This window comes from Lissotriton helveticus, chromosome 5_1, assembly GCF_964261635.1.
Source record: "Lissotriton helveticus chromosome 5_1, aLisHel1.1, whole genome shotgun sequence".
Classification (NCBI taxonomy): domain Eukaryota; kingdom Metazoa; phylum Chordata; class Amphibia; order Caudata; family Salamandridae; genus Lissotriton; species Lissotriton helveticus.
Genome location: NC_136065.1, coordinates 1,583,217,026 through 1,583,289,114, shown reverse-complemented (window position 1 = coordinate 1,583,289,114; position 72,089 = coordinate 1,583,217,026).

The following is a 72,089-nucleotide window of genomic DNA, read 5'->3' as shown; positions in this document are numbered from 1 at the left end:
TCCCAGCGCTCTCACACATTTGACGCAACAAAGATATGTCCCAGTTTTGAGAGAGGGTCGGATGAGCGTGCACATTAATCAGTGCTGGGCAGGCTCACGTGTTCACCTCCCTCCGCCTCATTCATGCAGCCCAGCAGGATTTAATGGGCGGTGAATAGGTATCCCGTCCACCACCCCCAAGCCAGGATCATTAGCAGCCTGCTCCTTTGTCTCATCACAAGAGGCAATGTAGGTGTGTGTGTGCGTGCGTGCGTGTGTGTGTGTGTGTTTGCATGGGTGTGTGTGTGCGTGCGCGCGTGTGTGTGTGTGCGTGGGTGTGTGTGTGCATGCACGTGTGTGTGCGTGCATGTATGTGTGTGCATGTGTGGGTGTGTGTACGTGCATGCGTGCTTGTGTGTGTTTGTGTGTGTGCGTGTGTGCGCGTGCATGTGTGTGTGTGCATGTGTGGGTGTGTGTACGTGCATGCGTGTGTTTGTGCATGCATGCGTGTGTGTGTGTGGGCATGTGTGTGTGGGTGTGTGTGCATGTGTGTGGGTGTGCATGTGCAAGTGTGCGTGGGTGTGTGTGTGCATGGGTGCGTGTGTGTGCATGTGTGTGTGTGTGTGCATGTGTGTGTGCATGCATGTGTGTGTGTGTGTGCATGTGTGGGCGTGTGTGTGTGTGCATGCGTGCGTGTGTGTGCGTGCATGTGCGTGTGGGTGTGTGTGTGCATGGGTGTGTGTTTGTGTGTGTGTGCATGTGTGGATTCTCATTGACCAAGATATTGCACTGACAAAGCTACTTCAGTCTCTTTTTAAATCACGTTATTACTTACTGTTTCTATTCATTCTTTGCTTTATTTTCCTACCCTCCACTCTTTTCCTTATTTCCTTTCTCTTTTCCCTCTCTCTGTGGATGCCGGCAGTTCCACATCATAGGCATTTATTATGCTTTGTATGCAAGGGGAGTTCGCACTTGAGTAACTGTTCTGTGTCTGAATAAGTGTGCACTTCTGCCTGCCATTCCTGTGCTGCCCAAATTGTACGCATTCGGCTTTTTATAAACTATTTCTGTACAATCTTGAGCTGCTGCTATCACCACCTGCCTTTTACCTGTTCGTGCTGCCCTTATTTTGCATGTTAGTTAAGCTTACTGAAAACCTTCTCAGTATAAAGGAATCAAAATGATTGACATTGGCAATGCTTGGCAAGTCCCATAAACTTAAAAGTTTGTATGGGAGTTAAGAATTTAACAAGGGTGTTAAAGGCTAAGCCTGGGCAAAATTGAAATCCCTATGGCGAAATTCCTGAATTTTGCATTACGCGAAATAGGCAAAACTTCTCAATTTTGCATTATGCCATTTTGCGTCATTTTCACATACAGGAGACAATTGTGACCCAAAAATGTATCGCAGAGACATTTTCTTTCCTGGCCACTCTTTTGCTTTTGGTATGTTGCATAGCAGTTATGTAGGCGGTATGACTTGGTGTTAAAATAGCAAAAAAAGTGGTTTGCCGTATCTTGCTTGACTAATAGTAATTGAGTTTTATTAACTTCCATGAAATTTAGTAAAACATAATTACATAGTTTAATATAGCGTTAAAATCAGCAAGTGACGTTTTCTGGCTCTTTGTTTGTAGTTTCCTCTCTGCCCCGGGTTTGAATTTTTTTGACACACCAGGGCATGATTTCTGTAGGTTGATGCTGTGGGTACTAAGGTGTATGTTTTTCTTGCTAGTGTGTGGCATGTCTGCAGCCAGAAATGCTTTTGTGCAGTTGTATTCGACATTGGTGATAGGGTATAAAGCAATCTGTTAGGATCCAACTCAGTCTTTTACAACAGCAGCAAAAGTCCAAAACCCTTTTTATTAGGTTCGCAAAAAACTGAGACCTCATCCACACCAGAAGCTGCTCAAAGGTCCGCTCTTCGTGATATCTCCAACTGGAATTCGTCTCTCCATTCATTGTCAGCATTTTATTGATGATACAGTGGTTACATCATCACTAGAGTACAGAACACATCACAGCCCTTTCTCTTGTTTATTTTTTCACCCCATTGGAGCTGCTTTGTTGCCTCTCCTAGGGGTTTTAGAGCTTTTTGCATCAATTTTCATTAGAAGAAAAAAGGTTGTCCTCTTTGGCAACCACTTGATTACAAGCAATTTGTGAAGTTTAATAGATTTTCTGGTGACAACTAAAATGTACTTGCATGCTACAACCAAGTGGCACTTTTGGAGATTGATTACAACATTAGTACTTCTAGAATTACTAAATTGGCAATGCTGAAGGCCTGCAGACCATGATATTTTTCTTTTTAAATATACACCAATGCCCAAAACTTCAAATTGCCCCTTGACAATGTGTGGTTCCTAGTCCCTTGTGTCCCTGCTGATGGGTACTATTGTTGGGGGATCTAGTTTCATATACATCTGCCTCAGGAGACTGTTGTACCCTTTGTCCTTGGGTGACTGTACTTTTGCACAGGTTCTCGTTGTGCTCCCTATAGCAATATCACCGCCAGAAAGCTGGACAAGGTAGACCCCAGAGAGTTGTACTTATTAGACCTTGTTCATCCATTCATGCTCTCACCCACTAGTCCATCAGCCCATCTATCCCCTCACTTTTCCATCCTTGCGCTCAGTCACTCACCCAGCACTCACTTGGCACGTGTTTAATCCCGGGGCCCTCAGGATTGCTGTTGGCAATCAAGCGAGTTGTAGTGTTTTCTGTATTTTGTTGCCAGTGGTAGTGTTTCCTCTATTTACGTGCAAGTGGTAGTGTTTTCTGTTCACAGTCAAATGCTAGGGTTTTCTGTTTAGCCGCAATTGGCAGTATTTATTTTGTTTACGTTCTGGTGGTTGTGTGTTTTCTGTTTTACATTCTGGTGGTTGTGTGTTTTCTGTTTTACATTCTGGTGGTTGTGTGTTTTCTGTTCACAATCGAGTGGTGTGTGTTCTGGTTACATACAAGCTGTAGTGTGTGCTCTGTTTACGTATAAGTGGAAGTGTGCTGTATTAGCGTGTATGTTTTCTATTTGCATGCAAGGGGGGGTGTATTTTCTGTTTAAATTGGAGCGTTGGTGTTTTTTTTGTTTACTAGAATTGGTAGTGTCCTCCTCATATATTAGTAGTAGCGAGTTTTCTGTTTAGGTGGTAATGCAACTTTTTTTTTTGTTGATTTTTTTTTATATCGGGAACTTGACCCAAAAACATTAAAGCCCTTTATATCGTATCAGATTTATTTTTTTAAACCTGGGGAGCCGGGATGAGCTGGAAACAACCCACACCTTCAGTGTGAGAGACATTGTGTATGAGAGACAGCAGTGTCTGTAAGAAAGACAGCAGTGTGTGTGAGAGAGACAGCAGTGGGTGTGTTCAAGGCAGAGTCAGCAGTGTGAGAGAGACAGCAGTGTGAGACCTTTTATTTATGTTTTGGTTTTTGAAACATAAATAAAACGAATTATTTACAATGTCAATAGCATAAACTTGCTTAAATACGTGACCTATTGCATTGAAAATGCAATACAAATCGCATTTGCGAGAGATTAAGCTATTGCCATTGTAAATGACAATGCCATTTATTTATCTGTTTTCAAAACCAACACATAAATAAAAAGTTTGTCATTCACAATGCCGATAGCTCAAACTTTTCCAAAGGCGAAACCGTTGCTTTGTAAATGCTTGTTTTCTTTAGTTGGGAATTACATTTTTAATTTAAACATCATAAAAAATATTTTTTATTTAATTTAATATATTTCCATTAATTAAGGTTTTAATTACAAAATAATTTACTAGTGCTGTCAATTTTTGTTAATGTTGTTCTAAATCTAAAATAAGTATATCAAATAAATTTACATTAATATTTAACATAAAAGTTGTTTATGCTGCTGAGGGTGCTGTGTACTGTCAGGTGCATTCCAATGAAATGTGCAATTTTCTAATGTCCACAGGGAAGTTGTGGTGGCTTTAGACATAAGTTTTTTTCTAGATTTTTCCTGGTGGTGACGGTCATTGAAAAATGGCTATATGTTCGCCCATCTAAATTGGGCAGGCAGGCAGCCATATAGCCAAACCCCCAACGACACTTACTCAGTTGAAGGAGTTTGAATGATACAGAGACAGAGTAGTCTCTGCCATCATCAGAATATGGTTCCCCCGAATTTAAATCAGATGGGTGGGCCATAGTCTTGGTCGGGAGGAACCTCCATTGCAAAAAGGTTTCCTCTCTGCCAAGATATAAATCAGGCCCTTAGTATTTATAGTTTGAAGTACAACATCTATGCACAGTAGGATCTCACAAACCTAATTGACCTTAAATATCCAGAGTTACTGGGCTCTTTCTGAAGTGCTTTGAGCAGGTTCAAGCTTGTATATACTAGGTAGTTACACATATAATGAGACTTCATTGGGGTGAAGGAGTAGCCTCTGTATAAATTACTATGTTCACTAGAAAGTCTGGACTTAGTAGCAGCTTGATCATGTAATGTCATTTCAGTGTACTGAGAAACTGACTTCTCTGTAAAGAACTGAGTCCAGGGTGAAGATTGTGCGTAGTAGGAGATTGCCTACATGATGAAGATTGCCCACATCAGGCTTCTCCGACCAGTAGTTCGTAAGCTACTGGTAGCTTTCCAGTTTCCTATAAGTAGTCCTCCTGTGTTCAGCCTAGCCTACTATATTAGAAGCTTTGATTGGTTAAATTAGTATATGTGTATCAACATTGAAAAACATATATTTGAGATAACACTCTGCATTTTTTGAACTCATTAACTGATGCTTGGGGAAAATAGTTGAATATCCAAAATATATTTATATTTTTTTATGTTTATGTTTATGTCGGTTTATATAGCGCCAAGTCACTGACAGGTCTCAGGGCGCTTTTGACCGCAATGACATCACAGCTCGGGCAGCAACAGGAGGCGAGCTAGGTCTATACTGAGCTCAACGCTGTTCTAAATAGAGTTGTCTTCAGGGCTTTCCTAAAGCAAAGCAGATTTCCTTCCTTGCGAAGAGCTTCCGGCAGCTCATTCCACATTTTGGGCAGTAGGACCGAAAAGGATCTCCCTCCTTTTGTTGCTAGCCTGAACCGAGGACATACCAGCAACTGAGCCTCGGAGGACCTTAGGCTTCTTTCGGGCCTGTATATAACTAGTCTTTCCTTGATATAGGAAGGGGCTTGCCCATAGATGGCCTTGTGGGCTATGCAGAGGCTCTTGAAAGCCGACCTTTGCGTCACTGGTAACCAGTGAAGATTCAGCAACAGCGGGGATGCATGTGATCTCCTTGGAAGTCTGAAGATTAATCTTGCCGCATCATTTAAGACTACCTGCAGTCTATTTGTTAAGGCTTTAGGTAAGCCCAGGTAGAGCGCATTTCCGTAGTCCAGCCTCGACAGTATGGTGGCAGAAACTATCGTGCGGATCATGGACTGGGAAAGAAGTGGAACAAGTTTGCGCAGTTGTCTTATGATGCCGTTACAGGTACCTACTACCGCAGAGATTTGATTGGTCATTGAGAGGGCGCCGTCTATTCTAATGCCAAGACTTTTGACCACGATTGCTGGCTTAGGGGTGGGCCCTAATTCCTGGGGCCAGTAGAGGTCACACCAGGGGGAGCAGGTGGATGACACAATTAACACCTCTGTTTTCTCGGGGTTAATCTTCAGGAGATTCCTGGACATCCAGTTGACTGTGTACCTAAGAATCTCCTGTGCCAGCGACTGGGCCCTTACGGTGTCATCTATGCTCAGCAACAACTGGGTGTCGTCTGCATAGTTGAACACCCGACAGCCCATCTCAACCAAGGTGCTTATTAGTGGTTGCAGGTATAAGTTGAACAATAAGGGGGACAAGGCAGAGCCTTGGGGTACCCCACATGTCAGGTCTCCTGCTCCTGATACCTCCTCTCCCAGCTGAATCCTCTGGGTTTGCCCGGACAAGAAGGATTCCAGCCAGAGGTAAGCAGAGCCCCGAAACCCAAACCCGGCCAACCTATCCAGGAGTATGGTATGGCTGACGGTATCAAACGCCGCTAATAGGTCTAAAAGTATCAGGGCGCTTGGTTTCTTTCGGTCAGCCAACCCTCTAAGGTCGTCCAGCACCGAGAGCATGACTAACTCGGTGCTATGGTGGGCACGGAACCCTGCCTGCATCTCATGGAGCAGATGGTTAGACTCCAGGAACGCAGCCAGGGACTTCAAAACATGCTGCTCAAGCACCTTGGATAGAAATGGGAGCTGGGAGATGGGCCGATAGTTTTTTAATACTTTGGGATCGGCCCCAGCTTTCTTGATTAGGGGCTTCACTCGGGCCTCTTTAAAGCTAGCTGGCAGCTGTCCCGTGTTCAATGACCTATTTAGCATGGACAGAATGCGTTCTTCTAGGCTGAGGCGGGCTAGGCGAAACACACTAGGGGGGCATGGGTCGGCTGGAGAGCCTGACTTTGTTTTCCTCATTAAGGTGTCTAGGTTCAATGAATCAATCGGGGGAAAACTAGACAAGTACATTCCACCTGGAGTTTTAGCAGGATGTAGTTCAGTGGAACCAACTCTGGTACTTGTTATTTCTTGTAAAATACCGTCGACCTTTTCTAGAAAGTATTTCTGAAAGGTGTCGCAATTGAGGGTGGTCTCAGGGGGTCTTAAAGTTGATATGTGACAGAACATTCATGTGATGCTGGGGAGACATATTACTAATATTTTTACTTTGGCAATGAGGGCCCTGAAAGTCTGTTATGCATTACCAAGGTAATAATCTAAACATTTTTTCATGTTACTGCTGGCAACCCTGCCTATTGAACCATGGTGATCACTGCTTGTAATATTGCATAGGGTTCCCATTAGCATAATGCTGTCACTATGACAAAACAATAATATTAGTAGCTCTGGATAATATTTATTGAACTTAAGTAGCTCCTATTGCAGAAAAGGTTGGAGGTACCCAGCCCACATAATGGAGGTTCAGTGTGGTGAAGGAGTAGCCTCTGTGTAAAGAGCTTAAAACAGAGTATAGTCTGAGCGTCGTAGAGTTTAAAGCATGGAATGATGATTGTGTGTGGTAAAGGACTGGCCTATCGCTAATAAATACTTTACTGGGGAGAAGACTGTACATAGTAAAATTGTAGAGGTTTACCAATATAATAGGGCCTGCTTATGATGAGAGAATAGTCCCTACATGAAGAGCAGTATATATGAGAAAGAGTATGCATAGATAGACTTGTGCATGTAATACACTTTGAATGTCGTGAAGATCTGGCTTTGTATGAAGAGCTTTCTGGAGAGAAAAGTCTATCAGCCTGATTCATCAAGCTAAATTGCACTCGCAAAGGGCAAGATTCTCAGAATCTTGCCTTTTGCGAGTGCAATTTTTGCATTTGGGATTCATCATCCCAAATGCAAAAATCGCTATTTAAGAATTCGCATATTTGCGAGGAATTGGATTTAAGGAATCTCTAATAGAGATTCCTTAAATGCAATTCATCAACCAATTAGAAATTGCGAAATCGCAATATTTGGTCTCAATTTACCACCAAGTCTGACTTGGTGGTAAATTGCGAAAATAGTGTAAAAAGCACTTTAGTGCATTTTTTTCTTTTGCATGTTACACACACACATGTCCTTTGGACATGTGTGTGCGCAACACCTGTTCAAATGTGCATTTAAGGGGTGCTACAGGGTGTCCTTTGGACACCCCTGGCACCCTTAAAATCGCTATCTTATTTGCGAGTAGCAAATTGCTACTCGCAAATAAGGGATACTCCCCATTCATTCCTATGGGCCTTTTGGCCCATAGGAATGAATGGGGAGTTATTCCTTATTTGCGAGTAGCAATTTGCTACTCGCAAATAAGGAATGTGTAGGAATCGCTATTTATTTAACAATTCCTACATGAATACCGTTTTGCGAGTCCTCAATAGCGAATCGCTATGATTCGCTATTAGGGGCTCGCAAAACGGCCCGTTGATGAATCAGGCTGTATCTGTTTTAGAGGCTTCACTGCCTAATGTGGTTTGACTATGCTTAGGTAATCACTATGACCGTGATTACCTTCAATCTACAGAAATCAGTAGTTCAGTGAGAAATATTAAATACTATCATGTGGGCTTTAAAACATTATGTTTTACAAGATCACTTGCAACTGTTACATTTAAACACTGAAAATACTTAAACAGTCTTTTTGTGTGTTCTCGGATCATGCTCTTACACTGAGTGGATTCTTAAATGAAATATAAGAACCGGAACGTGCCCAGCACTGGCAACATATCAAAGAAATGTTTGTCATCCTTGAACTATGAGGAATAAAGTATGTCGATTTTGAAAAAAATACATTAATACTGTGTATGTCAAACTAAAGAAATTGTAAAGAGCAAATACTGCACTTCGCTATCAGTCACTCTTCTTCACAATACATTCCTTCAATTTCTAGGTAGCAAAAAGCAGATCGTTTATTGAAGAGCTCTATGTACTGTGTCCTACAATAGCATTCAACAGTAATTAATGAGTCCATCAAGAGAAAAGGGAGGCCTAAATGGGTGGCCACCCTTGCTAGGTCCCGTGATGACATAGATACACAACATTTACAATATGTTTCGCTGTACACCTATGTTAATGCAAAGAACTCTACCCTTCCTAGAACTTTTGTTCCAGAAAAAGGAGACTGGAATTGGGTAGTTTGCATGGTAATGTTTGTTTATAGGTAAGACTATTGTTATTACATTCAGTCCAGCCAAATCTATTTGCTAAATGGACTGCATAGTGAACTGAAAAATACTTTGTTCCTCATGAAACATGATGGCAACGGTAGTTTTGGTTTTTCCAGGCAGTGGTATATGACCAGCTTTTAAGTTAGACATATGTGCATTTATTTAAGAGCTATCTGCTCTACACCTTTGTAGCATTAAGATGACATATTTACTGCTTCTGAAAACATCTGCTCTACAGTTTGAAAGCGTATTATTTTGCAAAGCTTTGCTTATTCGTATTTCAAATGGCAAATAATTACAATCTTGCATGGTAAGATGCAGAATTCGCTCTGAATGAATATGAGTTGTTGATGAATGCTGACAATTCTTACACGTGCTGCCAGGAGTAGCTGATTCCCAAAAATTTATTTATTGAAATATGATCATTTTTTAGAGTACCTATCAATACCAGTAGACATTCTTGAACATCTTCTTGAGTATTTAATTTAAATAGTGTTATACAAGTACAGATGCTCACACAGTGATGTATACCCCTCGCAAAATGACACACGCTTCTCGGATCGCACTGCATGACGATGCTGTGCACAATGGCCTGCCTCCGTTTAGTTCAACTTGCTGATTTACTGAAGGTAACTGTAATAGGACATCTACTGCAACTTTGCAGTTACAGTTCACTCCAGGAACATTTGAAAACTGTGATCCGACCGTAGCCTGTGCTCTTTCTAATTTTAACTTTTTGTTCACCTCTTGCTTTACTTTACCTTCCTTTGTACCTTTGTACCTTTGGTTTACTCAGAGGTTTTACTAAAGTTATGCAGAGAGACTAGCATGTTTGTGAAGAGCTCTGCACAGGATAAACATGTGTGTAGTAGCTTTGTGCCATATAACTGGGCTTGGTTTTGGTAATGAACTGGCCTCTCTGTGAAAAGCTCAATGCAGGGTGAAAGTGTATGTAGTAAGGGCTTGACCAACTAGTGGGGGATTTCAGTAGTGGGGGACTGGCTTCTCCGTGAAGACATCAGACATCAGTACTGGGTGAAAGTTGTATGCAGTAGGGTCTTGGCCCCATATTGGGGTGTAGGAGTACAGAGGGTCTGGTGAGTCATTTAACAGCTCTGCACCGGGTGAACACTGTGCGCAGTATGTGTTGCCACATAATGAGGCTTGGGGGTGATGAGGGACTGGCCTCTCCATGAAGAGCTCTGAGTAGCGGGGACCCTGTGCATAGCAGGGTACTGGAGACATACTGGGACTTGGGTATCTTTGTGTAGAGCTCTGTGTAGGTTCACAGGTGTACATATTACACACTTAACCATGAAATAGGCCTTGCTTGTGGAAAACAACTGGCATATCTTTGAACACCTAAGTGCACAGGGAAAGCTGTGCGTAGTAGGGCCTTGCCCAACTAATGGTGGGTGTGTATTGTAAAGGGCTGGCCTCTCCATGAAGAGCTCTGTACTGAGTGTAACCTGTCTGTACTAGAGGCTTTGCACCATAATGGTGGTTGAGTGGGATGAGAGACTATCATTTTCCTTAAGTGCTCTCCCCAGGTTGACGATTGTGCATAGTACATGTTTGGCCATTTAATGGGGCTTGGTTGTGATGTGGGACTGACGTCTCTGTCAAGAGCTCTGTTCAGAGTGAACACTGTAGAGAGCAAAATCTATGTGTAGTGTAGGCATACCCATATAATGGGGCTTGTTTGTGGTGATGGGCTGGCCGTTTTGTGAGTAACAATGTAAAAGGCTAAGAGCCTTATTAAGAGTTTGGCAGTCCGACTGCCTTAGGACCGCGTCCGCCCCCGCCAGCAGCCCATGGCACTGGCGGTCCAAAGAACACCATATTACAAGTCGGGGCTGGCAGTGTGGAGGCGGGGATTTGCAGCAGTGGTGAGTACTATTACCAAATATATCGATGCCTGCATGTGCATTTCGACTGCATATGCGTTGCATGCATGCATATGCATAATAAATGTGGGACAATACCATATACCAATTACCAGGGTTTGACCCATATGTGGGCAGTCTTAGCAATGGGTATATGGTACGAAAAGGCCTCACCTGCAGATATCTGCACACAGAGACATAATCCTCCGGGTGAAGATCCTGCTGTGAAGGGGGGACCTGGAGAAAGGGATCCATGTTGGAATCTGCCTGGGAGAAGAAGAAAGGGGTGAGTCTTTGTTGGCTATCGGATGCACGGAACGACTGCGCCTTATCACAGGTGCCGGGGACTTGCTTCATCCGCTTGATGGGTGAAACACTGATCGGGTGGACATCGGGTTACACTGAGGGCGACGTACATCCTTCACCTCCTGTCCCCGTTTTTTTGGAATGGTGCCCTATTTTAGGCAACGGAGATGCGGTAGTTTTTGACGCCGAATATTGGGAGGGGCTTTTCCAATGACCACTGAGCCTATTGGGCAAACATTTAGAAATATGATTCACTAATATCGAGGTAACTTATCTATGAATCCAGCTACCCTTAATTGAATACGGTGCTCATAAAGAGTTTGAACGTGAAATTGGACCACTATCCGGGATTTGGAAAATAGTGGTTTTCCGCCAAATATATTTTCTACTGGTTTTGTTTCTACGTTTGGATTAGATATTAGGAGGACCGGTTTTTTTGAGGAGGATATTAGCTATTGACCTTTGAATAAGGATACTACTCTCAGAAGCATCATCTGTGCTGACTCTTGTGACTAGCTGCGAGAATGTGAATATCTGGGATAACCCAACCTTGGTGACGCACTCTAGTGAGGACTGTCGTTTATCTGTCTCAGATCACTACTATTTAGGTGCTCTCTGCTTAAGCCCTGACGAAGTTCCCGTGGCACTAGGGGAACAAAAGGCGTTGGCTGTGCCGTTTTTATGAAAAGAATGAATACAAATAAAGAGAAGAACTTTCAAAAAAACTTTTCGCTCAACTGACTTTATTGGAGTGTACCTTCCTTTTCTTATGAACATTTTGTTTCTTATACATCCTCTGGCAGCGGGTGTTGGGAGAAGTTGCACCAAAATATAATTGGAACTGATGGAATCGATGTGCTTGACCTTGGTCTGCTCCTGTGCTTTTTGTACCTTACCCCAAATCCTTGTTCACCGCCACTGTGAAGAAGGATGGTCGGACACCTGTGGTCCGCTCGTAGAACAGACAACTCCTAATATGTACAACGGTGCAGCTCCCCTGTACCACCCTATGGTGGCTGCTTTTCCCCGATCGCAAACCCGACGGTCGAAGGTCTGCAGGCGGTCCAGCGGCAGTCTTTGCAACCCTGATGCACCAAACTCATAATACGGCGGTCCAACCGCTGAGCTCACTGTTCTCGGACCGCCACAGAACTAGCAAACTCATAATAAGGCCCTAAATCTCTACATTAGAGGGGCTAGAGCATGTCAGTGAAGTTAAGTGTATAAACTATAAATGGTACCTATGTGAACAGTTTCACACAGAATTAAATATCTACCTTCTACGCAGTTTGCCACCTAAGGAGCCTTGAGGGTCTAGATAGTACACTTTGATTAAAATAATATTGATGTAGACATTTTGCTGACAGGAATATCAATTTTAAGAGGTGAGTAATGTAGATGTCCAAAATATCTATGTTATTAATAGCATTTACAAAAATTTGTATGTTGTAAATATCGTTTACAAATCTATTGGTTTATAATATCGTATTTTATTTATTTTAATGTATTTTAGTATAGGTTTTAATTTTATATGTTATAAATTGTTTGTATAATTATTATTAATGTTTTTTAATACAGTTGGTAGATTTTTAGTTGTATGTAAATTTAATGTAACTGTTCATTATAATTTCTAGTGTCATAGTGTTCTGTAGGGTTGTAGGGGTACAGGGTGGGAAGTGCATTATTTATAATTAATTAACAATACCTTAATTATCATTAATTATTTAATTGACAATTATGTAAATTAGGCAATTACATTATTTTTATTTTGAAGTTGAGTTGTAGCTGTGGGTTGTGGGGTTTGTAGTTGAGCAGGGTGGGAATAGAATTAATTATAATTAATTAATTTCTAATTAATATGAATTAATTAATTTCTAATTAAGTATGTAAATTGTGCAATTAAGATATTTTTGAAGTTATATTTCAGGTGTGGGTTGTGAAGTTTGTAGGGGTACAGGGTGGGAGGTAAGTTAATTCTGAATATTATTAATTACAATATTTGTTAATTATTTAATTGCTAATTAATTATGCTAATCGTGTAATTAAATCATTTTTAAAGTTATGTTTTAGGTGCAGGTTGAGGGGTATGTATAAGTACAAGTTAGGTTGGGAAGTAAATGAATTATAATACATTAATAATTAATATTTACTCATAATAATTGTTTAGTTGATCATTAATTATGTAAATTGTGCAATTAAGCTATTTTAAAGTTATATTTCAGGTGGGGGTTGTTTTGTTTGTAGGGATAAAGGATAGAAAGTTATTAAAATAACTAATTAATTATTAGGCAAGTATTATTAACGGTTATATTGATAATTATGTAAATTGTGTGATTATTATAGTTTTTAAGATATATTTTAGGTGTGGGACAAATAGGTGTTTAGGGATATAGAGTGGGAAGTTAATTAAGAAATAGTTTTTGATCATGATTAATTTGTTGTTAAATATTTATTTGATAATTATGTAAATTGCAAAATTATCATATTTGTTAAGTTATATTTTAGGGGAGTGTTTTTTAGTTTGTATAGGGCGGGGAGTTATTTAAGTAATAATTAATTTAAAACTATTTATTCATTTATTACACATTGTGTCATTTATTTTGTAAAATATTAATTATGCTATGCTTTTTAATTTCAATTACATTTTTATTATTGGCTGTTATGATTGGGAGAACATAGGTCCTCATTACGATGGACGACAGACTTTAGTCCATCCGCCATCGATACGGATTTGGGACCGGCCCACAATCCTGATCAGGATGTGACCACCACCACAGCGGTCGCAACACCTATATTTTGCATTGTGGAGGGGATGCGGTCAGCAGCCCCCGCCACAATGCAAAATAGAGGGTGCAGACACATCCCCACAGTAGGTGGCAGGCACCCTGCGGTGCCTGCCACATGGGGCAGGGATATGTATGGGTGCACCATAGGTGCCCCCCCAGGGTACATGTCCCTGCACCTGGGATTGAGGGGACCCGCTACGGACCCCCAAATCCATTTCCGCTCTTCGTTTTGCTGCGGGTTGTCTGCCGCAAAACGAATGGAGGAAAGGGATATCATAATCCCTACATTGGCCAATGTTTTGTTCCAACAGGCGGTCGGAAAAGATTTACCTATAGGAACCGTGGCTGTTGGTCTTTACGACCGTGATGCTTAACCAGCGATTCCCCCCGCCTTCATAATATGGCAGGGGGGAAACATCAGTACAATGGCGGTAGACCCGCCACCGACCGGCTAGCGGTAGCAGGCCCTCCGCTATCGTACTCCCCCATAATGTGGTATTTTAATGAAATAAATATTATTTGTTTTAATTAATTATTAAAAATTTAATAATTATGTAATTTGTTTAATTTTTGACAAAATCTCGACATACAATTTTACAATTTTAATATTTACATGTATTGTTATTTGATAGAGTTGTTAAAATATGTTATTTGATTGAAGTGAACTGCTCTCTCTCTACTGTTGCACCGACTGGAGTGGGAATAGTACATTTTGTTCCTCCTGAGTCCAAAGATTTCCCTACTGTTGCAGAGAAAGGAGTGGGAATAGTAAATTTAACCCCTTCTGAGTACATCACTTTCGCTACTGTTTCACCGACTGGAGTGGAAATAGTACATTTTACCCCTCCTGATTTCAGCATTTTCCCTACACTTTCATCCACTGGAGTGGGAATAGTAAATTTAACCCCTACTCTGTTGAACGCTTCCCCTGTTGTTGCACAGACTGGAGTGGGAATTGTAAATTTTACCACTTATGAGTCCAATGCTTTCCCTACTGTTGCACTGACTGGAGTGAGAATAGTAGATTTTACCCCTCCTGAGTTCACCATTTTCCCTACAGTTTCATCCACTAGAGTGGGAATAGTAAATGTAACTCCTCCTGATTCCAACGCTTTCCCTACTGTTTCACCCACTGGAGTGGGGAATAGTACATTTTTGCCCTTTCTGAGTCCAATGTTTTCCCTACTGTTGCATATATTGAAGTGGCAATAGTAAATTCTACTCCTCCTGAGTCCAAAGCTTACCCTACCGTTGCACAGACTAGAGTGGGAATAGTAAATCTAATCCCTCCTGAGTCCAACATTTTCCCTACTGTTGCACAGACTGGCGTGGGAAAAGTGAATTTAACCGCTCTTGAGTCCAACGCTTTCCCTACTGTTGCACAGACTGGTGTGGGAATATACATTTTACCCCTCCTGTGTTAAACACTTTCTCTCACATTCTCCCTCCCACCCTTTTACCCTACTCCCTTTCCCCCTCTATGCTCCATTTTCTTGTCCCCTTCTTAAGATTCTTCCATTGAGAACTAGCTATTTGGCCGAAGCCCGGTGGAGCTACCTGATAGCTATAGAGGATATGGTCTGTGGACTTCCCCCTCGGCCGTCACCTACCCAGCCAGATTTTGGGCAGACTCTACCTTGTCTCACCATCCTATTTCCCTCCTACCCCTTTACCCTACCCCCTCTCCCTTTTAAGCTCCTTTTATCTCGTCTTTACGCTCTTGAAATGCTTTTCTTGTAACTGGTAACTGATGTAATTTTGTAACTTTGTGGAACCTCATGTAAAGCGCTCTGATACCTCTGGGTCTAGCCAGCGCTATATAAAACTCAAATAAATAAATAAATAAATAGATGGTTTTGTGAGTGGCTGTACAAGTGAGTGAGTGGGTATGTGAGTACTTGTATGGGTATGTGAGTGAATGTATGGATGTGTGAGTGGGCATAAGAGAGGTTGTATGGGAGTGTGAGTGGCTTATGTCATTTGAGATGTCATCAGAGATGTCATCAGTGATGTCACTGACCATGTAATGAGTGATGTATTGTGTAATGAATATGCATATATAAATTGCCAAGTTAGATTACCCAGTATAGCTAGGTCCGCACCTTCATAGGAAATATGTTTTTTTTGTGTTGTTAAGCACCGTTTGACCAATCTTCACAAAACATTATTTTCAAAGTGCTCTTTTTTCCCTACTTTGTGCATGGAAAGTTTCCAGTTGATCTGACAAGGGGGAGGGGGGAGTTGACAGAGAAAGGAGGGTCCCAAAACACAAAACACCCAAGCATTTTCCAAAGACGTTTTTAGACAGGGTTACAGCAAAAACTGCTGAATGGAATAACACCAAATGCGACAAGAAGCTAGATCTTGGTCCAGAAAGTGTGCTTTTTGTGATTTGGTGTAACTCCGCTCAGTAGTTTTTGAATAATTAAGGACAACAATATTTGTATCTCTGGACCGTTGGGTTAGAGGGACTCTCACAAGAGGCCCTCAAACCCAATTGTAAAAATAGAGAGTTCTGATTGGCCCGAATTGGCCAAAGGGAAAAAAAGCACCCTGGGCCAATTCGCTCCTGCGGGAGTCAGACTCTTGCGAGACCGAGAGATCTGACTGGCTGCCAGCAACATAAGAAAGATTTTGCTGGCAGCCATTACAGGGCTCGGGGACTTTTTTCCTGCCCTGAAGTAAAACATAAAAAATAATATAAGGGGGCAAGGTAGGAATACTCTGTTCCCCTAGGCCCTGTGAGGGACACAGAGGGATGCCCCGCAGGGCCACCCAAAAAACAATCTGTTTTTTTCTGTTATCCCGTGGGACTCTCACAGTATTGCAGCAAAAAGAAAAAAAATGCAGCCCACCATTTATTTTTAAGAATACGGGGGGAGGGCATGAGTAGGCCTCCATTCCCTAGCCCATTTTGGACCCAGGGAACCCAATCCCCCAGAGCAAGGTATATTATTTAAGGGCAGGGGACATGTGGCCCCCCTTTCTCCCAGAGCAATTTTTGGCCCTGGGGGCCTCATCCCCAGGACCCAATGTATAATAGTAGGGGAGAGGTTGCACACCCCCCTGATCCGCTGTGACCTGGGGCTCTATCCCCAGAGGCCCAATATATAAATTAAGGGGACCACATGACCCCCTCCCCCAGCCTAAGGAGGACCCTGATATCCCATCCCCTGGGCAAAATTCAAAATGAAAGGGTAGAGCATCCCACCAGAGCCTTAAAAAAGCCCTGGTGACATCACCCCGCAGGACCATGTGCCCCCACTCCCTGAGCCTTTGATGGCCTCAGGTACCACATCCACTAGGGGCTTACTGTGTACTACCTGGGAACCCACCGCCGGAGCACAGTAGTTTTCCTGCCGGGATTACCACGAACAGAGAAACATGAGTTTCCTGCCGTCTGGCGGGAGCATTTTCAAAATGCCTGCTAAATGGGAGAAAATACTAAGGGCCCGATTACGTGTTTCAGCAGTGCGAGGGGGGGGGGGGTGGTACTCCACCGCTGCGCCCCGCACCACCTAGACTCGCCGCCGCCCGCAAGATTACCAGTTATTTGTAGTCTGGCGGGTGGGCGGGGTGCCGTTCCCACGGAGGTACATTTGAAAAAGGCCCCACAATGGAAATTCCTCACAAGTTTCATGCACAGCAGGAACTGTTTTGCATGCACACAGGGGACCTCTAGACTTCCAGGAAATGGTTGTTCCCTGGTGGCTGCAACAGTTCCTGGACTGTCCGATTGCCTAACTTGTAATGGGGCAGTCGGACCACTGGTGCGCGGTGTCTGGACTGCCGCCAGCATGCCACGGAGAGTCTAGCATTCTTTTTGACCGCCAAACTCGTAATCAGGCCCTTAGTCTGCTCACAGTGTGCAAGAGATTTTAAAATGTGTTTTGTTTCCCTGTCCGCACTGATGCAGACAGGGAAACAGAAAACATATTGCTCCTGCCCAGAGGGAGCACTATAAATGCAGCTGCTCCCTGACGGTGAGAGCGATGCCGCTCGGCTGGGGCATATGGTATGTGGGTGCCTTCAGTAGGCCCCAGGGCACCCACCTCTGGCCCGGGGGATGGGGTTCACAGGGCCTAATGAGGCTCTGGGAAGGAGGTCAAATGGCCCTTCTCCCCTTTTTAAGTACATTGAGCCATGGGGGATGGGACCCTAGAACCTGAGAAGGCTCGGCGAGAAGGTCCAATCGGCCTTCCCTCCTCTTTTGAAACAAATACCGCACTGGGGGTGGGGTCCCCAGAGCCTAACGAGGCTCTGGCAGGGGGTGCCAAGTGGTCCCTCTCTCCATTTTAAGTTAATTGGGACCCAGGGGATGGGGTCCCCAGGGGCAAACAGCCTTGACCACTAAGCATGAGCTACGTGTGGCTGAACCACGCAGGCGGTAGCACACACGTTTAAACCACGAATATGCCTTAGCCACGCATATTCATTGTTAAGGCATGTGCGCAGTCGAGTTGCTGCTGCCGGGTGGAAGAGCAGGAAGAGGAAGGATTGGGGTGAGGAGGAGAGGTAAGACCGGTTTTGAGGGGGTAGGGGGTAGTTTGTAGTGGTTGTGAGGTAGTTTTCAGGGCTGGGAGGGAATTTGGGTTGTTTACCGGGATGACGGGGATCAGGAGTTTTAGGGCTCAAGGCAGGAGCTGGAGGTGGGGGTAGATTATTTGGGTTGGGTGTAGTTTTGGGGTGGTTGGGTAGTTGTCAGGGTTGGGGCAGGAGTTTTAGGGCTCAGGGCAGGGGAATGGAAAAGGGCAGTTTTCAGGTGGAGGGAGCAGTTGGGAGTTTTTTTGGGCTCAGGGCAGGGGACGCAGGTGGGGGTAGATTATTTATGTTGGGGGTAGTTTTGGGGGATTGGGGGTTGTGGTAGTTTTCAGGGCTGGGGTGGGGAGTTTTAGGGCTCAGGGCAGGGGACAGGAAAGGGGCAGATTTGCAAGGCTGAGGGGCGGTTGGGCTGGGGCGGGGGTAGGTGGGGTTAGGTTTTAGGGGGTGGGGCTTGTTTTAGGGCTCTGGAAGGGAGCTGGGGTCAGAATAGTTTAAAGGGGGTTAAGTTGTAGGCCTCAGGGTAGGCGACAGGATAGAGTCAGTTTTCATGTCTAGGGGCAGTTGGGCTGGGGTAGTCGAGAAGTAGGGATTTTAAGTTTAGGGTGTTGTTAAGGTTTAGGGTAGAGGGGAAGGAGTGTGATCTTTACCACACATGGCCATTTACCAAACATGTCTTTACCACGAAATTGCATGGGAAAGGCATGCATGGTAAAGGCATACATGGTAAAGGCATGCATGGTAAAGACGCAGTCGGGGTTTAGACCACGTGGTTAAGGCATGTTTTGTTAAGGCATGCGTTTTACCATCACACAACCGTCCCCGGGGCTTGGGAAGGCTCGGGAGGGGGTTGTATGGCCACCTCCCTTTTTAAAATAAATGCATGTTCCCAGGAGATGGGGTCCCCGGGCCTGAGAAGACTTAGGGAGGGTGGCTGCATGGCTCCACCTCAATTTTTGTATTGTATTTGGTCAGGGGGATTGGGTCCCTAGAGCCTATTAAGGCTCATGGAGGGAGCTGCATGCCTCTCGTCCCTTAGATTTTTGCCCCTGGGGATGGATCCCTAGGACTTAAGAAGGCTTGGGGAAAGGGGTCTGTGCAGCCCCTCTGCTACTTTTCCTACTTTATTTGTCCTGGGGTATGTGGTCCCCGGGCCTTTTATAGCTCGGAAAGGGGGGTACTGTGAGAAGTTGGCCTGATATGTGGTGTCCACTATTCTAGTGGGCACCTTCTATCAGTCCAAACAACCCTTATGGTGATGGTTGTAAAGTCAACCTTATAGACCAGCTATCCTAGTGGTAGCATGGACAAAGCAGTCTTAGGCTAAACTCAAGAGGGCATGTGAAGCCAGCTGTTTTACCATATGCAATCCCTTTTAATACCAAGTGAAAGGACACCACACAGGTTATATATATAAAATATATGTATTTATTACTAAATAAGTCCCCTGAACTCTTTATGAGGTCAGAGGCACAAGCACATAACAAGATACTCAATTATAATACAATAAGTTGCACAAAATGCAGTAATGCCCTAGGGGCACTTCAAACCATATACTAAAATAGTGGTATAAGAACCACGTCACGAACAAAGGATAGGCCTAGGGCCTGGAGAATCGCTGGGTCTAGGCTGTACTACCAAAGGATAGGGAGCAGGAGGCCGACGGGATGCGCGTGCAGTGTCTTTACACACACGCCAGTTACCATGGAGTTAGAATGGGAACGAAAGAATTGGAAACTAGTTCATTTAGGTCACTTCCGGATGGACAAGGAGAAAGCTACTTCAAAGTTAGACACTAGGATAGTAAATACCCACAGGAGCACCGAAGTACTCGCGTTACCTCACCCACAGGAAGCGGGTGCATAGGTGTCAAAGTGTGTCGGGTTTCGTCGCTGAATCCTATGGAGCCTTGAAGAAAGATGCTGCAGGTGACCAGGAGAGAAGTGTCCGGTTGGATCGAGGATGAAGAGTACCTGAAAGCAGAGGGGACAGAGTCTGGGTCAATAGCCAGTGAAGAGGAAGGAACCAGGAAGGAACCAGGCGATGTCGCGAAGCAATCAGGTGATGTCGTGAAGCTTGTCTCTGCAGCCACGTGGACCAGGAGATGTCGATGATGACCAGGAGCTGGATACAGACTGTCCCACAAAGACTCTCGCTGTCGGCGGTGTCGGATTCCGGATTGGAGTCAACAAGCCTTGGCAAAGGCAACCCACGCAGGAATCAAAGATGGCTTACGGATAAGACCAGTAAGGTCTGATGGACTTCTCCTTTTCAGGGAAGCAAGGGCCAGTCTGAAGCAATCAGACCAGTGGTGTAAATCAAAAGGTTCGTCGTCACAGAGGCCACTAGCCAACGGGCAAGTGACCGGGCAGACGCGTCAAGCAGGAAAATGCAGAAGGGCCCCACGCAGAACTCGTGGAGTGTGGAGGGCTGATCTTCAATGCAGTTGGTGCTCTGGGCTAGGGCTTCTTAATCCCCAATGCACAACTTTGAGGGTTCCTCAGAAGTTGCACGGAAAGCAATTCGCTGGCTCTCCAAGATGGCCGGTCCCACGTCTCTCGTTGCCTCCACGGGTCTCAGCTCTGCTGTGACTGTGGATCGGGCTGTTGGAAGTCTGGAAGTCCGGGTCTTGTCAGGCTCTGTGCTCGGGCTCTGGCGGGAGCATCGACAAAGCAAACCGTTGATCGCTTGATGGTGCCTGCTTGCACAGGTGGCACTCCTTGACCACAAGGGAGATTCTTCAGTCTTCTATCTTCAGGTAGAACGTCGAAGGTCCAGAGTTTCATTTCAAGTTTCAGTCAGGATAAAATCTAAAGTCTTGGGACTCAGCTCCTACCTATATACCACATTTAGGGGCAGGATTACCTGCTAGGTCCCTCCTATGGGTGGGACCAGGGAAGGGGGTGGTTACACCCCTTTTCCTTTGTCCAGTTTTGCACCAGAGCTGGGGCTGGAGTGCCCCAGCACCGGTTTGAACCGGACTATGCATGGGACACCTTGTGTGCCCCAGGCAGTGTCTCATTTCATTCAACACTCCCTGCCCCAATACACTATGGTCTGTCTGGGGTGGTGCTAGCACCTCCCAAGACAGGAAACCTATTGTCCAAGCCTCCCTCGCTGGAAGGACTCCCAGCAACAGGAGGTCAGACTTGTGTCTGTGGCAGCAGCATCCATTTTGTGATGCTGAGGCTCTGGTTATTTTAACCGGGATTAGTAGGAACAACATGTCTTCTCCCTCTAGAAGGGTGAAATGCTACCCCCGTCGCCAGAACTGGCGAGGGGGTAGTATTCCAAAGCGTATGACACCTTACACAACATGTTTTGATAAAGCCAAACCAAAGTTAGCATTCAACCGCGAGGATGATAATGCATTTAAGAGTATATGGTATGGCAATATCATAGAACAGCTATAAGGACATGGTTCCGAAAGCTGCAGACAGGCTCAGCTCATGCTAGAGCACCATCTCACATAAAACCAAGCACTCTGCCTTCAGGATTGTTAAGGCCTTCCATAGGAGTGACTTATAGGTGTATTTGTGTCTAGATATAAAGTTAGACATATGAATACTATATCTAAGCAAGGGGTGATTACACGACCTTGCCCAGCTGAGTGATCAGCCAGTTGTGTCAGTTTGGATGGCCAGCCAGGGGTGGCAAAATATATGCTGCAGCCCCTGGTAGGCCTTGGGTGCACCTATGCCCTGGGTACCTATGGTACACTGTACAGGGTCTCACAAGAATGACCCAATTCCCAATTGGAGATGTACCTAAAGTACATGGTGTGAAATTTAGAGAGAGAACAGCAGGGCTGTGGGTCTGATTTGCAGGCCCACAGCCACATTAAGTCGAAAATCAGTGAAGCAAAAAGCAAAAAGTGGGGTGACCATAGGAAAGCAGACCCTATTCTCCTACAGGTACTGCATGGCCTCCTCCCCTGTTTCATTGTATTTGGTCCCATGGGATGGTGTCACCAGAGTCTAATTATGCTCAGGGATGGGGCCCCTGGGGCCTAAGAAGGATTAGGGTTGAGGGGGGCTGCATGTACCCCTCCCCTTAGATTTTGGCCCTGGGGTCCCTAGGCCTAATAAAGCTTGGAGAGGTGGAGTGAGGGACGGGGTACCCAGGCCGTTTAAGTCTTGGGGAAGGAGGCTGCATGCCCTCCTCCCCTGTTTAATATTATTTGCTCCCAAGGTATGGGATCCCTGGGGCCTAATAAGGCTTGGGGGCATGCAGCCCCTTGCCTTTTTTTAATTGGGTTTGGCACCAGGGAAGGGAGTCCCAAGGGCCTGAGAAGGTTCAGGGAGGGGGTGTGCATGGCCCCACCCCCTTGTTTATTATATTTGATCCAGGGGGATGGGGTACCTGGGGTTGTATGTCTTCCTCCCCTGTTTAATTGTATTTGGCCCTGGGGATAGGGTTCCTGGGGCATTTAAGGCTTGGGGAAAGGGGTCATGTGCCCCTTCCCCTATTTATTGGAACTGGCCCTGGAGGATGATGTCCCCGAGACCGATTAAGCATTGAAGAGGGGGGTTGCAAGTCCTCCTCTCCTTAAAATATATATTTTGGCCCCAAGGGATGGGGTCCCCCGGGTTCGAATGCCAGCCCTACGCTGCATATGCCAAAGGCTGTGCATGGTGTGGGGTTGGTAGCTTGCTGGTGGTTTAGCCACAGGGCCTGGCTGCCTGTAGAGGGTTGGAAGCATGGCCTGGCTGCAAGACAGACCATGCGGTTAACCCCATACCATGCACAATCAAAGGCCATGCGCAGGATGGGGTTGGCTGCCTCTAGTGGCTGCCTATGGATATTTGGATGTAGTGTCTGGCTGCAAGCCAGGCCCTGCGGCCAACCCCATGTCTTGTGCAATGACATGGGGTTGACTGCCTCGTGCAGCATGGGGTTGGCTGCCTCCGGGTGGCAGTCAGCTTCCTCTAGGTGAGTTAGCCACACACCCAGGCCAAAGCGCAGCATGGGGTTGGCTGGTTGTGGGGGGTTTTTGCAGGGCCTGCATGCAGGCTGTGCACGTCTGGGGGTTGGCTTTACGTATGGTAATAAAATATTATTTTAAATTTAAAAAACTAGAAATTCACTGAAAAACAAACAAACATTAAAGTAATTTTATAGGTAGGTGTGATAAATAGATCTGTTTTTGGTTTTTTTTAAAACATGGAAATTCACTAAAAACAAACAATCTTAACCACTCTACTTTATGCTATTGTACTGTACGCAAGTTCACTGTACACTACTTCACTCTATGCCTCTCCTCTCTAGGCCACCCCACTATGTGCCACTCCACTGTACACCACTCTATTATATGCTATTTCACTCTATGCCACCCCACTCTACACCACTGTAGTCTACGCCACTCCACTGTACGCTATTCCACTGAACACTTCTCCACTGACGGGAGGACGTCTCCAATTGCACTCTTTTATGCTTTCAATAATGTATTCACTCTTCAAAAGGAATTTTTCACATGATTTTTATTATTGTTTGTCGTTCATCTTTCATGACATATAACTTTCTTCAGTGATATGACATATTTCATTCATACTTTGGTTTCCCGTACTCAATGCATTTCTGGCCAAACCCTTCATCAGGTGCTTATTATCTGCAAACATAGGTGTACGAAGTCCTTCCCCATTTGGATATAACCTATTCCACTTTATGCAACTCCAGTCTAGGCAACTTCACTCTACACACTCCACTCTATGCCTCTTCACTCAACACTATTTTATTCTATGGCACTCCGCTCTCGTGCCACTCCACATTATGCCACACCACTATACGCTATTCCACTCTACGCTAATCCACTGTATTCCACTACCCTGTACCTCACTTAACTGTACACCGGTCTACTCTACGCTACTCCACTGTATGCTATTACACTGTACCCCACTCCACTCTACCACACTCCAACATACACTATTTAATTGTATTAACTACACGCTGCGCCACTCAACTGTACGCAATCCGACACCATGCCACTCCACTGTACGCCACTTCACTGTACACTATTTCACTTTATGCTTCTCCACTGTACCCCACTATTTTATATGCCACTCCAGTCTATGCCACTTCACTATATGCTATTTCAGTGTACGCTCCCCTGCTGTGTGCTATTCCACCATATGCACATCCACTCTATGCCACTCCCCTGTATGCCACTCCACTGTACGCTATTCCACTGTATGCCACTCCACTTTACGCTACTCCTATCTATGCCACCCCACTCTACACCACTCCACTGAACGCTATTCCACTGTACTCCACTCAAGTCTACACCACTCCAGTCGACGCCACTCTACTGTACGACACTCCTAGCTGTGCCACTATACTATGCACTATTCCAGTGTACACTACTCAACTCTACCCAACTCTACTCCATGCTACTCTACTGTATTGCCTCAACACTGTACTTCACTCAACACTCTACGCCCCTCCATTCTACCACACTATGCTCCACTCTATAGTTCTCCCCTGAACAAGAATATACTCTTGTCAATGCCAATCTGCAGCACTCTACTTTACTCTATACCACTGTATGACACTCTACTCCATTCAACACATTTCCCTCTACACTGCTCCATCCCACTTTTCTATACTCTATTCTATGAGACACTACTCCTCTCTACTCCACTACTGCACTCTACACAACTCCACTGTATGCTACTCTATGACACTCAACTTTAAGAGAGACTATGGCATTTTGCTCTACCAGACTGTACTGCACTCTACTGCACTCCATGCCATTCTACTGTACAATACTGTAAGCCACTCTGTGGCACTTTGCTTTACTTCACTCTACAACACATTCTGACTCGCTACACCCCGCCAGTCCACTCCATTGTACCACAATCACTGAACTCTATAACACTTCACTCCACTGTATGCTATGCCAGTCCACTCCACACCACTCTACCCTACATCACGCTATGCCACCCCACTGGACTCCACTCGACCCTACACCACTGCACAACATTTTTCCCACTCTATGGCACTGTACAGCACTCCACTCTACACCACTCCACTCTACCACATTCTTGTTTAGTGGCAATAAAAACCTCAATGACTATCAGGTTAGATTCACAGCCAGATTCAACAGCCAGTCAAACAAAAATTAAACATTTTGTTTGTAAACATTAGGTGATTCTGAAATCTGACATTGTAATTGGTTCACTCATCCATACACACTCCTCCATTACATTCAGAAAGAGAGAATCTCTCAGGGGCTATCTAGTAGTCGGCCACTATAAAAAAAAACTACGCATGAGACCTTTCTTGACAACGCCAAAGGGTTTATAAGGTGTAATAACTGCAAGGCCTGGAAATCAAGTAAGAATCTGTGGCCCACATGCATCATTGTGTCTTTTTGCATTTCTTAATTTGCGAAAAATAAGGAATCGCAAATTAAGAAATGCAAAATGATATGCATCAATATTTTCGGTATTCTTGTGGGATTCGGTAAAAATCGCATTTTTTACCGAATCCCAAAGAAATACCGATTTCTTAACTTAATTTTCGCAATTTCCATTGATTCCTATGGGCCAAAAGGCCCATAGGAGTCAATGGAAATTGCGAGTGGCACTTAGAACATTTCATGGGTGCAGGGGGGGGGGGTCCAAAGGACCCCCCCCCTGCACCCCTGAAATGTACTTTTCAGCATAAGTTACATACACACATGTCCTAAGGACATGTGTGTGTGTAACTTTACAGTTTAAAAAATGCATTTTTGTGCATATTTAATCAATTTCGCAATTTACCACGAAGTTGAACTTCGTGGTAATTTGCACTTCCAATTTTAAAAAAAGCATATTTTTCTACAATGATGCATAGCATTTAAGAAATCGCACAATTGCGATTTCTTAAATGCTAATGCAATTTTAGAAATCGTAAAAAAGATGCGACTTCTAAAATGGCATGATGCATCCCAACAAGCACTTTTGCATTCGCAAACGGCCGATTTTAAGGAATCGCACCGTCTGCGACTGCAAAAATGCTTGATGCATATGGGCCTGTATTCTTTATAGTACTTTATTCCTACAGATAAAACGAGAAAGATCACAAAACTAATGTTTTGTGGCTCAGATTTGTGTGTATATGCACTAGAATGTAAACTCAACCTTAGGTATGTAGGAACCAGAACTTGAGTACTTGAGTACTTTCAGGCCACAGAAAATCAGGACATGACCTATATAGTTGTGAGACACTTTGCTGACAAACATATTAGCCATTCTGAACCTCTTCACTTTTTTGCCATTGATTCGATTCCGATCATGGCACGAAAATGGGGAACCATGAGAGGAAACTTTGTGTCCTAGAATCATATTTAATCTTGCATCTAGACCACAAACATCCTCATGGACTTAATGGGGACAATGAACTTTATGTGCATTTTGGATGCAAGTCAAAATGAGTCATGAGATTCGTAGCTATGATACCCCATCATTTTATCCCTAAATTGATGCCTCCTCCTTTGTGCTCCTTATCATTGCATTCTAAAATGGTTTGTGTGAAGCATCTGATTTCCTTTAAGGATGCCAAAAATTGTTGACTTCATTCTTTTATTGGCTCCTCATATCATACATTGTACTTGCTGCTAACTTGTATCAATTGTTTGACTATATATACGACACTCTTTTTTTGATTTTAGGCCTCAGTTTACCATACATTTTTTTATGACAGTCATTTTATGAGCTTGGCTCTTCTATTCAGATCCAGCACATGGCGGTTACTAGGCGGTTTCTTCTATTGTTATGCCTTGTGGATGATTAAGACCAAAACTCATACAAATGGAACATATATGTTCAATTGGGCTTAACAGAAGACCCACATTCTCAGTAGTCTCTCTTGCAAGATTATCACAGGAATGGACTGACTTACTGCCACTGCCGAATGCACTAATGTATACTTGATCAGTCTTGCAACGGATCCTTTGCAGTTGTGTTATATCCTCCTTGGGTGAACTGAGTCATATATATTCCCTCAATAACCACCACACTAAATATTATCACAACTATTAACCAGACCCACATGTAGCAGACTACTATATAACCTCCAAGCATGCACAGTATGAAATGCCTAGGGATACTAATAATTATGTTGCAATTATTTGGGATGTTTGTTTTCATGCGCCAACCACGATACAATAATTGTACATCAATTAAAACTGCTATTGCATAGGCACCTATATGTTTTATTATTTTTATACTGCATGCTTTATTATTGACTCATGATTAATGTGGTTTGATCAGATGTCTTGGGTGAGTCATCTATACATTCTTTCATTATATGAATATGCAACCAACAATTAATTCTATATTATTTGTATTAGGCTGTTTTCATGCACCAATTACGTACATGACAACTGTATGTCAGTAAGAATTAATATTCCATCACAAGCTTCTACATTTAAGCGCTGAACTACTGATTTATGGTTATTTTAGTTCAATTCCTGCCCTAGGTGGGTCATCGGTACAATTCCTGCATTATTTTTATAATATGTAATAATTGCAAACTGTCAGGCCAGACATTACATCATGTACTTTAATGAATGAATCTGTATGATTTGAGCGCTTGTAACCTACAATCATGTCTTTATTCAGTGTGCAGACATAGTTTGTCTATCAGTTCTATGAAGTAGTTTCTAAGATTCTATATTGTTTCTATGGTTTATGGGGCACATCGCTTGATAAAGTCTTTCTGAAGCCGAAAAGAGTAGTCGTTCTGCACCACCAATAACAGGTGTTCTAGATGCAGTGCCGTTCCTGGGAATTTCTTTTTCTGCTTTGAAACATTTTTGACGGGGGCACGCTATTTACGGGCACCGATGCCATGAGGGTGGAAGAGGTTGCGCTCCTCCGCATGGTCGACATTGATTTGCATATCTTTAGTTCCAAATTGAAGTGGCATTATGGGTGAAAAACGAGAGATTGTTATGCGTCCTGAGTGATTGCCAGTGGCTAAGATTATTTGAAGAATTCCATCCATAGCTCTGTTCTCAGTGTGCTATGGGTGACAGGCATGTCCAAACGTGGGTCCTATGCTCACGGTATCACTAGAACTAAGGTATACTGGCTGATGAGTCCTAATAAGGGCAAAACCGATCCTGGGTTGTGAGAAAGTGGCTCTATATATACTGGACCAAAGTAAGGTACAGTGTGTATAGAGACCACCACCCCAGATGTATAACAGAGGTTAAAGTCAGGGCTGACCTTACTCTCAAAAGAGGTAGCTTGGTCGAGCAGTAAGGCAGTCCCAGAGGACAGTGTAAAGCACTTGTTGTACACACTCAGTCAGCAAAAGGTTTCACACACTCATGGACTGAACTCCAGGCCAATTGTTTTTATCTCAAAAGATATAGTTGTTTTATTTTTAGAACCAAGAGGTATCAAAATATTGTTTTCTCTATCATGAGTGATCTCAGGTAATTACTTTGCAGAAAAGAAATAACTTTGTAAACACAACAGGTACAGGGGTTGCAGTAGGCAACATAATTCTAAACACAATCTAAGCTCAACGGGTTTTTCTTCAAAAATGCAGTTAATTACTTTGTTGATTACTTTTGTAATTCCAGGACTGGATCCTAGATTCAGTCTTGGGGTGTAAGCTGAAAACAGTTTAGTAAAAATGTTTTGGTTATTTCAATACTTGTTAAGGAATATAAAGGTATTTCAAAAGTTCACACTTAAAAACTTTTCAGTGAAAATCTAGCAATGTTATCCAATAGGAGAAAATTCAGGTTACAGGTAAAGTACATTCTCATTACTTTTGTAATCCAGTACTGGGCTCCTAGGTCCAGCACTGGGATCTCCACTTAAGACAGGTAAGTAATTATGTTTCAGTAGTAGGTACGCTTTTTAAGGAATATTTCAAGTTTTCAAAAGTAGACAGAAGAAATTTCATAGAAAAGCAGACAATGGATTCCTATGGAGAAAATTCAGGTTACTAGTAAACTCGGTTAGGATTACTTTTGCGGTTCAGTACTGGGCTACAAGGTACAGTACTGACTTCTCTCCTGATCACAGGTGAGTACTTCGGAGTTCGGTATTTAGCTGATTTTATAGGAATATTTTAGGGTTTCAAAACTTCACACTTAGAAGATTTTTCGAGTCAAACCAGTCAGTGTTATCCTATGGCTGGAAAGTGAGTTATCGGTTTCTAGGTGAGTACTCGACCAGTGAAGTTAAGGTTCTGGGCATAGACTCAGGGGTCCCCCAGGGTCAGGTAGGTACAGTTGGTACACCTTCAGCGGCACAGGGGCAGCCGGGTGCAGAGGTAGTTCGGCCCAATGTTATCCAATGAGAGGCAGGAGGCCTTCGGTTGGTGGCAGCTGGCTAGCAGGCCACGCGGTTGTGAGAGTTGGGCTCCTGGTCACTTGCTCAGGGCAAATGGGGAAGTAGGAAAGGACACAGGGTGCATGGCCAGGGGCACTCGGGCAGCTGGGTGTAGTGTGCTTTTGAGGCGTCGGGGGCTCAATGTTATTCAATGGGAAAGGTAAAAAGGAAACAAAGGCTGCAGACTCAGGGACGGTGATTCTTCAGGTGTGACTACCACTTCTAGAGGTAAGTTGGGATCTTGGAGAAGAGGTAGGTACCCCAAAGGAAGGCACAGGGAGCTGCAGGGCACCGGGTGCAGGGGTGTCTTTGGGCATCTGGTAATCTTACCCTCGGCTGGTCACGGTTGGAGGGGTCCCTGGTTCTGAGGATGCAGGCGTCGTCTGGTTCATCGAGGAGGGTCTTTGGGCACTGGACTTCGGGTCCGAGGGCCGGGGGGATATCCTCATGGTCTTGGATCACTCGGGCACTGGTTGGGCTCGGCGGGTGCAGAGTGGGTTGGTCTGGTGCTTCTTGTCTGGCACCCGGGGTATGGTTGTTGAAGCAGAGCCTCTGCTTATGGGAGTCCCAGTCTTCAAGAGGGTCAAGGCAGGCAGGTCATCCGTGGGTCCCAAGGTTGCTGTCCGCAGGAGTCGCTGGTATTAAGCAGGAGCAGGTTCCAGGATCGACAGGCCGGTAGGGCTGCGGCCAAGTCAGTGGGTGTCGTCCTGTTGTTAGCAGCTGCACGGCGGGTCTTCTTTTTCATGATCGTCGTTCTTCTTTTCTTATCGGGATCTGAGGAAGGAATGTTCAGGGAGCCCCTAAATACTGAATTTAGGAGCGTTACAGGTAGGGCAAGCGCAGGGACCAATAGGTCCCTGTCCTGGGGTGGGTACACCCCCTAGTCTGCTCCTCTCCTGTGGGAGGGAGGCAGGAGACTAGCTGTGATTGGGCAGGGCTCCCCATCTTCAAGATGGCCGGAGCCCAGGGTTGTGATTCACCTCGCCTCTCCGACCTGAAGGGTGGGGTTGGCACAGGCTGGCACACCCCCTTCCTAACGTAGGATTTCCCACCAGTCTTCCCACCAGAGTGGGGGTCAGAACCGGTGGGGGCCAGTTGCTGGGTAGAGCAAATGGTCCGGAGAAGCTCACAGAGGCGGCAGGCCTTGGAAGCTTCCCCCTGTCCATCCTGGGGGAGGAGACCTAGCACCTCACCCAGGATGTGCATTGTTGCAGGCCCAGGAGAGCGGGGGCTCTCCACCCAGGGATCCAGCAACATTTCTGCTGTGGGGCAGCCTAGGCAACCTCTCAGTCCAGACGTGGATTGTAGGTTAGGTTTTAGGGGGCATTTCTAAGATACCCTCTGGTGCATTTTACATTAAATCTCACACTGGCATCAGTGTGGGTTTAATGTGCTGAGAAGTTTGATACCAAACTTCTCAGTCTTCAGTGGGGCCATTATGGTGATGTGGAGTTCGTAATGTCGACCTCCCAGCACCAAATACTCTTAATGAATGGTAGCACTGCACTTACAGTGCCCAGGAATGGCCCTGGGTACTGTAGGGGCACAGGGCTCATGCACCTTTGCCCACACCACTGGCATAGGGTACCCAGCAAGAGGGGTGACTGAGGTATGCCAGGGCAGTGGGTGTTGTGGGCATGGCACCCAGGGATGGGTGCTGTGTTGACTCTTTGGTTCGTTCTGTACTTAGACACTCAGCCTGCAAAGGCAGTGTGTGGGTGTCATGTTACACGGCCCCTAAGGGTGGCACAATAAGTGCTGCAGCCCTTAAGGGTCTTCTCTGGTCACCATGCCCTGGGTACCTAGGGTACCATTTACTAGGGGCTGACAGGTGGCCAGAGATGCCAAAATATTGCTTTAGGTTCAACACAGTTTTAGGGAAGGAACACAGGCTCTGGGAACCTGGTTGGCAGGAGCCCAGGGCGTACTCAGTCAAAGCACATCAGCAGTTCAGCAAAAAGTGGGGGCATACCAATGCAAGAAAGATGGCACTTTCTCACATGGGTTGCTTGTGTTAAGGTTCAGGAAGGACCGGCCCTTGCAGTTCAGCAGGGTTAAGACTTATTTGCATATGGCTAAATTGAGTTGGCATGGTGGCCAAAAAACGATGGAATAGGATGCAGCCCCAAGGGATTTCCAGTGTTTAAGATTAATTGAAGCATTCCATCCATCACCATGTTTCTGATGCCCTAAGTGTGATGGGTATGACCAGACATGGGTCTAAATTCAATTCAACCAGAATCTTATGAAGTGCGACTACTCACCCATGAGGGTTTCATGGCGCTGGGTGCGGGGGTGCTGGGTCTGTGGTTCAGTCGGTTCGGTCTCGTGCTCGCTGTGCCACTGGAATCAAACTATTCGTAGTGGATGATCCCTAATAAGGTGAAACCAGTCCTGCGTTATTTGTGTTCCAATTCAGGAAAGACCTGGCCTGAAGTTCAGGCTAGACTGTCTCCTTTGGAGCTGGGTCAAGGTTGATTTGCATATTGCGGGTCCAAACTTAGGTGGTATGGTGGGCAAAAAATGATGAATTGGGATGCAGCTTGAGTAATTGTCAGTTGCTGAGATCAATCCAAGCATTCCATCACCTTGTATTTGATGCACTGTTGCCAGTTCACAGTCAAAGGGTACCAAAATGAGTTAGGGGGGATGTATGTCATCATAACGCATGCTTTTACTACGCATGCCTTTACAACGCAGGTTTTACAACGCAAGTCGTTACAATGACTTGCGTTGGGGGGGCGCTGGATAGTGGAATAGTTTAATTTACTATTCCAACTCCAGTCCCCGTGGATAGTAGGGAAGGTTTTGGATAGTAAATTAAACTAGTCCCTATCCTGCAGCGCCCCCCAGCGCAATTCGTTGTAATGACATTCGTTGTAAAACCTGCGTTGTAAAGGTACTGCGTAGTGAAAGGTGCATCGTAAAGGATGTTTCCCGTTAGGGGGCAGTCTCAGAAGATGGTTCCCTTCTTCTCTGGAGTTCTCCGTCCTTACATTTTTTATGACACTGTCAAAGGTCTGGCCCACCAGTCATCAATCTTTTTTCAGATCACGAGAATTATTTTTTACAATATTCTGTTCAGTGGTGCAGGAGGAAGGAGATTTGTGAATAGATGTGTTGCCTTGTCCATGGCCTGAAGGTCTTCTTTTTGCCTTTCCTAATTGTTATGTTATGTTATGTTATGGTATGTTATGTTATGTTATCCAACATTTATAGCGTGCATGGATACCCGAGAGTGGCCCGGCGTGAAAGGTTCTGAATTCTTGAGTAGTTCTGATTACTTCATCATGACTCAACTCATTTTGACATTCTCTTCTGATTCAGATAAGCATTTGTCCAGAGTCAATCAATCAATCAATCAATAAGGTTACTTGTAAAGCGCTACTACTCACCCATAAGGGTCTCAAGGCACAGGGGGGGCAGCTGGTTTGCATTGAGGCAGTGAATGTGATTGCCTGAGGTGGAGAGGAAGGGTGTTTCAGGTCTTTGTTGCGAGGTAGAAGAAGGATCTTCCTCAGGCCATGGTCTTGCGCTGTGTTTCCAACCTTTCCATCTTCCCTGAGTTCTCCAGAGTTACCTCAAAACATTTTGAATCTATTTCTATTAGCAGTCTGGAAGTAGAGGGGCATATTAGCAAGACCCTCGTTAAAATTATCGCCGTTTTAGCGGCAGGAAACTGCAGCTAAAACAGCGATAATGGGCTTGCTCTAATATGCGTTATAAAATTCCAATAGAAGCCCAGGTTAGATGTCCTGCACATCTAACCTGGGCTTCTATTGGAATTCTATAATGCATATTAGCAAGCCCATTATCGGCGTTTTAGCGTCAGTTTCCTGCCGCTAAAACAGCGATAATTTTAACGAGGTTCTTGCTTATTTGACCCAGAGTGGGCCGGTCTGGAGAAAAGTGGTTTGTTCAGAGAGATAACCTTAGAAGTTCTAATTTCCTGAAGGCAACCTGCACCAAAGGCTTGCTCTCATCATCAAGAGACCTATAGAACTTGGAATTGGTCTAGGAGCACATATACGTTGAGAGGGTGAGTTATTCACATCCTGCTCTTTCTTCAGGAAGGGCTTAATTTAGTTTTTAAAGTGACTACCTATACATTTCAATTGGCCTTTACTTAGGTTTTTAGGGAATTGTGAGGTGTGTGTCATTGCTCGTCATCTACCTAAAGGTGATTGCTTATCAAGTCATGTTTCTGTGTCTCTAATTCTCAAATTTAGATGTCTAGGAGAGTTAGGGTCTCTCTCTTGCAGACATATTTTTAAAGGATTTTTTGAGGCAGACTAATGTTGAGTTACGTTTTTCGTTTGCCCATAAAGTTTCCTCTGGTTTTCATTTAGAGCAAGAATAGGTACTGTTGGAATTTAGTCTCCCTCACCTGCTTGTCAGAAGGAGTGTGAGCTACATTTTCTGGATGTCAGAAGAGCAGTTTTCACATACACTCAGTCAGATTCTCTATTTGTTAATTTTGGTTTGGCAAAGAAAGGCAAGTCTTCTGTTCTGACCTTAAGACACTGGGAAGGGGTCTATTATTACAGGGGCTTATCAGACTCTACGACTTCTATCTCCCTTTTGAGCACAGGGCAAAGCCATGAGAGGCATGCAAGCATATTGAGCAGAATTCCAAGGTGCTTCTTTGAGTAAGATTGCAGAGCAGCTACTTGGCTTCTCTTTCAAGTTTAGAAAATTGTTACAAACGTTTGCACATTGATTGCAATTATTTTTTTGTTTTCAACGTACTGCCTACCTTGATGTTATATGGAAAATCTGTTTAATCTTTTTTTGGGGGGAGGGCAGGTGGCCTCATATAGCACAATCTCGACCTAAAGGTACTTTACATGAGCACCAGTGGCATTACTCTCTTGGCTCAAATCTCTCCCCCTTCACAGAGATCAAGGCATCTGAAACTAAGGATAGCGCTTACGCGAACCCCCCAAAACACTGGTCCTCCTTCATCCCCATTCAGGAAGCAGAGATTGTCAATCTAATCTCCAATGCTAAACCCTCATCCCACGCCCTAGATCAGCTTCCCCAACGCCTGGCCAATGACCTGAAGCTCATCTTAGCCCCACTATGGTGCAAGATCATTAACAGCTCACTGAGCTCTGGAATCGTACCAGACTGCCTCAAAGTAGGCCAAGTCACACCACTACTAAAAAAAACAGGGCTAGACACTGAGGATATAAACAACTTTAGACCTGTATCGAACTTACCTCTTCTGTCAGAAATCCTGGAAAGATGTGTACTCCCTCAGCTGACCCAACACCTGGATTACATCAAGTTCCCAAACCCCCATCAATCGGGCTTCAGAAAGGGCTGCAGCACCGAAACCGCAATCCTCAATGTCATAGACGATCTACACAAGTCACTTGACTCGGACTAATGCTGCCTTCTCATCCTCCTAGACTTATCGGCCGCTTTTGATACAGTCGATCACACTCTGCTCCTCAAGGTCCTACAAGAAAGAGCTGCTCTTGAAAAGATGATCCTCCACTGGTTCTCTTCCTTTCTCCCCAACCGCTCACAAAGAATACAAATTAAAAACTTTGAGTTTGACCCCACCCCGTCAATAGAGGTGTCCCACAAGGGTCAGTGCTCTCCCCTCAACTTTTCAATATTTACATGGAACCTATTTACAGGAACCGGCCCGCCTCAAAGTTACTATGTCTGGCCATTACTATTTTTTTCACGACGTCAAAGAGGCGGAGCATTTTCTTTCGAAAATGGACTCAAAATCAAAACCTTAATTAAGAAAATAATGGGAAAAAAAGAGAGATGGAAACAATAAGATACACTTGCTTAATTTGCTATGAGGTTCATCTGATATTGGTGTTATATGTGTTTCCAACTGATTAGGGTAATTTCCATCTCCTTTGAATCTTGCTTTACAACTTTGGGTCATTTGTCTTTCTGTATGAGAGCTATACAGAGGGTTGAGGTTCCGAGGGAATCCTCTCTGGTTAGCTGCCCCATAAGCGGCAGCATAAGATAGGGGGATGCTTCCGGGTAGGTACTGGGGGAGGGATCCAGGAGAACTGAAGGGAGGGAAGGGTGGGGGTGCGGGGGGGGGATTAAGGGAGAAAAATTGTATTGCAAGAAATGGGCATGATTTAAACAAAAATAAAAATTATTTGCGCAATAGGGACTATAAACAGAGGAGATTCAAAACTATTGAAAAGATTATAAAATATAAAAATGTTTAAATTAAGATTACTAAATTGGAATGTGGCCGGTCTCAATAGTAAACTAAAGAGAAAATTGGTACAAGAAGAGATTGAAATGTATGAACCCCATTTTGCGTTTCTTTCAGAAACTCATATTAGCTATCAGGAAAGAAAACTATGATCCCAAATGGGTTATGAGTTGGTGGTATGCTCTACTTTGGGTGCTTCTATTCGGGGGGTTGCCATTCTAAAACAAAAACGAATTTTGACCGAAATTCTTAAGACAGCCTCAGATACAAAGGGAAGGTGGGCGATAGCTCAGATACATTTCGAAAATAAAAAATGTGTTTTCTGTGTGGTATATGGGCCCAATATCGATGATCCTAAACTGTATGAGCAATTAAGTATAGAGTTATTAGAATGGGAGGGGGAAGTTTTGTTAATGGGCGATTTCAATTGTGTTATTGATTATAAAATAGATTCCACTGGACCGGGCACTTCAAATAGGATGCGCAAGGTCAGATCTGCAATACTTGAACTGGGTAGGTTACACAATTTGAAGGATGTATGGCGCTCTAAACATCCTCTAATAGCAGGTTACACTTATTACTCAGCGCCTCATAGATCTTGCTCCAGAATAGACATGATTTGGGCATCTGAACAAATTGCAGACTATTGCAATATGGAATTATGCCCAAGAGTCACATCTGACCACAATCCAATGCTGCTTGTGATTGAAATTAGAGACCAAAAGAGGGATACACGTAATTTTACGTTCCCAAGATACCTGTTTGTAGACTCTGGCTTTGTTACACTATTGAAAGAACACATTAAAGATTTTATAGCGCTAAATATCAATTCCGCTAATATAAATATTGTATGGGATACCTGTAAATGTAGCATTAGGGGATTTGCTCAGCAATATATATTGAGGACAAATGCAGATAGTCGTCGAACTATTAAAACAACTACCTCTAATATACTACAAGTAGAACAACAGCTCGCCGAAGCTACAATACAAGCAAAAACAACTATTGATGAGATAAGAATTAAGTTGGCGGAACGAAAATCGTCTATTAAAAAGACCCTTAGAGAGAGATATAGTGCGAAAATCCATAAATATAAAATGGCTCAATACGAAGGTGGAGACAGAATCGGTAAAGTGTTGGCATATAAGACAGCTGACAAGAAAGCTAGAACTAAGATTAAGACAATTATAGGTTTAGATCAATGTGAATATGAACAACCAGAACAGATTCTAAACCAGTTTGTTAGCTATTATCAAAATCTGTACACTCCGGACAATATACCCTCTAAAGCTACAATACTGCAATATCTCAATAAATATCTACTACCAGAAAGAGACTTAGGTACAACAACTTCGCAACAACTAAGCTCAAAAATAACATTAACTGAAATAAATTTAGCAATTTCTGCTCTACCTTTGGGAAGCTTGTTTCCTTCCCAGTGTAAGAATTGGCTTTTGTAGTCTGGTCTGCCCTGTTCCCATGATGCACTGGGCCAGGGACAGACTAATTTGCATACAGCCAGGTTCTGAAACTGGGATGGTGCAATGAGCTAAAAAACGGTGTTGGATCTAGCCCTGATCCCTTGACTGGGTGAGAGTATTCTGCTTAATTCAGAGACTCTGTCCATCACCACCCCTTGTTGTAAATATTTTTGTCCACCCTAAGCGTGGAAGGGTATACTCAGATGTGAGTCCCTTGCTCATTGCACCATCAGGATTCAAGCAAGCCGGGCCGAAGACGGCTGAAATGCCAGAAACCGGTCCCCGGAAGCTTGTTTCCTTCCCAGTGTAAGAATTGGCTTTTGTAGTCTGGTCTGCCCTGTTCCCATGATGCACTGGGGCCAGGGACAGACTAATTTGCATACAGCCAGGTTCTGAAACTGGGATGGTGCAATGAGCTAAAAAACGGTGTTGGATCTAGCCCTGATCCCTTGACTGGGTGAGAGTATTCTGCTTAATTCAGAGACTCTGTCCATCACCACCCCTTGTTGTAAATACTACCTTTGGGAAAGGCAGTTGGAGAGGATTGTCTACCACTGGAACTTTATAAAATATGTGCTCAGGAACTTTTACCTTTGCTAGAAGAAGTCATCAATTCTATAACCAACTCTGGGAAAGCTCCAAAGTCATGGAAAATAGCCAAAATTATTTTTATTTCTAAAAAAGGGTAAACCCCCAAAAGAATGTGGCTCCTATCGGCCAATATCTTTGCTTAACTCGGATGTAAAAATATTTTCTAAGATTTTGGCTAATCGTCTCGCTCCCATCATGCCAGACCTGGTTAATTTACAACAACACGGCTTTGTTTTAGGCAGAGATACCACGGCCCATGTAAACACTGCAATTACAGCCTTTGATGTTGCCGCAACTACTCTCACCCCACTCGGAATGGTCATGTTGGATGCGGAGAAAGCATTTGACCGAGTGGGGTGGGAATATCTGTGGAAAGTACTAAGGAAAATGGGTATTAGTGGACAATATCTTGACTGGGTCTGTTCACTTTATGATAACCCGTTGGCCAAGATTAGCTACGGGGGGAAGGACTCAGCTAACTTCCTGATAGGAAGGGGAACCAGGCAAGGATGCCCTCTATCCCCCTTGCTTTTTGCTTTATCTTTAGAGCCCTTCTTAAATGCATTAACTGAACAGGCAAATATTATCCCAACGTATCATGGCGAGAAAAGCCTAAAGATAACGGCATTTGCAGATGACATCGCGATATACACAACAGATTTAGTTAGGGCTATACCCGAAATAGTTAAAGAAGCTAAACAATTTGGTAAGGTGTCAAGCTATAAATTGAATGTGAGCAAGACACAAGTTATTACTAATTATAACCCAGATGAACCAATACCTGGCATATGTCAAAGTGCGACATATTTAGGAATTAAGATAGCAACCAATATGGAGAAGATAATAAATATGAATTATGATTTTTTATTAAAGGAAACTGCTTTAATTTTAAAAAAATGGCATAAGATTCCGCTCAGCCTAGTAGGGCGAATCAACCTTGTAAAAATGAAGATACTACCTAAAGTACTATACTTATTTAGGGCCATACCCTTACAACCTAATAAACTGTTTTTCAAAAAATTAGAGGGTATTTGTAGTAGCTTCTTATGGGGATATAAAAAAGCACGTAGGGCAATGAAACTTCTGGAACTACCAATTGAAAAGGGAGGTCTTTCTTTTCCAGATTTCAATCTATACTTTCTTGCAACCTTTTTTCAGCGTATAAGAAGCTTGATGAAAAATGAGAATTCACTATTTTACCACCAATATATGCTGGGACCAGATTGCAATCAATTCTTATTTCGCTTACATGATCCTAACTATTTCAAACGTGTTAAATTTAAGACGGCTAAACATATTAAAAAGATTTGGGATCAAATTATGATTATAGATAAAAATTCCTTCTTTAATGCTGAACTTAGACTATGGGGCAACCCAGGACTTCCAGATATATTTTCAGATGGGACTGGAAATCTTTGGATTCAAAGGGGTATTAGTACTTTGGGGGATTTATATGGCCCAAATGGTTTTCTGGATTTTGACACACTAAAAATCATATTTGGCCTAACAAATGATATGTATTTTAAATATATACAGATAAGAGATTACTTGATACGCAAAATGAAAATAATGAATGTAATACAATCAGACACTTTAGAATGTTTATACTCTGAAAGAACAAAATCACTTATCAGTTTGGGTTATGAATATTTGTCACGTGGTAAATATGATGATAGTACTAAAATTGCGTCCAAATGGTCGGACAGACTTGGCATGAACATCAATTCAGGGCAGATTGCAACCTCATTATCCCATATAAATTATATAGTACACTCCTCTAATTTAAGACTACAATCATATAGAACAATTACACAACTATACTACACTCCGCAAAGAATTTTCAGTTGGACACAGGGCAATTTAGCAACTGAGAAAACAAAATGTTTGAAATGTGATTTGATAGCAGCTGGAATAGAACATATGCTGTTTTCTTGCCCAAAGCTACTTACATACTGGGAAGGAATAATCGATGTTTTAAAAAGAAAACAAATTAATACCCCGTTGCTCTCAGCACATTTCGTGCTTTTGGACATTCAAGATGTTAATTGTTTGCATAAAGATCTTATAACTATAATATTTGCGTGTGCTAGGTTAGTGATAGCAAGATCATGGATTTCGAAAGAACCGCCAAATATATTAGAATGGTATAGTCTGGTAAACGAAATAAGAATAATGGAACTCACACTAGCAAAACATAGAGGCCCAAAAGCGTGCAAAAAGAAGGAAAAGATTTGGAAACAGTTTTTTGAGTTTTGAAAACTTAACTGTATTCATGGATTTCTAAAGAACCGTCAAATATATTAGAATGGTATAGTCTGGTAAACGAAATAAGAATAATGGAATTTACACTAGCAAAACATAGAGGCCCAAAAGCGCGTAAAAAGAAGGAAAAGATTTAGAAACAGTTTTTTGAATTTTGAAAACTTAACTGTATAACTTCTATTTGAAAATGAGGCCAAACATATTTGTGATTTTGTATTCCGTGTTAAAGACTTCATTTGTTTCGCTAAAATGTATTTGTTTCTCCTCTGGTCTTTATATATATTTTGTATTTTTTTATCTTTCTGGAGTCAACAGAATGGTTTACTAAAGTATACTTTGATATTTTACGATATGTAAATATACCTTGCTCTTTCTTGCAATAATAAACATACTTTAAAAAAAAAAAAAAAAAAAGGAACCCCTTACCACACTACTCAGGAATTCTAACATCCCTTTCCACTTATATGCGGATGATACACAGCTATACCTGGAAACCACCTCCATTGTTGAAATCCAGACTAAATGTCACGCTCAAAGAGGTTCAACACTGGCTCACAATCAACCACCTAGAACTCAATCAAGAGAAAACAGAAGTACTCCTCATCTCCAACAGAGACGAAAGATGCCCTCAATCGTACCCTCACCCCGGCGGACTCGGTAAAATCTCTAGGTATCACCCTAGACCCTAAACTGGACATGAAAAAAACACATTGCAAGATTCGCCAAAAGCGCTTTCTCAACCTGAAACTACTGTACAAAATAAAACCCTTCCTTCCCCCAAAGGACCTTCAACAAGCCACTCAAGAACTGGTGCTTTCCAGAATTGACTATAGAATCGCAGCCCTGACCGGGACAGCAAAATCACACCTAGCCCCCCTGAAAACAACCTTTAATGCTGCAACAAGAATGGTCACAGGAACTAAGAAATTCGATCACATCTCTTCTGCACTCAAGGAACTTAAATGGCTCCTAATTGAATTGCGAGCCAGCTTCAGAACAGCCTGCCTCACACATAAAGCCCTGCCCACAGGCAAACTGGAATACTTGCCCGCCAAACTCAAAAGGGCCGGCCAGTCCAGGAACCTCAGGAGTTCCAACACTCTACTTCTCATCCCACTGAAAACTCGTAAGCAAAAAAACGCAGCTAAATCTTTCGCTGGAAACGCCCCAAAAATCTGGAACTCCATCCCCCCCAAATCAGAACGATCCCTTCATTCCCTAAATTCAAGAACCTGCTCAAAGTCTTTTTCCTAGATTGCTCTCGAGCGAAACGGTAAGAGCAAAGGAAGCACCTGAGACGGTTCTACACATTACTGCAATTTTTTGACTGTCGACACTGACTCAGATCTAGAACACTTCTTGGTCACCCGTCCTGCTTGAACAAAGAAACCTCTTGGATGCTCGTCTTGATTGATCAACACCCTACTCGCTCCTAGCATGTTTGCTCCTTTGTCTGATCTTTACCCAGCTCGAACCCTCATGTTCTACCATAATATTTGTATTGTATATATGCTCATAATGCTCATAATTGTACATGCTGTGAAGCGCTCTGATACCCTCGGGTCCAGCTAGCACTATATAAAACTCCTAAAATAAAATAAAAAAAATAGATTACAGATGGTCACATTTATTTTGTTAGGCACGGGGAGATTACATGATTTTCCCAGAATCACAGGATGTGTTGAGTGACCCTTCTGAGATTCAAACCTGGTTCCCAGCTTGGAGGTCGACTGCTCTAGCCATTTGGGTGTGTTTTTCAACATTTTGCCTTTAATGTATTTTTGACCTGGCTGCTTTGCTTGGGTATTCCTCATCAGAGATTACTGATGCAAACAAAGTGGTCCCAGATACTAAAGCAAATGAACCAAGGTTAAATAATATCTCAACTGGATTCAAAGAAGTTATCACAACATTGTTTTTAATCACAACGTGTAGAGAAATATTCAATTAAAACGCTATTCATAAAATACATCAATATTTAATCATCAATGGTGCCCCTAACAGGATGGAAAGGGAAGGGTAGTGATTGGAAAGTGAGGGAACTGTACAACTAACAAAACAGTGGTCACTATGACCTCAATGAAAAGGTTACTAATAATTAATTAACACAATCTAATGATCAAAATTCATAAATTAATCTAACAAACTCATGCCTATCAAAATAGAATCATAAATGATACATGCGGAAGAAGGCTGGGAATGGAGAAAGTGTTGACGTTTCGACCCAAATTGATGCAGGCGTGGGATAAAACCTTGCTAGAGGGTCTTCATCAGGACAGGGATGCAGGAGGGGCAATAGATCTCATTAGTAAAGCATGGTCGCATAGTAGGTGGGGAATCTACAGCACGATTCTGTAGTTAATACGTGAGCCACTGGCCCAGGCGGGGTGTGGGGTCAATATCTGTAGATACGAAACTGCTGTTAGGATCGATCTAATGTCTGAGATAGGAATTTCCAGAACTTAAACAGGGGTCCGGTATGTGTAATTCTAGTTCGTAGAGGTCAGATTCTGTGGTCACGAGACTGCCGTGTGAATCGGTCCAATTTCTGAGAAGGAGAATTCCAGGGCTTTGATGGGGGTCTGGTTTGTGTAATTCAAGTACGTAGAGATCAAATTCTGTAGTTACGAAAAGGCCGCATGAATCGGTCCAATTTCTGAGAAGAATAATCCCAAGGCCTTCACGGGGGTCTGGTACGTGTAATCCAAATTGGATTACACGTACCAGACCCCCGTGAAGGCCTTGGGATTATTCTCCTTCTCAGAAATTGGACCGATTCACACGGCCGTCTCGTGACCACCGAATCTGACCTCTACGAACTATAATTACACATACCGGACCCCTGTTTAAGTTCAGGAAATTCCTATCTCAGACATTGGATCGATCCTAACAGCAGTTTCGTATCTACAGATATTGACCCCACACCCGGCCTGGGCCAATGGCTCACGTCTTAACTACAGAATCCTGACCCGTGCTGTTGATTCCCCACCTTTACTAATGAGATCTATTGCCCCTCCTGCATCCCTGTCCTGATGAAGACCCTCTAGCAAGGTTTTATCCCACGCTTGCATCAATTTGGGTCAAAACGTCGACACTTTCTCCATTCCCAGCCTTCTTCCGCATTTATCATTTGTGATTCTGTTTTGATAGGCATGAGTTTGTTAGATTAATTTATGAATTTTGGTCATTAGCTTGTATTAATTAATTATTAGTAACCTTTTCATTGAGGTCATAGTGACCACTGTTTTGTTAGTTGTACAGTTTCCTCACTTTCCAATCACTACCCTTCCCTTTCCATCCTGTTAGGGGCACCATTGATGATTAAATATTGATGTATTTTATGAATAGCGTTTTTATTGAATATTTCTGTACACGTTGTGATTAAAAACAATGTTGTGATATCTTCTTTGAATCTAGTTGAGATATTATTTAACCTTGGTTCATTTGCTTTAGTATCTGGGACCACTTTGTTTGCATCTTCAATTCACCCAGCTCCCAGCGACTTATTGGGTTAACCCGTGTTTCTTCAGCTCATCAGAGATTACTGACACAAGGAAGGGAATGAAGAGGTAATGCTTAAATTACTTAATGGCAGTGTCTTTACTCTGAATTTACTGTTCCTCATTTCAATCATAACTATGGCACCCGCCCTTCCTTTTTTATCACCAGGGTCAGCTATTGTGTGGAGTAACGAATTTGTGAGAATCAGCTATATTGTTTCAGGATGTGCTTGATTCAGTAGGCGGGCGTATGTTTGGAGTTTTGATTGGTCTTGGAGTGTGGCATGCCTGTCTGTTGGAGGAAGACGCTCCTTATTAGTAAAGACTGAAAATGGGCCGGACTGGGAACCAAAAGCAGCCCTGGTGAGTTGTGTCAGACATGCCCTCATACTAAGAAATATTTGAAAAACAAAATATAAATATGATGCATTTCTAAACATATTTCTCATTAGAGAACCTTGTCATGACATTAAATAGATGGATGGAAATTGAACATATGACTGTGTGGCTCAGTGAAGGAATAGTTGGATGGGTGAGAAGTGGATTAATTAATTAATTCAAGAATGGATGACAACAGTACTGGAAATGGAAAACAATTACTCTGAGAACCCATACATTGGGGGGTCAAGGCATGGTGATGGAAAGGGGTGAAGTCACAAGGGGTGAAGTAATGATAAACATAATCTGATAGACAATTTGTACATTTTTTTTACTTTATAGAAATCGGCAACAAGAACAAACGTGACAGTACATCTATTCGGGCTTTCGTAATTGGTCACAAAGAGACTGCATTATAAAATATAGTACAGGGTTGAGGCACCTGCTACAGAGATGTCTGTGTGCCCATCAATAATCAGGGACAAATAATAATTGTAAGGTAGCACTGGTGGTTAAAGCACTTTCTGGGGAGAGCTATATTTTGTCTTGTCACAGTTTTGACTCATAAAGTAGCATAGAGGGTTCTTATGACTCCTGCTGCAAAGCATATTGTCTAACAAGCACATCACAGAATTGTGTTTTATATAGATGGGTGAATAGGTTACTGCTTTATATGCAGAAATATCTTGTGTTACGAGTAACTGCTGTTTAAAGTGTTGTTTGCTTAGAAACTGATACACGCATATGCATCCCATATTCTTACATTGCATGCAAATCTATTACATACTTGACCTGAACAAAGTCAAAAACTTGCCTCTAAATCACACTTGTGTCCCTTTGTTTGCCACCATTGCATTGGAATCTAGGTATTAGACTCCAGACTCCGGATAGCTCTCTGTCCAGGGCACAAGTCGTAAAAAAAGAAGTGGGGGGACACTGTCACTGGAAGTGACATCACGACAGGAAGTGACGTAACGAAAGGTGCCGAGCGCCTCGTCCCAGAGTGGCCAAAAAGTGAAGTCCAGCTGTTTCGCAGGGGGGATGGCGTCCCCCCAGTAAAATAAGTGGGGGGACGCCGTCCACCTGCGTGGCACCCTGACTCGAGCCCTGTCTATTTCGTAATGAGATTCAGACTACAGGCAGTGGCGGCTCCTCAGCTAAGGCTGAGGAGCGTCGCACCGCTGCTTTGCAGCAGTGAAATAAAGGAAAAATAAAATTATAACTCGAGGTTATTATCATATTATTTTGTGCTGCTGCAGCAGCTTTGCAGGGTGTGGCGGGTCTACGCCGATGAAAGGAGTAGGGGGAATGGTGAGCACACTTTGTAAGTGCCCATGACTGCTTGGCCGGCCATCTCGGGCCAGCCAAACAGTCATGTGCACTTTGCATGTTTGCCACCTGCCTGTATTTCAGCCTGGGTGGAGAACATGCCCAGCCTCCCATTCCATGGCTGAACGCCGAACAATGGCGATCAGACCAATCACAACACTGCATTGCAGCATTCTGATTGGCTTAGTGGACCCTGGATGTGCTTCCTGTTCCGGAAGTGTGGAGGGACGAGGAAGAGAGATGGAGGAAAGATGCAGCTGTACGTTTTTTTTCTTATTTTAGATCCCTTTTCCTCCCAAGCAACGGCCCGCCACCTCCGATCCATGCCGGCCGCCACTGACTACAGGAAGCTGGTGGCCCTGTAAATGAGTCCTTTGATTTAGGCCCAGCTAGAGGTCAAAATAATAAAGTTTCCTCCCAGCTTGCATCGTGCTGCTTCAAACGGAGAGAAGACAATGTGCTGGTGCCTCTGAATGTGTTCTAGTGTCAGCAAATTACAAATTTAGGACATGTTATTGGGGCACTCCGGATCCTGCTCAATAATAGCTGCTGGATCTCAGATTCAGCTGGATTTTCCTCATAAAGTGGAGCAAATGGTCTAATTGCACTGACCAAGGGTATATGTTGTGATTTTCTTTCATGCTTCTGCATTAAAACATCGCCATCCCCAATCCCTTGTACCACCAATCCCTGTGGAACATGCATAGCCAGATGTATTTAACATAATGCACTAACTTAGTGCCTGATTAAATTAAAAAAAAACGTTAAGCTTTGATCTAAAAGGGAATAGAAAAAGAGCCAACCAGGCATTTACTAAATGCATAATTTGAAACCAGAAAACTTTCCACCTGTCCTGTCTTCCACTTGACCACATTATGTGATCCCAGGCAATTACTTGTTTCATAGTGCCTCCTTTTTTATCATTACATGACAGCACCTTGAAATACATAAGTTCAGGATATAGTCTGCACCAAAACAAAATACAATAGTTTTTCTCCATTTATAAGAACGCCCTAGGCCCAAGTACAAGGGGCAAAAGAAAACTGGCCTTCTACTTGGTTCACTAATAGCATCATTGCCAGGGCAGTGAAGCTAGGGGCAAGAATGTTTCGAAGTTCATGATTAGAATAACTCAGTTGTAATAACTGCTACTTTATACAAAGGTGAAATACTAAACGGAAATACTTTGCTACAGGTTTCATTATAGAGAAATACAATGTTTTGGATTGTGAAGAGTCTTCATCATATATGTACTGAACTATCTGAGGCAAGCTACAACAGACCTTTCACCTTCTTCCTCCTAAAGCACTGAATATTAGCGCAGCTGCTGCCGACCATGCAGGAGGCAGGAACCAACAAAATGCAAAAACAAATGGTTGTGAAGCAAGTGTGGTGTGACTGGGCATGCCTTAAAAATTCTTTTATTTTCACTGTTTGTTTTTAGCACAGAAGCGCTACCGGGGAAATTCCTGGTGTTCCATAGGCTCAGTACGGGCCTGGGCCAAATGAGGAAGAATGGACTCAGACTCAGTGGCAGCTCCTCCGCTATGGAGGAGGAGTGCTGCCCCACTGCTTTCTCGCAGTGCGAGAAGCAACAACATAAAATGGTAATAACTCTTAGTTATTACCATTTTATGGGGGTTTTTTTGCTAGTGGGTGGGTGGGCGGGACTGCTCTGCTTATGGAGCAGGGCAGGAGAGGATTGGTTTGCCCACTCCTGAGCGCACAATGACTGTTTGATCGGCCCACTCAGGCTACCCAAATCAGTCATGCGCACTCTTCTGTTCTCCATGCAGGCTGCATTGCAGCCTGCATGGAGAAAACACCCACCCCTCTAGACCCTGGCTGAGTGCTGTGTCCCGGCGCTCAGCCCAATCACACCGCTCTATTGGAGCATTGGGATTGGCTGCGGGGTGGGAACCTGGCTGCCTGTTCCTGTTCCAAACTGGAGTGGACACAGGCGAGCAGGAAAGAAGACGAGGGACCCGGAGGAGGCAAGGTAAAATAAATGTATTTCTAATTATTTTTTTTATATGGCCTCTCCGCCCCCACGCAATTCTACCCTTGCGCCACCATGGATGCATCGCATTTACAATGCAGCGCACCATGGCGCAGGGATAGACATATGCGTGTCGCATCTGACGACGTAAGGGCGGCGCATTGCTGGACTCATGTCGCAAGTGCCACGCAACTCCAGCAATGTTCAGGGACCACCCATACCTAACGTGCTCCGCCACTCCTTACGCCTGCTTCAAGCAGGCGTAAGGTTTCGTCGCAGCGGCTTCTGAAAAGTGACTCCGTGAAATCTGGTAGAATTCACTGTCAATTTTACGAGGCTTTTTCTGACGGAACGCCCTCCCTGCATACATTAAAGCTAACGTATCTCTGATGTGGCGCAGAGCTTTACAACGTGACGCATCTCCCTAGATGCGTCACATTGTAAATGTGTCACAACGTGGCGCATGGTTTAAGCCACTGCTGCGTCACAGAGGTGACGCAACTGTGGCGTAAATGTGACACAAGGGGCTTGTAAATCTGCCCATTAGTATCGGAACACTGTAAAAGGCACCAATGATTCTTCATAACCAAAGCACAATATTTCAGGTGCAGACCCAGAAGCACACCATAGAAATCATCTCGACCAGACCTGCTTCGCAATACACCCCTCTCGTCGGAAAGCTGCGCTTCTCTTATTCATTTACATGCTGCAGCAAAGCTTTCCCGGCTGCTTAACTTTAAATAACCTTTAATTTGTGAGACTCGAGACATTATAATTCAAGTGTGGCATGATTCAGAATTATTTGCCGCTTCAAATTGCTCCATTTTTGGCACATTCCTGTACGTGAAATTGTTTCCCGGAGGCGGAGAGCGGGGATGTGTCAGAATCCGCACCTGAGGCCTTAATCACCACTTCTGGCTCATTTCGTGTGGGGTTTTTGTTTTGTTTTGTTTCAGTGTACACCTTGTGGTGTAGAAAAATGTGATTCGAATGTAGCTACCCGGGTCCTCTGGGGGTGAAGGATCTCCTGAGCCTCAGATCCGCTCTTCCTCTTCCCCCGGGTTGGATCTGCTGTTTGGGACCAACTTTTGACAATGTATGGGATGCAGTGTCTAAACGCCCTGTTGCCACCATTGGCGGTCCTGAAGATCTTTTCCTCTTCGCGCTTTCCTTCGAAAAGCACTACCACGGGGTATTGGTATAAGAGTAGACGACATTAATTGTGCACACCACGAAGTGGGTCACCGCAATCTGCTCCATTCCTCTGCTGGAATGCTCAGCGAGCTGACAACAGGTGGGCATGGCCCGTTTGAAGTGGCCACGAGGTTTGCTGCGTCCAGTTTGGCACGGAGGGCACCTAAACAGCACATTAAAATATATTTTGTTTGGTCCAGTTGCTGGGCAAATAGAACACATTTTAATACAAGCAACCCGTATTTGCGCAACTCCCAAATTTGTGACCCAAAAAGAGCATGAGCAATTAAAACTCTTGTTTTTAAAAAGGTACAAGCTACATAAAAGCAAGCACTGGCAAAGCCAAAAGGTCTGCCTTAGGAAGCCGAAGCTTAGGCTAAATAAAAAAAAAATTGCAAGCATATAAAACAAAAGTAAAAATATGCTTTTGGAAAAAAATCGAAATTTATAAAACATTTAGTAATGTTGCCATTTTACTGGTGATATTACTGCTTTTTGAATAACAAGCCTTTCAGTTGTGCCTCGCATTTTATATTAGATCTGGCATTAGCCAAAACCTTTCCTTTTTTATAACATTTTATAACATTTTACATACCGCAAGTGTCATTCAGCTGCTATTTTTTACCCTTTGCTGTGTTCCATTGTCATTTACATTTTGCTTCAGCCTATCATGGCTTATAATATTGTCAGTGGTTTTACACAAGTGAGTCTTTGATACCTTTCTCTGTGAATGATTGTATTGTATTGTATTGTAATTGCATTTATATAGCGCTTACTACCCCTGACGAGGCGTCGAAGTGCTTTTTCGGCGGGTAGCACGCTACTCCGGGACCCACAGAGGATTAGTGTTGAATTAGTATAGTGAAACATGCAAGTACATTTTAAGTGGTGGATAGGTTAGTCAGTTATTTGGATTTGGAATGATAGCAGAATGGATAGAGTAGGACAAAGGTTTGTATTTATTTATCGCTCGCTTGTTGACGCACGCTATTCAGGGAGCCTATAAAGGATTAGTGGTGAACTAATATGGTGAAATATGAGGTAATTTCAGTGGTGGATATTAGTCTGTTACTTGGAGTGAGAAGGATAGCGGATTGATAAAAGGGGAAGAAAGATTTGCATTCATATAGCACTTGTTACCCCTGATGGGTGTTGAAGCGCTTTTCTGGCGAGTAGCACGCCACTCCGGAACCCATAAAGGATTAGTGTTGAAAATTAGTATAAATATGAAGTAATTTGAGTAGTAGATATCTTATTCAGTTATTTGGGCAGTATATTAGTATAGTTGAATATGGAATATGGAATTTGAAAAGTGAAACATGTTAGTCTGTTAATTTTGACTGAAAAAGGATAGTGGAGGGATAAAAGAGTGAAGGATTTTTTTTTCTTTTTTTTTACGTCTTAGCAGTAGGAAGAGGCTTTTGGGTGAGTAAAAAGGAGTTTTGGAGGGTAGGAGTCAGAGGGGAGAATTTAGAAATGTTTGTTTTAGGGGATCGGTGTAGTAAAAAGAGGTGTCAGATGATGCAAGGAGGGGTAGAGCAGGAGAGAGTCTAGAAAAGGTTATTTTGGCGTTCATAGTAGTGGTATGGGGTTTGGGATAAATGAGAGAGTGGATGTAGAGGATATATTGATAGGTCTATAGGATGAGAGATAGGGTAGTGCATTAGAAGGAGTAGTAGAAAGAAGTTTGAGATGAGTCAGAAGGTTGGGCTAGAAGATATATTGAGCGAAGTATAGGCTGAGAAATAGGCATTGGAAATGCTAAATTAGAAGAAAGTGATAAATATATATATCCATAGGTACATGGAAAGTATATAGATACATAAAATAAGTAAGTATATTTAGATTAAATATATTGATAGAGGCACAGGATGAGAAATAGGGTAGTGCATTGGATATGCTTTTTCAGGAGAAAAGTAACAGACACACAGATTCAAATACATGGAAGGTACATAGATGTACAATGGAAGTATGTACATGTAGACCAAAAATGATTTTTATTTATTGATGATTATTATTATTATTATTATTATTATTATTATTATTATTATGTATTTATTTATTTATTTTCTTCTCCTAACAACATAATTGTTTTACATGTTTTATAAAGTAATACACAAAGATAGGTACATATCTATAGTGAAAACAAATGCTTATATACAGAGGGAAATGCTGTAAATTTCTATTTCCGTATGGTGCTTATGTGGAGAAGAGCCAGATCTTGAGTAGTTTTCTGAAGATAAGGTGGTTGTCGGTGGATCTTATGTTGGGGGGTAAAGAGTTCCATAGTTTGGCTGCTTGAGCAGAGAAGGATGTGCCACCCATTGTTTTTTTCTTGTACGGTGGGATTTTGAGGCGAGATGCTCCTTTAGAGCGTAGGTTCCTTTGTTGAATGTGTTTGGTGATTTTATTCCTGATGAAGAGTGGTCCTTTTCCATGTATTGCTTTGTGGGTAATACAAAGCAGCTTGAACATGGATCTTCTGGCAACCGGTAACCAATGCAGGGCTTTCAATGCAGGGGAGATGTGGTCTCGTGGGTTGATATGCAAGAGTAGTCTGGCATCCGAGTTCTGAATCCGTTATAGTCTTTTCATGGTCGTTAAAGGTGATCCGTGGTAGAGGCTATTGGCGTAATCGAGTTTGGATAGAACAAGGGAGATGGTAGCTTGGATCTTGTGTGGAAATCCCAAATGAGGGAAAATTTGTCACAGCGTTTTTATAGTAGCAAAGCTTGATCTTGCTAGTTTATTCACTTGGACATTCATCGACAGCTTGGAGTCCATGGTCATTCCGAGGTTTCTTACTTCCTTCGATACTTTAGGCAGTGATCCCAGTTCATCAGGCCATGCGGCAAGCGGGTTGTAATTTTTCCAAACGCCACACATGAGTATTTCAGTTTTTGAAGCATTCAATTTAAGATGGCTCCAAGTCATCTACTGATCCACGGCTCTGAGACAGATGAAAATTGGTGATTTTCCAATGTCTTTGGGGCATTCCAGTTGAAGGAGTATTTGTGTGTCATCTGCATAGTTGTAGCACGTGAGGTGAAATTTATTGATCACTACTGGTAAAGACTTCATGTAGATGTTGAAAAAGCATGGGGGAGATGATAGAACCTTGAGGGACCCCTGCTTTTGTGGAGTACGGTTTGGACGAGAAAGGTGGGGTGTGGATGACATTAGTTCTGTTTCGAAAGTAGGACGCGATCCAGTCTAGAGCAGTTCCCTCTATGCCGGCTTCATAAAGTCTGATGTTGACAACCATAAAGAAAATAGTCCCTTTAAGTGGTAGGGACTTTTAGGCCAGTGTTTGCTTTGCTATTTTTTTTAACTTATTTTAACCTTTAAGAGGGCCCAGAGATCCCAGACATCTACTGTGAGCTCACCGCCACTACTGGAACCATGTTTTAAAATGGGTATTTTAACCCACTCCAAAATAGCCGTCCTGGCATGCAAATGCGCAAGTAAGGGCAGTTATCCTTGAATATATGTTAAACTTTATTTACAAAAAAATTCAAGGATGCTGGACAGTGCGCACACTTGCATTCATATGCATGGGCAGTAATTATTTAATTTCTTTCAAAACTTTATTTAAAAAAATGTTAAACCAACTGTGTGTGTGCACTTGTATGCACACAAGTGCTCACTTGTTTAATGTTTTTGCCAACTTTTTTACAAAAACATTAGGAAAGCACCGTCATTGTCAAAGCTAGTGCCTGGTAGCCAAAACAGATCTATTAGCTTTGCCAATGCTTGTTATCATTTGTAAAGGAGACGAGGCTAAAGACCTAACAACATTCAAATAGCAGGTAGAAAAATATTGCATCTCGCCTTACACAATTTATACCAGCAACTTGTCATTGATTTCTATCATATTAACATGGCCAGTGGAGTTTAAAATATTCACTCATTGTAAAAAATAATGGCGGCTAACACAATGTGAGGGAAACATCTAGGGCATCACCAACGCTGCTATTTGGTAATTGGAGCACCACAGAGAACCATAGGGAGAGAGGGTGGAAGGGGTTATCGAGGACATCACCAAGGACGCTATCTGGCATGCCTCTGAGAAGCGTTGGTGAGGACAGTAGCACGGGACATCCAGGCTGTAATCCAGTACCTTGCACCCCACTGCGGAGCATCAAGAAAAGAGTGGAAGTGAAGAGACGGAGAAGCTGGAGGGTTTAAAGTAAAGAGTGTACTCTACAAACCAAGCAAGAAATGATATTGAAAAAAATAACAAAACTAGTTCCATGACATAAGCAGTGGAAGGCTACATGTTAGACATGTTAGCCTTAGAGTGGTCTTTCCCCAAACGTTTGCCTTACTCCTCCATTTTTGAAGATTTCGTTTTTGTTAGCCATGGGACTCTTTGCACTTTACTACTGGTAACCAGTGCTAAAGTGCATGTGCTCTTTCCTTTCAACATGGTGAAATAAACTTACACCCAAATGGCACATTAATTTACTTCTAAGTTACTAGTAAAGTGGTGCTACCTGTATCCAGGACTTTAAATTAAATGCTATTAGTGGGCCTGCAGCACTATCTGTGCTACCCACTTAAATAGCCTTTTAAACATGTCTCAGGCCTGCCAATGCAGCCTTTGTATGCAGTTTTAAACTGCAATTTCGACCTGGAAAGCAAACTTTTTGCCAAGCCTAAACCTTCCTTTTTAATACATATAAGTCACCCCATGGGTACGCCCTACACAGCCAAGAAGGCAGGACGCAGTGTATTTAAAAAAATGTACATGTACCTTTACCTTTTACATGTTCTGGTAGTGAAAAGCTAAAATTTGTATTTCACTGCCGCTAGGCCTACCTCGCTCATAGGATAACATTGAGTTAACTTATTACAATTAATAAGTGATAACTTTATCTTGGGAGCTGGTAGGAATGTCGACTTTGGTGTCTAAAGAATTGTAATGTAGATCCCTTTTTAATGGTAAAGTCGGATTTTAAGTCACATTTCTGAAAATGCCATTTTAATGTCACAGCCTACCAGACAGTGCAGCTCTCTGGTGTGCTAAAGACGTCTTGGGGACATTCAGAAAGTTGAACTTGAAATACATTCTGCCCGTTGCTTGCCATTGACTATGTGGTTTGTAACTCATGTTTTCTTGCTTTCCATTTGCTGGCTTTATTTGTTTTAGGCCATCCATCTTGGGTTTGTACCTTCCCTTGCCCAAACCTTATTTCAGTAACTTTCAAGTGCTCCCTTTCTGTAAACAGACCTATAAATCTTGTTCTTATCTCGTCCAATTTGCTGCACATTCAAATACCTAGGTCAAATGTCAGGTGCTGTCTTCAAAGGGAGCTTGTTTACTTTTATTTCTCTGACTTCAAAGTGAGAAGATTTGTGTGGCAATTTTGCTGGGGGTAGAAAGAGTTTTTGTTTCTAACACACAACAACATTTAAATGAACTGTGTAAGCATTTCAGAATATATCAGAACTAGGAAAACAAAAGAAGCACAATTTTTGAAGTGTGTTGGAAACAATTACAAATTTAGTATATATATATACTTACATACTTTAGTATGATCAAAATAAATCCCTACACTAGGTGAAGCAATTTCCACACTTTTTCGTCTGTGCACCGTATAGTTTTATTAGTAAAACTATTTCTGTGCAAATGTAATGTTCATTTTAATTGCAAATGTGTTGTCTGTAATGGCAGTGTGCTACCACACCATGAATACTCCAATGTAAGCTGCTTGACTCTACTCTGCACCACTTCACATCACTGCATTCTACTCTGCACCACTCCAATTTACACTACTCCATGCCACTGCAATCTGCACCACTCCACTCCACTCTAGAACACTGCAATCTACCCTGTCCCACTCTACTCAAGGCCAGTGCCCTTTCTGCCATTCTACGATACACAACGCCAGTCTAGGCCGCACCAATCTACTCTGCATAACTCCACTCTACATCACTGCATTCTACACCTCTGCACTCTATGTCAATGCAGTCTAAGCCAATGCACTTTACTCTGTAACACTCAACTCTATGCCCCTGCACTCAATGCCAATCCTCTGTACACCACTCTAATCTACTCTGTACCACTGAACTCTATGCAACTGCACTCTACACCACTTTACTCTTTGCCATGACATTCTATGTCACTCTACGCAACTGCACTCTACCATGCACCACTCTATTCTATGCCACTTCACTCTACTCTGAAGCAGTCTGTTTTATGCCTCTGCACTCGATGGCACTTTACTGCACTCTGCACGACTCCCCTCATTGCCACTCCACTCCACTCTACTCTTAACGACTGCACTCTACACCAATGCACTCTACACAACAGTACTCTTTCACTGTACTCTGTGCCACTGTGCTGTACTCTGTATCACTGTACTCTACGCTACTGCTATCTACGCCACTCCATTCCACTCTACACTACTACACTCTGACACTCTACTCTGCAACACTGTACTCTCCACTACTCTGTGCTACTCCACTATATGCTACTCAACTCTACGCCACTGTACTCTACTCTGCACCACTCTACGCCACTGCACTTTATGCTACTCAACTCTACTCTGCACCATTGCACCCTGCATTACTCAACGCCTCTCCACTCAGCTCCACTCCACTTAATCTACGTCACTGCATTCTACGATACAGTCTTGTATACCGCTGAATTCAAAGCCACTGCAGTCAATGCCACTGCACTCTACACCACTATACTCTGAAACACTGTACGCCAATGCACTCTACACCAGTCCACTCTACTCTATGCCACTCTATTGTATGCCACTCTACAAAACTCTACACTCTGCTACTCTAATACACAACAGTCCCTGTCACTCCACTCTACAACACTCTACTCCAATACACAACAGTCCCTGTCACTCCACTCTACAACACTCTACTCCACTCTTCTCCATTCCACTCTATGCCACTTTACCTCACTCTCCTCTACGCCATTAACATTTAGCCATGCTGAACAGCAGCCACTCTGGTGTACAACATGTCTAAGACACATTGGCAGAGCCAATAGCTCGTGCATATGTGAGACATATTGGCTTTGCCAACTCTTGTTAGAAGGTTGACATTTTCTTATCCCAACCATTTGGTGCCTACACCAGTATCCTGGGTAACATGACTAGGTGTAGCTGGCAGTTCGTCTTTACGTATTGCTCCCAGACAGTGAGGCAAAGGGAAATAGTGGTTGGCAGGATAAGAGGGAGGATTTGTCACCTACCACACTTGGACATCACAAAGGTTCTGCCCAGCACACTCACAAAGGGTTTTGACACTAGTCTTTTGTGACCACAGACAAGTGGGAGTCAGAGAAGTGAGACAGGAAATTTCAAGCACCTCTAAGGGGGGAAACCTCCAGAACCTTCTGCTTCAAAGTGGGCCCGGTTATAAATAATGAACCCTCAGACCCAAATTTTCAGTACACCGCTGTTGGGAACCCAAAATCTTGTTTGGCTTCAATCCAAAAGAATAGGAAGAAAGGAGTCAAATACCGTTGGTCTAGCCCACTGCTTTCCAAACTTTCATGTTGATGACACACTTTTTGGAGATGCGTCATTTTGGGACACAGTAAGGCAGTGTAGCGAGTGATCGTAGCGAGCGAGCACGCACCACCTGAGGAGGTTTGGGGGGGTTCTCACTCACTCTGTCTGTCTCCCTCTCTCTCTCTCTCTCTCTCTCTCTCTCTCTCTAACTGTCTCCCTCTCTCTGCCTCCCTCCCACTCTCTCCCTCTGTCTCTCTCCCTCTGTCTTCCTCTGTCTGTCTCCGTCTGTCTCCCTCTGTCTGTCTACCTCCCTCTGGCTCTCTCTGTCTGTCTCGCTCCCTCTGTCTCCAGCTCTCTGTCTCCCTCTCTATGTCTCCCTCTGTTTCTGTCCCTCTGTCTCCCTCCCTCTGTCTCCGTTCCTCTGTCTCCCTCCCTCTGTCTTACTTCCTCTCCCTCTCTCTCTCCCCCTCTCTCTCTCCCTCTTCCTCTGTCTCCCTCGCCCTCTGTCTCCCTCTGTCTGTCTCCCTCTGTCTGTCTCCCTCTGTCTCCCTCTCTGTCTCCCTCTGTCTCCCTGTGTCTCCCTCCCTCTCCTTCCCTCTGTCTCCCCTGACTGTCTCCCACTGCCTCCCTCCCTCTCTCTCCCTCTGTCTGTCTACCTCCCTCTGTCTCTCTCTGTCTGTCTAGCTCCCTCTGTCTCAGTCCCTCTGTCGCCCTCCTCCCTCTGTCTCCCTCCCTCTGACTCCCTCCTTCTGTTTCCCTCCCTCTGCCTCCCTCCCTCTGTCTCCCTCCCTCTGTCTCCGTTCCTCTGTCTCCATTCCTCTGTCTCCCTCCCTCTGTCTCCCTCCCTCTCTCCCTCTCTCTCCCTCTCCCTCTCCCTCTCCCTCTGTCTCCCTCTCCCTCTGTCTGTCTTGCTCTGTCTCCCTCCCTCTATCTTCCTCCCTCTGTCGCCTTCTCCCTCTGTCTCTCTCTCTCTCTGTCTCCCTCTGTCTGTCTCCCTATCCTTCCCTCCGTCTCCCCCTGACTGTCTCCCTCTGTCTCCCTCTATCTCTGTTCCCCTCTCTCTCTGTCTCCCTCTGTTTCCCTCTCTCTCTGTCTCTCTCCCTCAGTCACCCTCGGTCTCCCTCTCTCTCTCTCTCTCTCTCTCTCTCTCCCTATGTCTCCCTCTCCCTCTCTGTCTCTTTGCCTCTCTGTCTCAGTCTCTGCCTCTGTCTGTCCCCCTCTCTGCCTCTATCTGTCTGTCTGTCTGTCCTTGTCTCTGTCTGTCCCTGTCTCCCTCTCTGTCTGTCCGTCTCTGCCTCTATCTGTCTGTTCCTGTCTCTGTATGTCCCTGTCTGTTTCTGTCTCTGTCTGACTCTGTCTCCCTACCTCTTTCTGTCTCCTTTCCTCTCTCTCTCTCTGTCTCCCTTCCTCTCTCTATCTCTCTCCCTCTCTTTCTCTCTCTGTCTCCCTCTGTCTCACTCACTCTGTCTGTCTCCCTCTCTCTCTCTGTCTCCCTCCCTATGTCTGTCTCTGTCTGTCTCCCTCTTGTCTGTGTCCCTCCCTCTGTCTCCCTCCCTCTGTCTCCCTCCATCTGTCTCCCTCCATCTGTCTCCCTCCATCTGTCTCCCTCTATCTGTCTCCATCCCTCTGTCGCCCTCCTCCCTCTGTCTGTCACCCTCTGTCTGTCGCCCTCTGTCTCCCTCTGTCTCTCTCTCTCTCTCCCTCTGTCTCCCTCTGTCTGGCTCCCTCTCTCTCTCCCTCTGTCTGTCTCCCTCTCTGTCTCTCCCTCTGTTTCCCTCTGTCTGTCTCCCTCTGTCTCCCTCTCTCTTCGTCTTCCTCTCTCTCTGTCGCCCTCTCTTTCTGTCTTCCTCCCTCTGTCTCCCTCTCTCTCTGTCTGTCGCCCTCTGTCCCCCTCTCTCTGTCTCCCTCTGTCTCCGTCCTTCTGTCTCTCCCCCTCTCCCCCCGCTCTCTCTCTCCCTCCCTCTCTGTCTCCCTCTTCTATCTCCCTACCTCTGTCTTCCTCCCTCTGTCTGTCTCCCTCTGTCTGTCACCCTCTGTCCCCTCACCCCACGTGTGTTTCAGCCTGGGCAGAGACAGCTTCCTGGACACACACACAGTTGCACCCCAGTACTTCGCAGCTCTTTAAAAGACCATTTACTGCTTTGTGGTGAATCGGCCGGCCCCCATAGAGCAGAGTGTCAGGGAGTCCGCGCTTCTGCGGCGGTGTTTGCTGACACTCTTTCAAAGGAATGCCTCTTAATTAGCATCAGTTATGTGCTAAGTGCCCATTAATATCAGTGTCCTCCCGCGACACACCCACCCTTTTCAGGTGACACAGTACTGTGTTGGGACACACAGTTTGGAAAGCTCTGGTCTAGCCGCTACCCCAGGTGGAAGAAGCTGTACCCATTTCGAAGGTTGTTGGACAAGGTATTTCTAAAGACTTTCCAAGCTCTCGATCGCGAGAATTTCAAGACGGCTGCAAACGTTCAAAAAAACGATAGTGAGCGGCCTAGTGATTCAAAATTTAGAAGAGACAAGTGCGCACAAGTTACAAGTACCCCTCACACTTCAACTGTAGCAGCTGAGGTAAAAGCAGCATCTCTTCAGTGAGCCTGTCAGTAGAAAGAACATTTGTAAGAGACACTTTTTAGAGTTTGTGCATGTGTCTCTGAGGAGTTTTAGAGTCCCTGTGGGTAGCTTTTCTGTTTATTTACCGAGTGGCAGGATTTTGATAATTTCTTGAGAGGAAATTCAGTTAGTCAAGTTTTTGGAGATAATGAACTACAAAAGACTGTTCTGTACTAGAGTTCTGATTGTAGCAGTGTGAAGGTAGTACATAAACTCTGCAGTATCTACCTGACAAATTTCGAATTGAGTCAATATAAGGCGTATTAAACAATTATTCAAATTACACTACAGAAAAAGTGAGAATAAAAGGCATCAAATATTCAAGCTGAGGTTCTTCAAAAGGAAAAGACTTGTAAGCTTCATGATTCCGAACCTCATTTGACATCTGGAAATTCTTCACTATCGGATTGAATTACAATCTAAATATATATATATATATATATATATATTACCACACGAACTCCCAACTCGTCGCCGCCAATACGACCAAGAATCAGGAAAACGGACCACACGGCAGGTAAGTCAAAAAGTTAAAAGTTTATTATGTTTTGGCTCTCAAAGAGGGCCACATAAAAGTAAGCACATCATTATACAAATAAACATAATCAAAAAATTACAAAATACAGCAGAAAAGAACACAACATTATCGGCGAGAAGAGCTGTCATCATCATCTCCCTGTACATCATTAATAAATATCTAAAAACCCTTTAAAAAATTTAAATATTCTGGAACAAAACATTTCATTTGGAGGGCAGTAAAGTGCATGAAAAAACATTTTTACATTTACAATTCCTAGTTGTAGACAAATTGGTTTTAGCCATTTCTGGCGCAAGAGGCGCAATGCAGGACAAATAAACAAGACGTGATTACGATCCTGTACAGCAGTGTTACAAAGATTACACTTTGGAGATCCCCCATACCATTTTGCTGAAAGAGACTTAAGTGGAAGCAAGTCATGTCGTAGGAGGTACCATAATCTACGGACTCCGTGAGGAATATTCCAAATAAGATATTGTTGGGTCCGTTTTGGGATATATGTTTTTAGAAGAAATTCCCTTTCTTTCAGACTAGGTTGGGCCAATATATCCGACTTATAACAGAGTTCCCAAGATATACTTTTTAGTTTAGACTTTAGTTCTAAAGGTGAGAGTGAAAATAAAATATTCTCATCCAACTCTAATAAAGCTACTGCTTTCCTAAAGTTTTTTACTAGTGACGAGAACTCGTTAAGGTTGCCCTAAAGTTCATTTTTAATAACTTCTCTTAGGGTACCAGATTTACCTCTAGCCAAACAGGCTACCCATCTTACAAGGGCCACCAGCCCCTGTGCCCAACAACTTCGGAGTCCGAATTCCAACCTACATGACGATGTTGAGCAGGCATTGTTAAAAGATGAAATTTTTCGCAATACCTTTCCTTCCACTTTTTGCAGAAATCCCCATTGTTTCAACTCCACTAATTCAATTCCGTATAGTAGAGTTGCGGGAACCTTTGCTCTAAATACATCCAAAAGGGGAGAGAAATGTCTCTTCCCAGTTGCATTATATAACGAACATAACCCCATTCCATGAGCCAGTGCTTTGTGAGAGTTATGTTCGATGTGGGGGATCTCACTAAGATTTGCTGATATAATTTTACCTAAAAAGGTGTAGGTTTTAACCACCTCAAGTTTTTGTCCACCTATAAACCAATTATAGCTTCCTGACCTGCATTTTTTCTTTCCAAAAATGCACATGATTTTACTTTTAGATGTATTTATTTTCATATGGTGTGCTACAGAAAATTGGTTCAGTGCATGCAGTCGATTAGATAAACCCTTCGGGGTCAGATCTAAAACAAGTATATCGTCTGCATACATTAGGACCGATATAGGATACCCTCCAATTATCGGAGGTAATCCCTCACAGGCTGTAATAGAGGTTGGTAAGTCGGCCGTATACAAAGAAAACAATATAGGCGCCAATATGCACCCTTGTTTAAGCCCATTCTGGGAGGGGATAGATTGAGTAAGACCCCTTTCACCACCTTGTAGCACCTTACACCAAGTGTTCGAGTGCAGAGACGTAACTAATTCAAGTAGGTATCCAGGCATACCCAATACAGCCAACTTTCTCCACAGCGTTGGACGGTCTACCTTGTCAAACGCCGTGGAGAAATCTATAAATGCGGCGTAAATACCACCACCACGGACACGTACATATTTGTCAGTAATCACCTGCAATGCTGTCAGGTTGTCTAACGTTCCGTGCTCTTTACGGAAACCTGTTTGTTCCAAGGGTAAGATCGTATTCGATTCTGCCCATTCCATTATTAACGTTAAAATGCATTTATCGAAAAATTTTCCTATTGAGTCTAATAAAGCTATTAGACGATAATTAGATGGCATCTCTCGATCTCCCTTTTTAAATATCGGGATTAATATACTTCCCCTCCAAGATTCGGGGACTGTTCTTGATAAAAAACATGCTTGAAATACTGGAAGAAGAATCCTACTCCAGGTAGTCACGTCCTGCTTAATTATTAACATGGGGAGTTCGTCTGGACCCATAGCTCCGGAAGAGCGCATACTCCTTATCGCGGTAGCTATGGAGTTGACAGTAGGGAGTATTATTTTTTGATCATTATTCGGGTCATGATTCCATATATCCCCCATTGTACCATTAGGAGCATATAATATAGACACGAATGAAGTCCAGACGTCTTCCGCAATGGCAATTGGAGTGGGAGTTATTATTGAACCGCATCCTTTCCTTATTATGGACCAGAATTCTCTAGATTTATTATAGGTCAATGCCTCTCTTAACTTAATCCAGAGAGAGTCTTCTTTTTCTCTTTTTAACTTAGATCTCAATCTTACTCTTCTGCGTTTTAATATTGATAACTGGCGCTCATTTTCCCCAGATCTGTTAAGATATTGTTTCCTGATGAGTTTATTTATCTCCCTATTCATTAATAATAAGGAACTAGGAGAAAAGTGTGGATTCTTGGGTTTACCCATTTTCTTAGCTATCCCAGTGATTTTTTTAATAAAATTATCAAGTTGTAAGAATTCAATATCTTTCCACTGATCTAGTTCGAGTAAGGTTTGGGCGAGGAGATTTTGTACATCCTGCATGATGGAAGAACCCCAAAAACATCTACCGGACTTACGATCAATGCAAAGATCTCTATTCTGTAGGGACCAGGAATTAGTTTCAGGGGGGACTAATGAGACAGTTATGTTGATCATTTTATGATCACTCAAAGGAGAGTGAGAGATCGCCATATCTTTAATAAAAGAGAATGTATCATAGTCCGTAATCGCGTAATCCAAAATAGACTCACCCCTAAAAGATCCATGAGTATAATTAGCTGGAATATCTGAGGGCATCCTACCGTTTAAAATGAGCCCCTCTGAGAGACTAAGTTCCTCCAAGAGGATCTTACCTCTTTTATTAGTTTTTATTCTAGTAGGCCAGAGCGCTTGGGGTATATTGTATGCTTCTTCCTTAGATTTATTTCTAAACATGTCTAAAGTAAAATAGGAGACTTTGCTATTTAAGTCACCTACCAACAGTATATAGGGGGGGTATTCTACCTCTAGTAGTTGTTTAACATAGGAAAACAATCGCTTTAGAACTAAATTAAAAATTTCTTCAGGAGGAATATATGCATTTAAAATAACAAACGAGGACCGAGTACCCGCTATGGCTAAATTTCTAATAGTTATAGATTGAAAAAGATTGCTAGAGTCGGTGTAGTGGGAGAATTGCCATTGTAGTGAGTTGGATAACAGGCATGCAATTCCGCCTTTTGCGTGGCCTTTATTAGAAGGTTTTGCGGGAGCCTCCAAGACAAAATAATCTTTTCCAACATAGGGGAGATTTTTACACCATGTCTCCTGGAGACATATTACATCTGCATTTAATGAGAGTAAGAGATCAAATTTCTCGGGACTGTTATACAGACCAGCGGCATTCCAAGAGACAATATTTAGGTGAATGTTAAAGGTGTTGAAATAGGCGTGGGTTATTCGTAGTATTGGTTGATGAAACGCCGGGTAACCAATTCCACATCTGTTTGTCATCGGTTAGTGGAATATCTATGTTATCAGGTAATGGGAGTACCTGAGATACCATTCGTTTGCCCCTAGAGACCCAGATTTTTAGATCTTTGTTACAGGTAGAATAATCATCCTGTGTAGAAACCGGCTTTATGTTTCCATCTCTGGGGGAGTTACGTAAGGCATTATTAACATAAGGTAACACGTCTATTCCTCTACATTGGAAAAATTCCACCTGTTGGAAAACGAGATTAGAGATGATTTTAGAGTAAAATGTTACCCTTGTTCGTTGCCCATTAACTGATCTTATTGGTAAGACTAAATCTATATCATTTGATAATATTAGTTTTAGGCTTTCAATCTCCTTAAAACAGGTGAGCAGCCAAGATCTATTCATTTTTAGGTCTTGGTCAAACAGCGGGAGAAAGTCCAATGTCAGCGTATCCACGGGTATTATAACGCTTTTTACAGGCTGAATAATAGAACTTCTAGCAATATCAGGTTGAGGCCGAAAAGTAGGCGCAGATGGATTAAGAACCTTTGCCACTAACGGCGTATTTCCTATATCTACAGCCTTAGATGTTAGGGGTTCAGGCGCATTTATCACAGTACATGGAATTACCTCATTCAGAAAATCCTCGGCAATAGTGCCCACCAATACATTGTTAGGGATACCCTCCTCCGCCTCTTTGATGGAGGTATCCAGTAGTGAATTATCCCCAATTTCTATAACGGCAGGCACATCAAGTATTATTTGTTTTTCAAAAACGATTTGCCTTGGTCTTTTCTTTTTCTATTTGCGCAGCAACTTCCTATTTTTCCCTTTGGATTTTACTTTTATAATTTTATTAGCCGTCAACATTCCTTCTAGGTCCTTTTTTTCTTGATTAAAAATAGGAAAAAGTTCGTTTCCAACCGGTTGTCCGATCTCTACCAAGCTATCTTCCTTGTCAACATGCTTTAAATCTTTTCGCTGAGCAAGGGAAAGTGAGATAGAACTCTCAAGAGGTTTATGAATGTCAGCCTTTATAGACATTCTCAACGGTGTATTTACCTCTAGAGGATTAAGATTATCTACAACTTTTTGGACAACAGGTTCAGTAGGAAAAATGGTAACATTTGAAACTTTTTTAGCCAACAATTCCTTCAATATCTCAGTCACAGACGTCAAGATACAATCAGAGCTTACAGCAAATTTACCAAGTAAAAGTAATATAGAGGACAGAATTTGTTCAAGAGCTATCAGAGACTCAGAAATTGGTTTCTCATTATTAGGATAGCTAGATGGAACAAAAGAGCAAATCCCCGATAAGTTAAATTGTGGAGACTTCAAATCACTCTGTATTGAAAGATTGTCATTGGATTTGAGTGAAGGAGTGCTGCTATAAAGCAGCAGTCCAGATGGAGTTGCTCTAATTGGTGTTTTACTGTCCCCAACCTGGGTCAAAGTATTCTTGTCCATGTAACGACCACAGAGTTCAAGATCAATACTGGTAGAAATAGATGTATCGCCTATGTCATTCTCCACAATTTCTTTACCATTAGGTGTATTATGATGAGATAATTGGGGATCTACTAACATGGGGACTAAATCAACTCCATTTGATGATTGATTAGAAGGAGATTCTTCATTTAACTGAGTATGAGGAGGTTTATTTAATTCCATCGTTGGATCAGAGATTAAGTCTATCTCCATGTTCGATTGCAGTTGGGCTTGTGGTAAGGATTCAACATCAATTATTATTGGGGCTTCTTGAGATTTGTTCACAGATTTTTCCCAAATTTGTACCAACTGCATCTGACCTTTCAATAGAGCACTATTTTCACACTTTTTCTTAAGGGGAATAGGTCCAGATGTCAAAGAGGACTTTTCCCCTAAGACTTTCCCAGAGCGTAATAACTTTGTCGACATAATGCCCTGGGGAAATATTAGCCCTTAAGCAGGATTCACAGTCCCAAATATAGCACAACAATTAAAAAATTTAAATATTGATCCACAGGGGGAAGGAGACAGGATCGAACTAGCGGATAGCGTATTTCAGGCAGAAAAGAACAATCTGCGTGTTCTCATACAAGTGTATATTTAGCTGAACATCAAAGTTAGATTGAGCAGAGAAACGGAAAATACCGGGGCCCAGCCCGGCCTACCTCGGTCACTGAGGGCGCTCAATTTGTTCCAGGTGAGGGGGGCGTGGCGGGGAGGTTCACCAAGCCCAGCTGCCTTGTGGGCGCTGGTGTTCCCTGGCCTCCGTAACGGCCAACAAGCCCCCAACAACGAGTGTTTCCCGCAAAGCGGGAAACGCGAGCAGTGAAGTCCAAGCGCTGCCAGATAGCGCTGTGAGCAGTGAAGTCCGAGCGCTGCCAGATAGCGCTGTGAGGTCAATGAAGCAGAGGCGCTGCCAATAGCGCAGTGATGTCAATGAAACAGAGGCGCTGCCAAATAGCGCTACAGATTCAGCAGGAGCAGGAGCTTTTCCTGTTCAGGCGGCAGAACGAGAGTTCACAAAAAGCAGAGGCAGCCGGTTTCAAAGCTAGTAGGAAAGGACTCACGGCAGGTAGAAATAAAGTGCTTTTTTATTTTCTCAGTGCAAACATGACGCGTTTCGTCCGGTGCTGCTTGATATATATATATGTGTGTGTATGTATCTAGCGACTCTCAAAAGAAAACTAAAAACCAGCAGCAAAGCCTTTTTAACAGAGTTGAAAGAACTAAAAAGATACAATTACCTGTTAATGACATTCAACTCTAATATTATCCAGGCATATTAGAAATCCACAAGAGAGAGGATCTCCTCAAAGGGTAAAAAGGTAAAAGTCTAATTAATTATAGAGTAAAGGTATTTGGGAAAAAATAATAGAAGGTGTGTCCCTAATAATTCTTGTGCTAATTCATTACAGGTGCCTCTTCATCCTAACCAGAAATAGAGTAGGAGAAACTCCAAGAAGCACCAGGACTGGAGGAGTCTCTCTTTTTTCCCATTCTCCTTTGGTTAGTGTCTGAAACCGAGGTATGTATTAGGTGTGCTTTGGTTGAGGGTACTGAAGAGGGGGATTGGAGATATATCTTCTGCTCCTGAGGAAGTCAAATTAGGTACCTTGACAACCACTGGACCTGTGGAAGACTCAGAAAGACCGCTGTGCTGCTCTGGCAGAAGGACTGCTAACCTGCTGCCCTACTACCTGAGAGAGAAGACCTAGACTTGCATCTTGAACCCAGGACCACCAAAGTGACTAAAAGGGCTGCTTAGGTGGCCTCCTGATCAGAGTCACATGGACAGAAGACTCCAACTATCTTGAACCTAGCATCTAGAATCTATTTGCCATCAGTCGTGCCCTCCAAGTGATGCCACCCCAGTCCTGGATCCTTGGAAGTGGGCTTGAAGATGCTCTGCCAATCCCAGCTGTGGTCCTGTAAGTAGAATCAAAGCAGCACGACAACATTTCTTTGCAGCTGCTTTGGAACTGCAGCAGTGTGAGACATCCCCGAAGCCGGCCCTCGCATCCAAGCTCACTGTTTCCTTGGAACCGCCACCGCGCAATGCGTACTCGATGCAGGCCCTCACATCGTAAGCCCCTTGTCAACGGCATCCTCGATGACAACACCAGGCTCTGCATCGAGTTCCTACCGCTTCTTCAGAACCGCCAGTGCCTGACGCATCTTTGGTTCAAGACTACGCATCGCAAGCCCCTCATCAACTACATTTTTGACAATGACGCAGGACACTGCATTACAGCCTGGCAGCTTCCTAGAAACTGCTGCTGCGTGACGCATCCGTAGCGCGGGACCTCGCAATGCTCCGCAAACCAGGATTTAAGGTACTTTCTTCAATGGGCCTAACTTGGTTGCTGTATGCGGGCCAAAATCCATTGTGGGCAGCCTGAATTTATGACTTTGTCCCGATTCGGTGCAACCAGATTTACCACAGTTGGTGCTTTGTTCTGATTGAATGTTTGCCTTTTTGGTCTTAAATAATTTATTACATTTTACTTTATTGTTCTAAATTGGTGTGGGATTTTTCTTGTGTTGTGTTTTCACTTTACTATTATTTAAAGTACTGGATACATACTTTACACATTGCCTCAAAGTTAAGCCTGACTGCTTGAACCAATCTACGCATCAACGCATACAGAACGCCTCCGCTAGACTTATCCTCAACATCCCTCGCCACAGCCACATATCTGCCCACCTGAGAAACCTGCACTGGCTCCCCGTCAGCAAGAGGATCACGTTCAGGCTGCTCACCCACGCACACAAAGCACTCCACAACACGGGCCCCGAATACCTCAACAACCGCCTCTCGTTCTACAATCCCACCTGCCAGCGCCGCTCCACCAGCCTCGCCCTCGCCACCGTCCCTCGGATTCGCAGAACCACCACCGGAGGAAGATCGTTCTCCTACCTGGCGGCCAAGACATGGAACTCCCTCCCCGCACACCTTCGACTGACCCAGGACCATCTCACCTTCAGGAAACATCTCAAGACCTGGCTGTTCGAGCAGTAGCGGCACCCCCCACCGCCCCCCCTTCAGCGCCTTGAGACCCTTACGGGTGAGTAGCGCGCTTTACAAATTGATTGATTGATCTACCAGAGAGATAAGCACAAGTTAATTTGGGGTTTGCTTATGACTTCCCCCTGACATAAATTGTGGGTTCTGCTTGAGTAGGGCTTCACCCCCACCTCAACCAGCCACCAAATGTCCAACACCTCACCATAGACAATCATTATCAAGGCTAAAGGTGCTATCTTCCAGAGGAGGCACTAACACAGACTAAGGAATAGGAAGAAAAGCCACCACCAAAAAAGCAACTGAGATTGGCATGAAAGCTTTCTAATTATGAGCAAGGAACGGCTCTATGGAGTATTGTATACAGTGCAGCCTGTGAAAGTCGGCTAGGGCTCTCTGTATTGAGACCATAAAAAAGTTGACAAAAAAAAAATCACCATCTAAGGATGCGCTCTAAACACAGACAAATTAAATAGCTGCAAATTAGACATACAAAAATGAGTAAATTTAAAGGCACATTTTGATCCTGGTTTGTCACTGAAGAGAAAGGAACTATTTTAGGAGGATATGAACAATTTGCATGAGCAGTCACTCAAAGTGAAGGAAGCCAATAGGTAAAGTGGGCTGACTCATTGACCCATGCTGTTAGCTGTGATGGGAGGAAGCAATATGTGTATGGCAATTCAACAGAACCACAGATGAAGCCTGCTGACCAAAATCCGTTCTTGGTATATATATTACATATGAATATTTAAGAACAACAATAGTCGGGCGAGACAGCTAAAGCGGTCTCAAAGGCCAGGCCTAATCCTTCTTCTGTCTTCAGGATGCCACCTTTACCTTAAAAGAGGTCCCAAAATAACCCAAGAACTCCCTTGAAGTATGAGCATTTTTAGCAGAGGCCTGTGTCTGACAGGTCAGTGAACACCCCTGCTACCCCCTTTTTCATGAACCAACCCCCCCACCTCTCTCCGGTGTTGAAATTGTAACCTGGGTTGCATCCTTGACAGATAAATTGCAAAGTAGGCAGAGGGTGGGGAAGGGATGGTGTCTCTTTAATTCTCCCAGCACACAAAGCCTTTCCCCCCTTTGAGAGCTGAGCCTGGGATCAGAGCTGTCAGCCCATCTCCAGGCACTTGGGAGACTTTGGAAAGTCATAATTATATCTTTTAACCTGTCTTGCTCTCTGCGAAAGAAAGGTCCTATTATATTGAAATGAGATCATTAGCCATCAAATACTTTCTTTCTGGGAGACTTTAATTCAAATACCTTAACTACCCTCCAAAGGGTTTTTTTTCATCTGGTTTGCTTTGCACCAAATAAAGGTTCTGTCGAACAGCAACAACGATACCGCAAATATTAAAGAGCGATGCTATTTTACTCATTAGGAAAAGCGCTCGATATGTAAAAAAAAAAAAAAAAACTACCCACCCCACGCTGCATATATTAAGTGTATGCGGAGTGTGTCAGCCAGCAATGGAAGGGAATAACGAGCAAACTTACCGAGACTGAAAATGCACTTTAGAAAAGCTTTCTGGCAACAAATTGTGGATGACTTGATTTTCTTCTAGGCGTTCGTTTCTCTTCAGCTCTAGAATAATTTTCTTATTTAGAAGTTGTGCATATTAAGTGGCTTTGATTTCACACTAGCATTTCTTATAATTCCACCAAAAAATAAAATCTTACAGCCGCCCAAGCAAATGGCTAATTCCTTTATCAGTAATCTTCATTGCTTACTAGTGATGCTTATTCCAGAGGCCATGTCTTCCATGTCACAGTCGCAGCTTGATAATGGGACACTTGATGTCGTTGACTTAGGGCAGTGGCAGGGTAGACCGGGCAGGTAATCGTGGCTTTCAGATCTAGTGGCAGATTTACTAGCCCCTTGTGACACTTTTGCTTCACCATTGTGTCACTTTTTGTGACGCAGCAGTGGCGTAAAAAAATGTGCCTTGTTGCGGCCAATTTACAACGTGATGCATCTAGGGAGATGCGTCACTTTGTAAAGCCCTGCGCCACATTATACCCGCGGCAGGTATAATGTATGCAGGGTGGGTGTTCCCATGCAAAAAAAAGCCACGTAGAACTGATGCTGTGAAATTTGCAACATTTCACTGTGTCACTCTACGCCTTCACTGCATCAAAATCCCTACGCCTGCTCAGACCAGGCATAAGGAATGATGCAAGGCATTGGACTCACCTATCTGTTGTGGCGCATTGCTGGAGTTGTGTCACTTTCATGAGCAACTCCAGCAATGCTTCCCTTTTGCATTATCAGATGCATCAGAATTTCTGACGCATCTGTCCATCCTTGCGCCATGGTGCGCCGTACGGAGCATCCATGGTGGCGAAAGGGTTTTGTATTGAGGCGCAGGAAAACTGATGCATCTGTACTGATGCATCAGTTTCTTGTAAATCTGGCCCCTAAAGCTCAGATTGGGGTTTCGGGCAGGAGACTGCGGAGAGGGTAAGCCAGCCACACCTGGCCATGTCTCCGTTTGTTAGGTGACACCCAGCACAAGGCAGGGGTTAAAGGGGAGTTGAAATGATTGCTGAGGGTTGCGGGCCCTACCACACTTCTGTGTGGTTTCTGAGGGGCAGTCACAAGAGCAACAGCATGCATATCTAGAGAGGACAGAGGCCACAAGGAAGGCGATCTAAAGCTTTATGCAGCAATCACAGTATCATCTACAGGACACAATGTACATGGTAAAGGTCTCCAAGCCACTCAACAAGCCTGCACCAACACACCTATGCACACACAGGTTCTTTCATGCATAAATGGAGCTAAGGACCTTACACATGAACGAGGCAGAAAAAGTGAAACTGGGGCTGTGTGTTTTGTATCAGATATGCAAGGTCCTCTACTGACAAACAGAATCCCAGATATCTGAGTGGGGAAACGCCCAACAGGAGTGCTTAGTTTGAGCCGTTGGTTTCCGGTGCTTGGCACCTAATTGTCAACACTGGCATTTCTGACAGCTGCCACATGGTGGCGCTGTTTGAGTAATTTAAATTTAAAAAGAACAGCAGTTGTTTATTAATTTATTACACATTAAAAACAACTAATACCTGCTGCCCAAGCCATTGTTATAGCTTTGGGGGCCTCAAATAGTCTGAATTGTCAGGCTTGTAGTCCTGTGATGGTTAGTAGTTATGTAGGTATGTCATTGGCAATGCTGGTAGGGGCATTAGGAAATGAAAGCTGCAGTGGCCTCCTAAGGAGGACGCTGACACGTATTGTTTTTATAAATGAAGCACTGCCTAACAGCATTCCTATGTGACCTCCCTGACTTTTGTTTCCTTCTCAAGTCCAACCCTTGCTGGTGATGGGGTATCAGATTCCTTTTTGGATACCCGCAGTCTGCATAACAAAGGCTGACCACAGTAAGGAATGTCGGTGCACAATGCCTGCTTCAGGGCCTTTTAGACCTCATGACCCTCTGTTGTCTTGAAGGCATTCTTAGGCTGCTCATGGCCTCATGGCCATACACAGAGACCCTGGAGGAAAAAGGCTCTTAACTACAGCTGAGCAATGGAGACCGACTAATTCACCGTAGAAATGATCTTGACCTTTTGGGATGGAGTCTTCCCATTCCTTAGTTGCGGCACAAAAAGGACAACAGAGACTGGGCAGTTTGCCGCTAGGTGGCCTTTCTAGTGATGTTTGCCTTCTGCAGATCTTCCATGGTTTTCGGGGTGGTTTTTCCAGCTATCACTAACGATAGCATCATCCTTCTATGCAACACAGACGTCAAAATCAGCCAATACCTGGTAAAGGAGTTTCTGGAAAATAGCTGGGGGATTCTTTAACGTGTGGGCATCCCTGTAACTGTACTGGTGTTGAGGGGTTACTCTGCTGCCTTTTATTTGCCTCAATGTAATCTGATGGTTGCCACTTGATGGATTCAGGCTCATAAATATGGCTGGATTAGTGGCTAATTTGAACCGATGGTTTCAAGTGGATCCCACTGGCACATTCATTTTGGGCACTGGTACTTATTTTTCCTCATCAGACTTTGACCCAGAATAAGAGGGAGAAAGAAAACACAAAAGGGGGAACAAGGAGTAAGAGAAGGATGGAAAAAGAGTGACACGGGGAGGAAGCAGGGACGAAAAAGGAACGTACAGGAGTGAGTTTCATGGGTAGGGCATCTGGTCATGGCATAAAGATGCATGAGGAGGAATCAAGACTATGCTACATTGGTATTAGGCACCACAACTTTCTGCAGGACCAGCAGCAGCTCTGTGAAGAAGGTTTGGGCCCCTGCAATTATTTTTTTTCAAATCAAACAGTGTGTGGATGCAACTCATCCACAAGTGTACCTGCTCTAGCAGTGAAATTAGTATGTCTTTATCTTCTATGCAACAGTGCAGGTCTGACAACCCTTGCACCAGAACTGGCACAATTGGTCTGGTCCTAGGTGTGTTTGACTGCTCCAAGGGCTACCATCTTGGAAATGGCAACTTGTACCATGATAGAGTCTGATACTGACACTGAGATCCCATACACCCTGCTCTTTATGGGCAAACCAGGAGGCGCATGCCCTCTGTGCCCATATCATGACTGCAGGCTGAATTGAAACCAGTGCTTAATTTGTAAATGAATGCCGATGCCCAAATGTTTTGCTCAGATGCTGTGGCTGGTAACTCTTCAGCTCAGTGTAGTCAGTGGCCTCCAGCACTGATATCATGCCCTCCCTGCAGAAATTGTACTTAGGATAATTGAGACAGAAAACTTTCTGAGATTCAGTGCCTGTCTGAGTTTCCATCAGATCACTGGCCTCAGTGTTTGTTTTAGGGATGGTACACGGACTGCGCCGCTTGCCCCACTGAGGACTAGTCAGGTTGAGCTTCTGGAGCTCCTTGTACCAGTGAGCATTTCCTTCACTACATTCTACTCCTTCTGTAGCTCCTGCCAGGCCTGAAGTTTGTGCTTGTCTTCTGCCTGCGTCACTTGGTTAATCACAGTAGAGTGAGTGACCCCAG